The sequence below is a fragment of the Pelodiscus sinensis genome, chromosome 19 (genome assembly GCF_052426305.1).
Source record: "Pelodiscus sinensis isolate ZL-2025 chromosome 19, ASM5242630v1, whole genome shotgun sequence".
Classification (NCBI taxonomy): domain Eukaryota; kingdom Metazoa; phylum Chordata; order Testudines; family Trionychidae; genus Pelodiscus; species Pelodiscus sinensis.
The window spans coordinates 16,094,986-16,165,940 of NC_143070.1; the positions used below are offsets into that span (position 1 = coordinate 16,094,986).

The window sequence follows — 70,955 nt, forward strand, 5'->3', positions numbered from 1 at the left end:
AGCAGACCAGGGCCACCGGGAGCGAAGCCGCGAAGCTCTGGCAAAGCCTCAGAAGCGCTGTACCCTGCCGTGGCTGCGGCTTCGCTCCCGGTGGCCCTGGTCTGCTGGAGACGGTCCCCAGCAGACCAGGGGCACCGGGAGCAGCTTTTCTCGCCCCGGAAGTCGAGGTGGTGGGACCGCTGCGCTCTGGGCGGTCCCGCCGCCTGCGAGTTCCAGGGCGAGAAAGCCTGTTTTCCTCTTTATTCGACCCTGGTGAGGCCACATCTGGAGTATTGCATCCAGTTCTGTGCCACCCACTACAGAAAGGATGTGGACACATTGGAGAGGATCCAGCCAAGGGCAACCAAAATGATGAGGGGGCTGGAGCACATGGCCTATGAGGAGAGACTGAGGGATTTGGGATTATTTAGTCTACAGAAGAGAAGAGTGAGGGGGAATTTGATAGCAGCCTGCAACTTCCTGTAGAGAGATTCCAAAGTGGATGGAGAGAGGCTGTTCTCAGTAGTGATGGAAGACTGAACAAGGAGCAATGGTCTCAAGTTTCTGTGGGGGAGATCTACGTTGGCTATTAGGAAAAACTATTTTACTAGGAGAGTTGTGAAGCACTGGAATCTGTTACCTTGGGAAGTGGTAGAATCTCCATCCCTAGAGCTTTGTAAGCCCTGGTTTGACAATGCCCTGGCTGGGATGATTGAGTTGGGGTTGCTCCTGTATTGGGCCGGGGCGCTGGACTCAATAACCTCCTGAAGTCTCTTCCAGCCCTAGGATTTGATGATTCTAGGTGGATGAGGCTGTTTTAAAAGAATTCACAAAAACATCCCAAAGCACAGGATTTGGTGGTGATGGGGGACATCAACGATCCATACACATGTTGGGAGACTAACACAGCAAGGCACAGAAGGCACATTCCTGGACTGCATTGGAGACAATTTTTTATTTCAGAAGGCTGAGAAAGCTGCTCTAGATTTGATTTCAACAAATAGAGAGGAACTGGTTGAAATTTGAAAGTGGAAGGCAGCTTGGGTGATAGAGATCATGAAATCATAGAGGTCCCGATTCTAAGGTAGAAGAGAGAAAAGCAAAATAGAGACAGTGGATTTCAGGAAGGCAGATTTTAGTAATCTCAGAGAGGTGATACGTAAGTTTTGCATGGGAAGCAAGATGAAGAGGAAAAAGAGCGGAAGACAACAGGCAGTTTGTCCAAGGGACATTATTAGGGCCCAAAAGCAAACTATTCCACTGAGCAGGAAAGATGGAAAGTACAGGAAGAGACCACCTTGGCTTCACCAGGAGCTCCTACACGATCCAAAAATTAAAAAGGAGTTGTGTAAAAAGTAGAAACTAGGTCAAATAACAAAGGACGAATACAAGAAAACAACACAGCTAGGCAGGGGCCACATGAGAAAAGCGAATGCACAAAACTAACTCAGTCTAGCTAGAGACATAAAGGGTAACAAAAAGAGATTTTACAAATATGTGAGAAGCAAGAGGAAGACAAAGGTCAGGGTAGGCCCATTGCTCAGTGAGGAGGGAGAAACAATAACAGGAAACCTGGAAATGACAGAGGTGCTTACTGACACTTTGTTTCAGTTTTCACCAACAAGTTTGATGACCACGAGATGCCTAAGGTAGTGAATGCTAGTGGGAATGGGGGAGGTTTAGAAGTTAAACTAAAAAACATTAGAAATGAAAAATTAGTAAGAAAAATTAAATGTCTTCAGGTCACCAGGGATGGATGAAACGCATCCTAGATGCTCAAGGAGTTGATAGAGGAGGTATCTGAGCCTTTAGCTATCGTCTTTGAAAGGTCATTAAGGTTGAGAGAGATACCAGAAGACTGGAAATGGGCAAATACAGTGTCTATCTATAAAAAGGAAAATAGGAACAACCAAAGAAAGTAGAGACCACTCGGCTTAACTTCTATGCCAGGAAATATAATGGAGCATATAACAGTCATTTGTAAATGGAGGCAAAGAGCATCGACCAACACAGCGGGAAATCCTAAGAAATGCTGCCCCACGCTCAAAGGAGAATGGCTGAATGAAAGAGATGAAGCAGAATCTCAATGATCTAAAGGCAAGATCTGTGTACAGAGGAGAGACATGTTCCTGTACAGTGCTGATGTGGACTTGACCTTCTAAACTTGTGCTAAGGCTACAATATCCAACTACTTCTCCCCAGGCCACCAATGGGAATGGAGAGGCCGTTGAACTACAAGAGGAGGATTTTGCAAGCCAAAGTTGTGAATCTGCTGTACATATTATTAGGAGCAGAAATTCTCATCCCCTGGGATTTGACCTGTGAAGTATGCTCTTAGAAACCACGAATGAGAAACAGAAGAGACTGGAACTGATGGAAAGAAAACATTTAAAGCCAGAAGAAATAAAAATTCTCATGGATAATTTTCTGCTTCCAATACAAATGAACAGCTCCACATGGGAACGCACCAGCATGTACAAGCTGGCATAGAAAAAACTCTGCTTTTGAGGTTTTGGAGTCAATTGACATCATTGTCCATTCAGAATCGTGACAGCTATTCACCTGTCTTCCTACCATATGCTTATTACTGATGAAAGCGCAGCGATTCCTGTCACCAACTTGCTTATCATTTGCTTCAAGTTCAGAGGTGTAGCATGGGCAGGGCAGAAGACTGTGTTTGGTGGAATTAGTCAATGATCTGCTTGTAATGCACAAGCTGTTACAGCTGCTGTCTAAGCCTCTGACAGCCTGAATAAGCGGGATGTGATGAAATCGGTGATGTTCCCTTCAGTCATACTAGGGAAAAACAATGGTGTTGCCACACAACTCAAGCAGGGCATCCCATATTTAACAGCACAACCCTCCGTGGCCCATCGAGAAGACCTGGGTTTAGCGGATGCGTGGAACCAAGTGCCAATGCTGAAGAAAGGAGAGACCCTTTTTAAGACCGTTTATAGGGTCTTTTGCAGCTCCTCAGTCCAAGGAGGATAATTTGAGGAAAGAGCAAATGTCACAGAAAATGAGACTGTATCGTTGAAACCTCTCACTGAAGTACGGTGGCTATCTAGACATTTGGCTGTGTAATTATGAGCCCCTTCTTAAATATTTGGAACAAGAAATCTGAGAAAATAATGACCCATTAGCAAAGTGCTGCCTGAATAAGCTCTCTGACAATAATTGCCACGTCACTGCAGCTGTATTAAATGATGTCTCACGCAAATTAGCAGAACTGACCAGACGCTGGCAGAAGTGAAGCTGTAACAAGTGAAGCTGTAAAATTAGCAAGGGCTCAGATCCACAGGATGAGAGGGCAGGAGATCGGGGAAACAGTCTCTTGGAGCAACAGTGTGAAAAATCGAACCAAATCAAGCACAACCGATGAACATTCAGCAGTGAACCTGTTCTATGTTTCATCTCCCTGCTGTGTAAGCCTCTGCATAAGAGGTTTCCAGAGAATGAACTAAATGAATGGGCAGCTTTGCCTCACTTTCCACACATCAATTCAGGGATGAATTTGGCACTGAAATCATTAGCAAGCGAGCTAACAAATACAGAACAATTTGAGGCAGTAGTCAAGTGAAATCATCAGCCGAAAGACCACAGAGGAGGAGGAGGAGTTCATTGCAAACCAGAACAAGGGCTACAAATAAATCATTGCAGAGAAATAATGAAGCAAAGCTCATGACAAATTTGCAGGAAATGGGGACTTTATGGTGACAGAATGTAGGACAATGCAATGCAGTGTCACAACTAGTGGATACACCGGCAACATTTCAAACTTCCAGTGCTGTCTGTGAGCCTGGCTTTAGTCTTCTCTAGAATATCCAAACTATCTCTGGATAAACTTTTGTCATTTTGGTCTTAAGTGTGCCTCGGTGATCACTTACACACACACACACCCCCTGCACAGTGATCGATATTTGTCACACACACGCAGTGATCACATACTCACATACACACTGCAGGCCATGTTCAGCACACACAGATATACACCAGTGATAACATACACACATACTCTACAGGCCACAGTGATCTCACAAGCATACTGACATACACACACATTGCAGGCCACCATGATCTAATGATCTCTCTCTCTCTCGCTCGCTCTCTCTCTCTCTCACACACACACACACATACACACACGCACGCACGGGCAGCCCGTGCCTATAGGCATACTAGGCAGCTGCCTAGGGTACCAAGTTGCATGGAGCGCCAAATTCTAAACTCTGCCCCTTCCATTTCCCATTCCCTTTGCTGTGCCTTACCTGGAGCATGGCTTCCCTGCGGCCAGGAGGGGGAATGTCCTGGGAGTGGGAGCGCACGGGTGGGGTGGGGGTGTTTCCCCTGTGCCGTGGGGGGAGGGAGCTCCGGAGGAGGAGGAATACGTGGGGGGGGGGTTCCCCTGTGCCGCAGGAAGGGTCGTCCCCAGGGGAGGAGGAACGCGGGGGGGTCGGCCCCGGGGGAGGAGGAACATGGGGGGTTTCTCTCTGGGGGGGTGGGATCTTGGGGGGAGGCGGGTGCAGGGGACTCTGTCCCCCGGCTGGCACCCTGTTCCCTCTCCCCGGCCATCCCCAGGCCTGCAGCCACCAGCCCCAGCCCCCTGGCCCAAAGCCCCCAACCCCCTGGCCCCAAGCCAGAGAACTCCATCCCCAGCCCCTGTCCCCCAGCCCCAGAACTCCAACTTCATCCCCAAACTCCCAACCCCAACCTCCAGGCCCCCAGCCAGAGAACTCCATCCCCAGCCCCCCTCTCCCCAGCACAGAACCAAAACCCTCAGTCAATATCTGCCTTTGGGGGGGGGGGGCGCCTAGTGCATTGATCTCCTAGGGCGCCAGTTGGTGGCAGTTAGTCTAGGGCAGCCCCCCCCCCCCACACACACACACTGCAGGCCACAGTGGTATCACTCACACACCCAGAACTCAGGGTGAGCTCTCTCTCTCTCTCTCTCTCTCTCTCTCTCTCTCACACACACACACATATACACACACATATACACACACATGCACATGCCTGCAGGAGCTGCTGCAGGAGCTGGTGGGGGCGGTCGGCATGTGCTCATGAGGGTCCAATTGAAAATCATGTGACAGACAGACAAGAACTGTGATTAGTGCTCTTCTACATACAGCAAATAAATGAAGTGATTTTTTTGTGTTAAAACCAAATGATTTAGTTTTTGTTTCACAAGTCACAACGACAGAGACTCTCTAACACTTTTGCCCGTAGAAAGTTTTTTTCATGTGCATCAAGCCAAGAGACATAATCTTTAATTTCAAGCATAAACTGTAACACATTTTTCATTTAATATGTCAGTACAAATGATAACAGATTTTGTTTGCTATGCCAAGAAATAGCAGTTTTGTGTTATGCCTCAAAGGAACAGGACACCTGTAAGATACCAAATGGCTACTGAAAACAATGTATTTGATTTCATAGTAAACAAACATTTAAAGTCAGGCACCTTGCCAACGATCCCTTGTTGTAGTATTCTTTCTTCCATAACATTTTAAATATGTCTAAGGTATTTGTTAGTAACTGCTGGTGCAACAGTGGCACAAATCCAAACAAGCGCACACGACCTCATTCTTGGTGCACAAGACAAAACTCGTGGCTGGAGAATCTCAGAGGGATCACTGGTCCCATCTATTTTCTATGATTCTCAGCTGGGCCTTCTCTCAAACCCCACAGATTTGTGCTCAGAATGTTGGGACTCTGGCTACAGATAGGGGCCAAGCTGAAAATGAGGAACCCTCTGTTCCCATCAAACCCAGTAAAAGGAATAAAAGATTGTTAAGTAGCGGGGTTGAAGCACTGCAAGGACAGAGTATCAGCTGCAAATGTGTTTAATTCCTGTCAAGTATTTCAAAATCTGGATTTTGTTAGCAGGGGGAAAAGAACCAGTGAGCATTCAATGAAGAGTTTTACACACTATTTAGAACATCGAATAAGAACTGAGGTCACCAAAAAATTACAAAGAAAACACACCAAGACTCGTGACAAAATGAGGTAGCAGTTTATTTCAACCCATTACCTGGAATGGAATGTCAGAGGGAATTTACACCGATATTTTATAGGCTGGAGGGGGTAGAGGACAATTCCTATGGGGTTTTGAATTTCTGAGAGAACTACCCACATGAGAGCTGGGACTGGCTATGGAGCTGTAGCACTTTCAATATAATTAAAATAGCACTTTGTTATTCTAATTCTGTACATTCTGAGCTGGATGTTGTCTGAACACATGGATATTGGACAATCATTACTTGACACCAAACATTTCTCTACCCACCCTGAAGGCAGGGGATGCCTTAGGGGCACCTCCAAGAGGAATAAGCTCCATGGAGACATAAACCCAAATTCTACTCAAGTTTTGCTACGTTCCCTTTAAGTAAGAAACATGGAAATTCACCCCCACTAGTCGGCAGGGAGGGAAAATCATCCCCCTCTGCCTCTGGAGCACGGGAAAGGCTGAAGCAGAAGGAGAAGGGAAGATGCCCCGAGTCAAATCAAAACGGAGTGTTGGGAAGTGACTGTTGCAGCCTCTGCCCCCACCCGTCCTAGGCCGAGGAGGCTCCAATCTCCAAGATGGGCTCTCGGGGGCAGGGAAAGACTCCGGGAATTACCTTCTATACAGACTCATCCTCTCTCACGCCCGCGGGGACAGCGGCTTCCTGAGGTTCTTGACAGAGGCTCAGTTCTCGTCTCTCAGATCCTTGGTCACCAGCCGTTGCCAACCAGTTGGACTGGAGGCAGGACAAGAATGCTGCAGCCACATTCTTTGTTGTTGTCACACATGACATCACAATACACTCAGGCCTCCATACAGAGACACCCCCTGCCCAGGTAACTCATCCCATCACACGGCCAGGCAGGGGGCAGCGCTAACACCCACAGCTGGTTCATCCTGGAAAGCTACTGGGAAGGAAGGCAGGAGGCAGAACCTTCCCTTGACCTAGCTCTGTCCCTTCTCCTCCATGCGTGCTGGGTACCAGCGGGTGACAACAGAAATTCACAGAGGTGGGGGGTGTGATTTTTGCTAAGCTGGCTGCTGTGGGCTCCGGGCTCTCTGCTTTTCGGGGAACATGCTTCACACACTTCAATCGTCACTTTACTTTGCCGTAGACAGGGGGAAATGCAGGTCTTTACTCCAGGTGGAATTAAACCCATGATCTCCAGGTCCGGTGACCCCAGGCAGGAATGAGGCAGGAAGCGAGTCAAGCTGAGGGAAGCCGGCAAAACTCATCTTGCCTCACAGGGCCCCTTGCAACAGCTTCTTCCTTGTGTGCTACGGCGGAGAGACTCCCCCCGCTCATCTGAGGTGGTGACCAAAGCACTTGGGCAGCTCCTGCTGAGGTAGCTCAGTTGGGCCCATGTTAGAAGAGCAAAAGGTCCCTGCTTGAGTCCCAGGGCTTGGCTGGGCTCTTTCTCCCCTGACCCTCTAGGGCTGGGCTCTTTACAGCATCACAGCTGTGCCCCTGGCCTGCTGAGAATTCCTGCCCTTCAGCAGCTCCCTGGTAGCACCTTGCCTGCCCTGCTGCTCCCCCTAGGGCCCAGCATGCCCTGCCTTCCTTCCCCTGCCCTGCCTCAGCCAGGGAGGGGAAAGAAACTCTCCTTCAAGCCGAACCAGCCAGGTCAGGATAACTTGCTGTGACCCCACTACCGTTCTCCACGCTGCCAGCTGAGCTATGAAGGGCAGCTGCTGGTGTTGTCTCTGCTGCTTTGCCCTTAATAATGTAGAAGAGAGTTAGGCAGCAGGTGCAGAATCCAATAGCCTGGACTGGGACCCAGAGTAGCGGGGGTCTGGGGCTTGCAATATTGTGAGATACCTGCCCCTCCCCGCGAAATAACTAGATTGTGCCACGGCCGAGTCATAAAGAAGACACTGAAAGATCCCTTCTCCCTCGGAGCTTTGCCAGAAAATGGATAAGAGGGATAAGGGATCTTTCGGAAAAGGCTTTATTTTCCGAAAGATCCGCGTCTAGACTGGCGCTTTTTTCCGGCAAAGCTCCGAGCCGGAAAAAAGCTGCAGCCATTTTTATGCTAGTGAAGCGGGGGAGATTTAAATCCCTGTTTCATTTGCAATTGCGATATGTCTAATTTGCATCCCTTTTACGAAGAAGGGATGCAGTCTAGACACAGCCGTTCTGCTTCTTCCTCTTTTGATTCTTCTGCTGCTGCTTCTTTGCTCCTTCCGCTGCTCTGCCTTCTTCTTCTCCTGCTGCTGCTCTTCTTCTGACGCTCATGCTACTTCTGCTGCTATTTCTTCCACTGTTTTTGCTTCTTCTGCTTCTTGTTCATCTGTTTCTTTTCTTCTGCTGCTGCTGTTTCTTCTGTTATTTCTTGTGTTGATTCTTCTGCTGCTGCTTTTGCTCCTCCTTCCTTTGTTATTACTACTTATTCTGCTGCTAGTTTTCTTCTTCTGCCTTCTTCTGCTGAGTTTCTTCTACTGCTGTAGCTGCTACCACCTATTTCTTCTGCTCTTTTCCTGTGTTGCTGTTTCTCCTTCTTCTGCTATTTCTTCTTCTCCTCCTGCCACATTTCTTCTGCTACTTCTCCCAATGTTTCTGCTGCTGCTTCATCAGCTTCTGTTCCTGCACCTTTCCCTGCCCCAACTTCTTTTCAGGCTGCTTCTTCTGTTTCTTATTCCGCTGCAACTTCTACTGCTGCTGCTTTTCTGTTGCTGCCACTGCTTCTTCTTATATTTCTCCTGCTGCTTCATCTGCTTCTGCTCCTCCATCCTTTTTGTTGCTTCTTCTAGTATTGCTACTGCTGCTGCCAAGGGCGGATATAGGGCAGGGCGAACGGGGCGGCCACCCCGGGCCCCGCGCTTCAAAAAGCCCCGCGCATGCGCCGTGGCGCCACCGTGCATTCGCATGGCGTCACTGCGCATGCGCTGTGGCAAAGGGGGGGCCCCGCGAAATTATGCTGCCTGGAGCCCCGCAAAACAGTCATCTGCCCCTGGCTGCTGCCACTTTTGCCTCAATCTGTTGCTGTCTCTTCTGCTGCTGCTGCTGATTCTGTGGCTGTTTCTTTCCTGTTTCTGCTTCCTTTCACTCTGTTACTGATTCTTCTGCTACTGATGCTTTTTCTGTTCCTTCTTCTTCTGCTTTTTCTCCTGCTGCTGCTACTTTTCTTCTTGTGCCACTGCTGCTTCTTTTAATTCTTCTTCTTCTTCTGCTACTACGTCCTGTTTCTTCTATTATTCTTTTTCTACTACTTCTTCTGCCCCTACTTTTTTCATGCTTCTTCTTCTTTTGTTTGTGCTACTGCAGCTTCTTTTCCTGTTGTTCCTCTTTCTGCTGTACCTTCTGTTGCTGTTACTTCTTCTGCTTCTTCCTCTTTTGATTCTTCTGCTGATGCTACTTCTGCTCCTTCCGCTGCTCCGCCGCCTTCTGCTGCTGCTGCTGTTTCTGCTGCTGCTTCTGTTCTTCTTTTGCTGCTGGTTTTACTGCTCTCGGGCTTGTCTACGCTGAGAGGTTTTTGCAGCAGAGAGTATGCTAATGAGGGACTGATGTTTTTTGCGCAAGGGGGTTTTTGCACAAAAAGAATCAGTGTAGTCGTTTCTGTTTTGCTCAAAACTTCCTTTTTGCACAAGATCCTTATGCCTCTCCGGATCATGTGCAAAAGAGCTTTATGGCGAAAAACGGAAGTGGCTACGCTGTTCCTTTTTGCACAAAAACCCCTTGTGCAAAAAGCATCAGCACGAAATATGCTAATGACATCGCAACTCATGCTAATGAGTCATTAGCGTACTCTCTGCTGCAAAAACTTGCAGCCTAGACTCAGCCTCACTCGATAAGGAGCAGCTAGAGCTCATGACTCAGAGATGCTCCCCATAGCCTGGTCCTACCCCTGTAGTGCAGCTGGCTCCTCAGGGGCTGGGCCTGGGCATCTCCTCTCAGGAGGCAGGGACAGCCCCGTGCCCAGCAGGGAGCTGACTCCATCCCTGTGGCAGGCCCGGCCCTTGCCCTGCTCTGCCCTGGCAGGAGGAGAGGAGGGGAAATCAGGGGCTGAGGTTATAAGAGAGCATCTCCCTCCCTCCCATTTAACACATCATTGACAGCAACAGCAGAGTGGGAAGGGCTTCCAAAGAATGTCACAGAACTAGTTTCAGAGGGGCAGCCCTGCGAGTCTGTAACTTTAAAAGACAAGGACTTGTCCTGTAGCACCTTAGGGTGTGTCTACACAGCTCCCTGAACTCAAAATAAGAGATGTGCCAAAGATACAAAGATGCTAATTCCCTTGCCCATTACAATGATAGCTCCCCACTCATCAGCCCCTGATTAGCCATTCATTAACAGCTATTCCCTCCCTTCCTCTCCCTCATCCCACCTTCTGTACTTAATCTAATTTGTCAGGTTAATAATGTGTTCACTTTTTTTCATTGTATTCCTTTGGTGTATATGGTAATGCCAAATCTCTTCCAGAATATGATCTGAGGAAGTGGGTCTGGCCCCAAGACAGAGAACGCAGAGAACCACCAACCGTAGCGAAACATCTCCTTGGGTCTGACGTACTGGCTCAGACTTGCACAAGGACAAGGACCTGAGACTCCTCCCCGTCAATGCCCCTGTCCTGCCAATCAGAGAGATTGAGGGAAGGCGGTGGAACGTTCTCACCAAGGAGCCCAAAGCATGACCCACATCATGGGGGTGATCCCCGTCAGAGCACTATTTCTGCCCCTCCATTTTGGTTTGACCTCCCAGGAAACCAGCTCTTTATGTGGGGTGGGGAGCAGAAGAGGACAAAAGAGACAAGAAAAGAAGAGAAATGCGGGCGGGATGGAGGGAAAGAGAAACCAAACAGGAGAAACCCCCACGGCCCCAGTGGTTCTAAGGGACAAAGCCCCAGATGGGGAATAAAATTCCGACCCTTTCACCCAGTGTTCCGTGCCTAGAATCCAGCCGGGACCAGGTGGATCAGACTGAGCAGTTCCCACCCCCTCGGAGGCTCTTACCTTCTCCGCAGGGATGTCTGGGCTGTAGGCAAATCAGGAGAAGGAGGAGGAAGCTCGACAGAGGTTCCTCCAGGCGCTCACGTGCAGGAACCAGGAAGCTCTGAGTCCTCAGAGAGACATTGCGAGACAGAGACTTGCCTTAGCAAATGCCACAGGGGTCTGCGAGGTCATCCCGGCCTTACCCCTCTTGTGCCTGGCTGATGTCAGCATCTCTCAGTGAGGTCACCACCTCCCCACCACCTTTGCCTAATATGCTGAGGGCCTGCCAAAGGCCTGTGTGATGTCACGGCCGCCCCTCCCCCCACGCTGCAGGGCGAGTGTCCTGCCTCTGGCCACCCCTTGGGATGTTTGAGCCATTCCCTGTGCTCCCCCCACTCAATGCCTGTTCCTCCTAGGAAGTCAGCCGGCTGCACAGTCGCACCTCAGAAGTGTCACATTATTGGATTGTGAGGGGAGCAGCCGGGTCACTGCTGCACCCATGGGGGGGTGTTCGCCCCAAAAGTGGTACAAAGGGGGCCATATAAGGGGGCAAACAAAAGCTTGCTTTCTTCTGATTCTGTATCTGCTCTTCACATATCTGTATAATGTCTGTGTGTGTAGTTAGGAATCTGTAATCTGTATGGAGACTGGAAGTCTCTCTGAATGTGGTTGAGCAGTGGGCAGAGCCTGGCCTATGGACATGCTGATTAGTGAGGCCCTGTGGGACAATAGCACTCAATGGGCCAACGACACGCCTTGGGAATAGTGACCAACACCTAAGGGCTACCAGCAGGGAACACAGTGATAGGCCACTGGCCAGATGACATGCTGCAGCCAAGAAGAGACCAGGAAGGATGTATAAAGATGCCATGTGGCTGACTCCATCTTGGTACTCAGCTCAGCACTTCATCCCAGAGGCAGCAGTGCAGGGATCGAAGAGCCGGAAAGAACTGAGGACTCGTCTTAACCTAGGATGTACATCAAGGACTTTCAAGCCAGCAGCTATAACAAATCTGCTAGAGCCTGCCTTGAGAGCTGGGAGATGCAATGCATGTAGCGTATGATACTTTAGCACCCTTACTCTCATGCTTTTCTTTCTGGTAGCAATAAACCTTTAGATGTCAGATGCTAAAGGATTGGCTCAGTGTGATTTGTGGGTAAGGTCCAGAAGGTAAATTGACTGGGGATCTGTGGCTGGTTTCTCGGAACCGGACAGAACTTGTTCAGGGTAGGTGGGATTGGGTTCTAAGACCCCTCACCTGTGTATGAGGCCCGGGGCCATCTGGAGCATGGATATTGCTGGGGTGTCGGAGGGGTTTTCCTCCTGAGGCTTCAGGCAGGCTGCTGAATTGCTCTGTGGGACTGGTTTGTGGTCTGTTTGGAAAGATCACCAGTCTGGGGGCTGTAAGGAGCCCTGAATTTGAGCAATTCTCCCTGAGCGGATGTCCTCAGGTGTGCCCAGACCGGCCCGGTCCGTCACTGTGGCATAGTCGGCAGGATCCACATATCTTGGTCAATTGAGTCAGGACCCCACACTGTCTAAATTTGATTTTTGGTGTTGAGAGTTTGGTTGGTTAAAGAGCAGCTGAAATGAGTCAGCACCAGTATGAAAGCCTAAGCAGAGAGGCTCTGAAAGACTTATGCTCACAGAGTGGCATTGGTTTCCTAAAGAAAACTACTATGCAACAGCTGACAGTTTTGCTGATGCAGGATGTCCTGTGGGCCAAGAAGCGGCCCCCACCAGATGCCATGGATGTGGTTGCAGAGGAAATCAAGAGGCAACAGGCATTGAAGGACGTGGAAACAGAAAAGCAGAGAGCTCTGGCTGAGATACATCAAAAAGAGGCTGAAAGGGAGCAAAAGAGGAAGGAGGTAGAGGCTGAAAGGGAGCAAAAGAGGAAGGAGGAGGACCATGCTCGTCGAATGGAAGAACTGGAGGCCCAAATCGAGTTAGCGGATCGGCAACAAGGGAGAACGCAACCTGAGAGCTCAGCCCACTTGCAAGCAGGGTTTGGGAAAAGATCTGTCCTGTCTTCAATGATAACGATGATATCGAGGAGTTTTTGGCCACCTTTGAGCGCATCTGTAATGCGAACCAGATCCCAAATGAGCAGCGCATGCCTGTCCTGATGTCCAAACTGACTGGCAAGGCCAGGGAGGTATTCAATGACAGGGGGAAGGAGGAAGCGTTGGACTACTGGCTGTTTAAGGACTATGCACTGAAGCGGTTCAGGGTCACCCCTGAATCCCACCGGGTTAAGTTCAGGAGTTTTAGGATGTCCAATGATTGTTCTTATGTGGAATGTGCTCACAAGCTCATGGGCTTTGTTAAAAGGTGGGTGATGGGGGCAAAAGTAAATGGGAGTTATGAGAAACTGCTGGATTTGATCACCCTGGAGCAGTTTCTGAATGTCGTGCCTGACCAGGTCAGAGCGGCTGTGTGTGGCCGGGAGCCTGAGTTGGTCCTACGGGCTGCAGAGATTGCAGATGCCCATACCCAGAACAGAGCGCAGGACGGGCACAGATCCTTGGGGAAGACTCAGCACCTTTCCCCCCAGTCTAAACGGAGGGAAGGATTTAGGAGCAGACCCAGTCCGGAGTCCATCGAGGGGACTCACAGAGGCCATGAGTGCAGAGGTGCCCTCCCCAGGGATAAGCAGGCCAAGTGCTATCACCGTGGCAGATCCGGCCATATAAGGCCTGACTGTCCAGACCTAAAGAGCAGCCCAAGGCCAGCAGCTCCCAGACACTCTATAAGCACCAATGCAATTACAGTGTGCACACAGGCAGGGCTCACGGACCCCCGTGAGGCCCCTGATGCCACCCTGGGTCCAAATGTGAGCAGTGCAGTGGCTAACGTTAACACTGTAACTTATGGAGGAGTGAGGGGGGGGCAGTGAGCTCACCCGGTATGTCAGGACGGAGGCGTGGAAGGGCAATGAGACGTGTATGAGGGAGGCGAAGATCAATTGAGTTGGGTGCAGTGGCTGGCGAGACACTGGCTCGGACATCACAATAGTCAAGGGGCACCTGGGAGACCGGAGGACATGGTGCCCGGAAGCAGTGTAACAATAGTGGCCTTGTTCGAGTATTCAGTGAGCCTGCCGAGTATTCGGTGGCTAGAGTCCATCTTGAGTGGGGAGACTTGAGTCCATCTTGAGGGGGCAGGTGTTGGTGGCTGTCCGGGACTTGATCCCCGCGGATGTCTTGGTGGGGAACGACATAGCGGATGTGCCTAGCCGGGTTAATGTGGTGACCAAGTCACAGAAGGAATATAGGGGTGATGCCAACGCCCCAGTGGGTAGCAGCGGGGCGGAGGGAGATCAGGCCCAGAGTGGGACCCAGGCGGGGGAGGACGAGAGGGTGCCCGAGGGGCACACAGCAGGAGTTCCGGGAGGCCCAGTAGAGTGATGAGTCCCTGGGGAGAGCCAGGGAGGATGCACAAAACCAGGCCCCTGCTACTGAGGAGAGAGGCAGGTTTCTCATACAAGAGGGGCTGCTATACAGGGAGCCCCCCCTGGGGAAGAAGGGTTCCCAGGCAGCGACTCGCAGGCAGCTGGTAATGCCTGAGGCATACAGGGAGGAATTGCTGAGGTTGGCCCATGATGGTCCGTCCGCAGGGCATCTGGGCGTGCGCACGACTTGTGACAGGCTGGAGCACAACTTCTATTGGCCACGCATGCTCAGGTCGGTGAGGGAGTATTGCCGAAGCTGTGAGTTGTGCCAGAAGTGGAAGGGATCCAGGGATATTGTCCGTGGATATTGTAGGCCCGCTCCCTAGGCCCTCCAGGAATGGGAAAAGGTACATCCTGGTAGTGGTAGACTTTGCTATAAGGTACCTGGAGGCCGTGGCTCTATCCAACATGGAGGCAGAGATGGTGGCGACGGCCTTGTTCACTGTGTTCAGCAGGGTGGGCTTCCCCAAGGAAATCCTGTCTGACCGCGGGTCGAACTTCATGTCCGTGGTGTTCAGGCAGTTGTGGGAATTGTGCGGGGTCAAGCACCTGAAGGCTGCCCCCTACCACCCACAGATGAACGGGCTGGTAGAGAGGTTCAATGGGACTCTGAAGTCCATGCTGAAGATGTATGTGGGCAGGCGCCAGAACGACTGGGATGTGCTGCTGCCTTACCTGTTATATGCCAACAGGAGTGTGGCCCAGGACTCCACAGGGTTTGCTCCCTTCGAGCTGCTCTATGGGATGCAGGTCAGGGGGCCTCTGTACTTGATCTGGGATGCCTGGGAGGGCAATGTAGAAGTGGCAGAGCAGCCAGTGACTGAGTATGTGACTCAGTTCAAGGACAGGCTGAAGGAGATGATGGAGTTAGTTCGGGAGAACTTGAGTAACAGCCAAGAGGCCCAGAAGGCCTGGTATGACAGGGATGCCATGGAAAGGGCGTTCGAGATAGGGGACTTGGTGTTGGTGCTGGACCCGGTGAGGAGGAATAAGATGCAGGACGTTTGGAATGGGCCCTATGAGGTGGTGGAGAGGGTGAACGAAGTGACCTATGACATGAGGAAGGCCAGTGGCCGGGGTGGGGTGCAAACGGTGCACGTGAACAGGATGAAGGCGTACCTGGAGAGGGAGGTGAACATGAACATGATCTGTTGTGCTGAGGAGGAAGCCATGTCCGTCCCTTTGGTAGATATGGTGGCGGAGATCCAGGAGGAGACGCCCCTCGAGAGCGTAGAGATGCGGGAGGGCTTGACTTCCCTGCAGAGGGAGGAGTTGCTGGCGCTGCTAAAGCATCAACGGCGAACGTTCTCCAACAGGCTGGGGCTCACAGATAGGATATCACATTCTATCCACACGACAGGGCCCCGCCCAGCACCCAGCAGAGCCTATAGGGCCAAGGGGGAGATGCAGAGGCAGATTCAGGAGGAGGTAGAGAGCATGCTGGCCATGGGCATAATCACCAGATCCCGGAGCCCCTGGGCATCCCCTATTGTGATGGTGCATAAAAAGGACAAGACCACGAGGTTCTGCTTGGACTACAGGAATCTGAATGCTATCATGCAGCCTGACCCCTTCCTCATCCCCAGAATAGAGGATCTGTTAGATACTCTGGGGGGGGGGGGGCGAAGTTTATAAGTACTCTGGATCTGACTAGGGGGTACTGCGTTCATAGTGGACTCTGGCCTGTATGAATTCAAAGTGCTGCCCTTCGGCATGCGGAACTCTGGGGCCACCTTCATGAGACTGATCAACGAGGTCCTGCAAGGGTTGGGGGGTTTCGCCATGGCCTATATTGATGACCTGGCCATTTTCAGCAACTCCTGGCGGGACCACCTCAATCACATGGGGGCGGTACTGCAGCGACTCGGGGAAGCCAGCCTGACTGTCAAGGTGTCCAAATGCAGAATGGGGGCTGCCAAGGTGACTTATCTGGGGCACATGGTGGGCAGTGGGGCAGTGCGTACCGAACCCCTAAAAGTGGAGGCCATGAAGAATTAGCCTGTTCCCCAAACAAAGAAGCAGGTCCAGGCATTTGTGGGCCTGGCCAACTACTACAGGAGGTTTGTGAAGGGGTTCAGTGAGATCATAGCCCCAATCATGGACCTCACTAAGAAGGAGAGGCCGGACCGGGTGGTGTGGTCAGAGGCCTGTGAGCAGGGTTCCAGAGCATAAAGGATGCTTTGGCCCAGGAACCTGTGCTGGCCAGCCCAGATTTCAACTAGCCCTTTTGGTTGTGCATCGATGCCTCTAACATTGGGTTGGGTGCGGTGCTGATGCAGGACGGGGTGGGGGACAGGAGACACCCCGTGGCATACCTCAGCAAAAAGCTGTCCCCCGCGGAGCGGAATTACGCTACGATTGAGAAGGAGTGTTATGCCATAGTGTGGGCCGTCAAGCAGCTCAAACCCTATCTGTACAACCGGAGGTTCACTGTGCTGAGTGACCACGCCCCACTAATTTGGCTGCACAAGGCCAAGGGGACCAACTCCAGACTGCTGCGCTGGAGCCCGGCCCTGCAGGAATATGACATGGGCATAGCCCACATAAGGGGGAAGGAGAACATTGTGGCAGACGCCTTGTCCAGGGAGGGGGAACCCATGTGATGCCCTCAGTGATGTTACTAGCATCACCTCCTGCATAAATGTTGCATTGGGGGTGTCACGTGACCGAATTTGAGGGAAGCAGCCAGGTCATGGCTGCACCCATAGGTGGGGTGCTGGCCCCAAAAATGGCATAAAAGGGGGGGCCGTGTGAGGTGGTGAATAGGAGCTTACTGTCTGCTGATCCTGTGTACTCTATTTATGTAATTGTATAATGTCTGTGTGTGTGTGTAGGTAGGAATCTGTAATCTGTGTGGATACTGAATATTTCTCTGCATGTGGTTGAGCATTGGGCAGAGCCCAGCCTATGGACATGCTAATTAGCGGGGCCCTGGGGGACAATGGCACTCAATTGGCCAAGGACACACCTAAAGCAGGAGGGTGGACACCGGAGAGTTGCCAGCAGGGATAGGCCGCTGGCCAGGTGACCTGCTGCAGCCAAGAAGAGGCCAGGAAGGAAGTATAAAGAGTCCATGTGGTGGACTCCATCTTGGTTACTCAGCTCAGCACTTCATCCCAGAGGCAGATTGCAGGGATTGAAGAGCCCAGAAGAACTGTGGCCCATCCTGATCCTAGGACGCGCAACAAGGACTTTTAAGCCAGCAGCTGTAACATCTCTGCTAGAGCCTGCATCGAGAACTGGGAGATTCGATGCATGTAATGTACTATCCTTTAACAACCTTACACTCATGCTTTTCTTTATTGTAATAATAAACCTTTAGAGGATAGATTCTAAAGGATTGGCCCAGCATGATTTGTGGGTAAGATACACAGGGTAAATTGACCAGGGATCTGTGGCAGGTTTCTTGGAATCAGACAGAACTCATTCGGGGTAGGTGGGACTGGGTTCTAAGACCCCCCGCACCGGTGTATGAGGCCCAGGGCCGGCTGGGGCACGGATATTGCTGGGGCGTCGGAGGGGTTTTGCTCATGAGGCTTCAGGCAGGCTGCTGAAGCGCTTTGTGGGACTGGTTTGTGGCATGTTCGGAGAGGACACCAGTCTTTGGACTGTAAGGAGCCCCAAAGTTGAGCAATTCACCCTGAGCGGATGCCCTCGGCTGTGCCCAGACACGACCCGGTCTGTCACAGGCAGTTCCACTGCTTTGTTCAGGATGGTGCCTTTTATGAAGAAGCTGTTCTGGAACAGCAGGTCACAGGTCAGTAACATGGGTCTGTCATCGCTTTTTAGCTGGCTCGTAGACCCAGGCCTACAGAACTACTCAAGTACCTATCTCCCCACATCAAGCACTTAACTCCAAAAGTTAAGCACCCATGAAATCCTCGGAATCTCTCTCTGTATAAAGAAAACTTTTCCTGTGGGATGACAGAGTAACATCATCACTTTCTTTTCTTTCCAGTGATGGAGATTCCACAACGTCCCTGGGCAATTTATTCATGGCAGTTAGGAAGTTTTTCCTAATGTCCAACCTAAACCTCCTATGCTGCAGTTTCTTTGCTTCTTGTTCTATCCTCAGAGTCCACGTAAAACAATTTTTCTCCTTTCTCCTTGTAACACCCTTTTAGGTACTTGAAAACTGCTAACATGGAATTCTTTGAGGGGGTCAACAAACATGTAGAAAAAGGGATCCAGTAGATATAGTGTACTTAGATTGCCAGAAAGCCTTTGACAAGGTCCCTCACCAAAGGCTCTTAAATAAGTTCTCATGATAAAAGAGGGAAGGTCCTCACAGATTGAAGACAGGACATAAAGGGCAGGAATAAATAATAAGTTTTCAGAATGGAGGGAGATAACATGTGGTGTTCCCCAACAGTCTGTCCTGGGACCCATCCTATTTAACCTATTTATAAATGATCTGGAGAAAGGGGTGAACAGTGAGGTGGCAAATTTTGCCGATGATACCAAACTGCTCAAGATAGTTCAGACCAAAGCAGACTGTGAAGAGCTTCAAAAAGATCTCCCCAAACTAAGTGGTTGGGCAACAAAATAGTAAATGAAATTGAATGTTGACAAATGTAAAGTAATTCACATGGGGGAAAAATAATCCCAGCTACACATACAATATGATGGGGACTAATGCCTATTCTGAAATAGCTATTTCGGAATAGGGGCTGTGTAGATGCTCCACTTCTGCTGTTTTGAAATAGCCCCTCATCAGGGCCATTCTAAGTTATTCCTCCTGGGATTGTAAATTGAGGTAGCACGTCTACATTAGGGAAGCCTGCCCCGGACTCATTTTGAGTCTTCCCTCCAGTGTAGACATGCTATTCTGAAATAAGCTATTTCAGCATAACTATTCCAGAATACTTTATTCTGAAATAAATGTGTGATGTAGATGTAGTCTCTTGTGCTACATCCAAACTGCCAATGTAAATCTACCATAACTTATTACAATAAACATCAAAACTCTAAGGAAATAAAAACTGTCTATGTCTATAGGCAAGCAAGCAGGTTAGCCCTGCAGGCGGCAAGTCAGAGAGGGAGGGGCAAGATTTTTCTGCCCTATTCCTTAACTTTATCTGTTCCTGCTAAGCAGTTTCAGGTTAAATAGTTCCTGCCACTCTTCAGTCTTCACCCCATTTCAGAAGGGTGGCCATGTTAGTCTGTAATTGAAAAAAACTTTAAAAGCAATGAATAGTCCTGCAGCATCTTAGGGTACGTCTACACTACAGCGCTAATTCGAACTAACGCGTCTAGAACTAAAAACTAGTTCGAAATAGCGTTTTGCTAATTCGAACTAGCAAGTCCACATTGAGTAGACTCTGAACAGGGCTTAAAGATGACCAGAAGCAGTGCCGGCAGGGCATCAGAGGAGGACTTAGAGCGTGGAGGTGCTGTCTCAGGCTAGCTGAGGGCTGCACTTAAAGGGTCCTGATCCCCACCCCGGACAGACAGTTCTCAGGGGTGCCCCGCTTGCTAAGCAGTCCTGGCTTGGATTGCCCGGACTACCCACACTGGGCACATCACAGCACTCAGCCATCAGCCCGGCTGCACTTGCCGCAGGCTGCCATCTGGGGAGAGAGGGCAATCGGGGGGCTGCAGGAGAGCTTCCACACCCAGAAGCCTGCAGAGCCAGCCCAGTTCTCCCCATCGGGGGCTCGTACCCCATTCCTCCCTCACCTCCTTCCACTTACCCTTCCCTAGCCCCCCTTCTTATTGATGTATAAAATAAAGATAACGTTTCTTCCAACATTGACTCTGTCTTTATTGAACAAAACTGGGGGAGACTGGGAAAAGGAGGTGGGAGAGGGGAAGAGAAAGGCTGGGAGAGGGGAGGGCAACTAACATGATCAGGGGTTGGGAACAGGTCCCAGATGAAGAGAGGCTACAGAGACTGGGACTGTTCAGCTTAGAAAAGAGGAGATGGAGCGGGGACAGGATAGAGGTCTCTAAAAGCAGGGGTTGGGTGGAGAGGGTGCATTCAGAAAAGTTCTTCCTGAGTTCCCATAAAGAAGGACTAGAGGACACCAAAGGAAAGGAATGGGTAGCAGGCTTCTAACTAGTAAGAGAAAGTTGTTGTTCACAAAGCAAATAGTTAACCTGTGGAACTCCTTGCTGCAGGAGGCTGTGAAGGCTACAACTAGAACAGAGTTGAAAGGGAAGTGAGATCAAGTCATGGAGGTTGTGTCCATGGAGTAGTCTTAGCCAGGGGGTAGGAGTGGTGTCTCTGCCCAAAGTTTGTGGAAGGCTGGAGAGGGATGGCACGAGACAAATGGCTTGGTCACTGTCTTCGGTCCATCCCCTCCAGGGTCCCTAGGATTGGCTGCTGTCGGCAGACAGGCTACTGGGCTAGATGGACCTTTGGTCTGACCCAGGACGGCCATTGTAAGCTCAGGGCTCAGGGTCGGGGGTCTCAGTGGACCCCCTTGATTTTCATGCACACCTGCTCCTGGGTGGCCAGGCTGGCAGCTCTCCTGCCCTAGATGGCCACTTTCCTGTGCCTAGTGCGGAGATCGTGGACGAGGTCCACGATGTCCGCACTAGCCCAGGAAGGTGCCCGCCTCTTGCGGTCCAGGGCAAGCTCCCGGGAGCCGCCAGCCTGGTCCCGGGAAGAGGGGGTGGGCTGGGGGACATCGGGTGGGAGGCTCGAGCTGTGCCAGGTGCAGGGTCTGCTGGCTGGGTGCTGGCAGGCTTGCACCTGGCACGGGCACCCTAGCCAGCCCGTGCCCCTTTAAGGGGTCCGGGGCCGGGAGAGGGGCATAGAGTTTCCCTGGTGTTGGCCAGAGTGGCCACCAGGGAAACCTGGGGAGGGCTAGCCTCCCACTAGTTCGAATTAAGGGGCTACACACCCCTTAATTTGAACTAGTTAGTTCGAACTAGGCTTAATCCTTGTAAAATGAGGTTTACCTAGTTCGAACTAAGCGCTCCGTTAGTTCGAATTAAGTTCGAACTAACGGAGCGCTAGTGTAGCACCTAGGAAAGTTAGTTCGAACTAACGGACGTTAGTTCGAACTAACTTTGCAGTGTAGACATACCCTTAGGGTACATCTACACTTACTCACTAGTCCAAGCTAGGGATGCAAATGTAGGTGACCGAAATTGCTAATGAAGCGGGGATTTAAATATCCCGCGCTTCATTAGCATGATCTCACCGGCGTGTTACTCCGCTGAACAGCTGATTCGAAACGCGCCAGCAATATTTAAATCCCCACTTCATTAGCAATTTTGGATGCCTACATTTGCACCCCTAGCTGGACTAGGGAGCAAGTGTAGATGTACCCTTAGAGACTAACAAAACATGTGGATGGGATCATGAGCTTTCGTGGGCACAAGGCACTTCTTCAGATGACTGGAGTTAAGGGGTCCAGGTTCCAAATGAATATCAAAGAGAGGGGATGGGGAGGAAAAAGAAAGGAGAAAAAAATGGGAAAAGACTAATCAATTAGAGTGTGCATGCTAGATGAAGCTGACAGAGAGGGTTCTATGTGGGTTAAGAGTACTGGCAGGCGTATAGCCTCTGTGATACAGGATGGCAGAGTGGATGATCCTGGGCTTTCTGGCCTTAAAAATGGATTGAATCTGTGAACTCAAACCTATAAAGCAAAGAAATCGAGGAGGAAATCTCCTGGGTTCCTTGCCCCCTCAACGTCCTCTCCAAAGCTGTTGATCACAACCCTCTCCTGTTCTGGAGGGCTTTCACTTCTGTCTCTGTGGCCCCTGGATTGCACCACAGTTACACAATTGCTTTTCAAGTTCTTCAGTCAAGTTTCCTGTCTCCATGAATCTCAGCCATAAACACGGTGTAGTCAGTCGTATTGAAAATGTCAGTTTTTCTATGCTAGGCTGTACACTTATCTTGGTGATCACTGATTCTTCTTACTCTAGCTTCAGGCTCTGCGCCTCAGATCTCTGCGGAGGGTTACCAGGACGGAGGGATCCGGATGGTCTGTCATCTGGCCAGGTGGTACCCGGAACCCTAGGTGCTGTGGAGAGATCTCAGTGGGCAGCATTTATCTTCCTCGGCAGAAACCAAATCCAGAGATGCCCAGGGGCTCTTTGAATCAAAAGTTCCCTCCTTGTGACCGAGCACTCCAACCAGAATGTGTCCTGTTCTATCAGAAGTGCCCGCTTCAGCCTGGAAAAGGATCCCTTGACTTTTTATGTCAGGTCAGTGACCACCCAGCCCAAACGCTGCCATCCCCAGCAGGGGAGAGGGAGAGAAATAAAATTCAGGTTTGCTAAATAACACAACATTTAAAATACTTCCTCACGGAAACTCTTTTAGACACAGTTGAGAGCAGAGTTTATAATTCCAAGGACATTGTAACTATCTCAGAGAAACACAGTTTGAACCTGGAAAAAGGGTTACAGTTATATTAAAACAAAATCCCACAGTGTTACTGTCAACAAATGCCCCTGGACAGGGTTATAATTAAACCATGATTTTACTAGGGGGCAGGGACAGTGCACAAAGCCTCCCTGTCTCTCCTCAGCATCCAGCTCTCTAAAGTGGCAGCTAACCACCTCTGTCCACCCCTGCTTTAGATCAAGGGTCACACAGTCATGGCCCACAGGCCACAGCAGTGGGCCCGGAAGTACTGGCAAGCTGGGGGGCATGTCCAAATTGTCCCCTGTTTTAGACAGTATTTAATACTAGCCCCAGTGTGTGAACAGAAACTCCGGTTTGTACATCTCATGGACCAATTTTTCCCTCCTTTGGTTCATGCCGTTTTGGATGTTGACTTGCCCAGTAAAAGTATAGTGTGTCATTCCACACACTAGCACAGTGTGAAATAACCAATGGGATCGGTTCTTCTGGAATATCATTATAGCTACTTATTCCAAATGAAAGAATGCCGTTTATTATTTCCAACCGAACGGGGGCTCTGTGTTTCAGAGTTCTTTTTCCCAAGAACATCTCCCTGGATGGTGGTTTAGAGTGTGACTCTGGTGATTTTCTTGGTGTTCATCGGCCTGACCCTTTTTTTGCTCAAATAAAGAGGTAAAGCTCTACTGGCGGGAAGGCAGTGTGATCGGAATTGAGAATATTGAGAACTGTCCTTACGAAATGATACTGAGACTTGTTGATGTGAGAAAGTGACCACAGCTTAAGGTGTGTGTTCAAATTGATTTTTTGTGAAACCAGCGCAAACTTCTGTGTGAACCCTTCCATTTCAGTGGAGTTTATTCAGTTTAGTTTAAACATGTTTCTGTTTCTCTTAAAATCAGCCTAAAACTAGGTTTGTGCCAGTTTAATTAGGCTGAAAATGGAGCCTAAGGGAGTCAAGTTACCCTCTTACTGAAAATCCATGTGCTTGGGGCTCATAACTACCCTTTGCCCCTATGAAAACCCCTGCCTCAGAGGGTGGGTGATGTTTAATTCTAGTGTGTTCAAAAGATGACTAGAGCATTAATGAATGACGTATTATTGTTGAGGTGTTTGGCAGGCTGTGACGGCGCGTTGGGGGTCCCCCGTCTCCTGCACCCCGAAATGGCACAAACAGACTGCACCAGCCGGTGGAATAGAGGAAGTTTATTGCCTCTCCAGGGCTATGTCTAGACTGCACGCTTCTTTCGAAAGAGGCTCTTTCGAAAGTATCTTTTGAAAAAGCCTCTTTCGAAAAAGCGTGTCTAGACTACAATACGCAGATCGGAAAATCGATCCGCTTTTTCGAAAAAGAGCGTCCTGACTGCTGGACGCTCTTTCGAAATTAAAAGCCACCTGGAACTGCTTCTGCCAGGGCATGGGGGCAGCATTTCCTTCCGGGTGCTGCTGCCTGCCTGCCCTTTGCAGAGACGCGGCGTGATGAAAGGGACACTCCTGAACACCCGTTGCTCTCCTCCTGCAGCTGCCTTTGCTGTCCCTCTAGGAGGTAAGCAAGGCATTGCAGTGCTGGTTTGGACTGCTCAGCTTCCTGGGACACCCCAGCAGGTTTTTTGTTTGGAGGTTTTTCTGTTTTAGACCCATTTTTTTGGCATGGAGCCAGAGCTGCCCCTGGGCAGGCGATGGCCCCACACCACCATACTGCAGCTGTTGCTGCATCTGCATGACACTGTCATGAGGCTACTTCCCCATCTGGACCCAGACCAGAGGTACGAAGGGATCGTCCGTCAAGCAGCCACACTGCCCTTGCCTCCAAACTTCTTTGTGGACAGGCGTGTTTGGAGGCTTGACACCAGCTCTGACTGGTGGGACCAGCTCGTGATGGAGCTCTGGGATGACCAAGAGTGGCTACGCAACTTCCGGATGCGAAAGACCACTTTCCAGGAGCTGTGTACCTGGCTCGCCCCTGCTCTGCAACGGCAAGACACCCACCTGCGGCCCGCTATCCCCCTGGAAAAGAGGGTCGCCACTGCGCTCTGGAAGCTGGCAACCCCCAACAGCTACCGCTCCGTGGGACACCAATTTGGAATGGGCAGGTCTACTGTTGGATCCATCCTGATGGAGGTAAGTCATTGTCTGGGGACAGTCACAGTTTGGGGTGGAGGGAAGGGAGACTATCAGGAAGGGCAAAGTGGAGTGGGAGTGGGAGGGAGCTCCTCCACTCACCCTGAATTGTTGGGGGGGGGGGTTCTGAGGAGGGGATTCCCGGGGTGTTTGAGAGGGAAGGTGGGTGGTGGGTTCTCCTCCTAAGAGATAAGGCACCCCTTCTAACATTTTGTTGTCTGTCTCGTTCTGCAGGTGGTAAGGGCCATCAATTCAGAGCTGCTCAACAGGCTCATCTGTCTACAAGATCTGGACAGTGTCATGTCCGGCTTTGCTGCCCTTGGCTTCCCGAATTGTGGAGGAGCGCTCGATGGGACACACATTCCAATCCGTGCACCGCCCCATCGAGCAGCCCAATTCATTAACAGAAAGGGCTACTTTTCTATGGTCCTCCAGGCCCTGGTCGACCATCGTGGCCAGTTTTCGGACATTTGTGTTGGGTGGTCAGGGCTGGCACACGATGCCTGCATCTTCAGGAACTCGTACCTCTACCGGAGGCATCAGGCAGGAACATTTTTCCCGCATTGCGAGTTTGCGGTTGGGGATGTGCACATGCCGGTGTGCATAGTGGCTGATGCCGCCTACCCCCTGATGCCGTGGCTGATGAAGCCCTACACCGGCCACCTGGATGTGAGCAAGGAGCAGTTTAATGCTCACCTTAACCGGGCTCGCAACCAGGTGGAATGTGCATTCGGACGTTTAAAAGGCAGATTCCGGTGCTTGCTCACACACCTAGACATGGGGGAGAGCAACATCCCTGAGGTGGTGGCTGCGTGTTGCGTTCTCCATAACCTGGTGGAGAGGAAAGGGGAGGCCTTCCTACCAGGGTGGGGTAGAGGTGCTGATGGCCAGGAGAGGCACTTTGCCCAGCCCCGGATAGCTGCCATCCGCCAGGCTCACCGGTCTGCTGTTGGCATACGGGAGGCCCTACGGGAGCAATTCTCAAGTGGAGGCCACTGACTCTACTGAGGGGCTTCTGCCTGGGGACTGGGCCCTGGCCCAATAGAAGCTTCTCTCCACAACCCATCTCCTGACCCCCTGTTTGGAGAAATCATTAACACCAGGGTTTGTTGCAAAATAATATGTTCTGTTTAATTTTTTTAAATATCTCTCAAAAAATAGTATACGTGTTGCAAACATAAAAAAGCTTTTTTTCATTTTTGATGTTGACAAAACTATGTACAATAAACATATTGTTGAACCCTTTCTTTGTGATTTAACTGGGGTGATGGGGGTGCTTGAAACCTGGAGGGGGGAAGGGGACTTGAAACCTGGAGGGGGGAAGGGGACTTGAAACCTGGAGGGGGGAAGGGGATCAGGTTGCATGGTGCTTGCCTGATTTCCCTCTCCTGCCTGGGCCTTGTGTTCGGGGTGCTCCATGGCCACGGGATCGGGTGGTGCACCTGTCGGTTGGCTGGCTGGGGTGCTCTTGGGACGTGGAGGCCTGGGGGAGAGGAGAGCCAGGGGGAGAGAGGGGCTGGGGACCTGGGGGGGCTGGGGGAGAGGGAGGTCCAAGGGGGGAAAGGGATGCTGTTGTGGAAGGGGGGTTTGGTGGGGCGGGGTCATGGGGTGCTGGAGGAGCAGGACCAGGCACAGGAGCAGGCAAGCCGCAGACCTCCCTGAGAGTGGCAGTCAGGGACGTGCGCTGCAGGACCAGCTCCTCCATCAGCCAGTCATGCCAGCGATTCTCTGCCTCTGCCCTCTCTCTCAGGATGGAGTTGAGCTCCTGCACGGCCTCCACGTGCTGCCTGAGGATGTCCGCATAGACACACCTGTGTCTGCGGCTCCCATGTCCCCGAGATGGAGATGGAGGTGGGGCTTGGGTGCTGCAGCCCTCTTGCACGGCTGGTCCGGCTGTGGAGGAAAAGAAGAAGACACAATCAGTCCTAAAAAACTGGACTCTGTAGCACTTAAAATACTAACAGGATGGTTTATTAGGGGATGAGCTTTCCTGGGCCAGACCCACTTCCTCAGATCAGAGTAACATGGCTACATTTCTATCACAATCAGTCACGTGTGCAACAGCTGTTCAAAAGGGCATGCCCTCTCCTTGAGACAGGGGAATCAGACATTCTGAAGGTAACACTGTGTGTGACCTGGGCATCAGCCTGAGCATGACAGGTTTCCCTTGTGCATCACCCACTGTGCACCCACCTACCTCCCCCCCCGGGTGTTACACAACTTCACTGCACTCACCTGCTGCTTCCTCTCCTGCACCAGATGACACCTGGGAGGCCTCTGGGGTCTGGGTGACTGGCTCCAGGGTGAGGGTCGCCGTCTCCTCACTGTCCTCCTCCTCTGGCACCATGTCCCCATCTCCAGACTGCTCTGGGTCCTGCTCGGGAGTGTCCACCACAGGGTCTGCCAATCCTGACTGGACGAAACGCCGTGGTGTGCGTGCTTTGCCACTGCCACCCAGGATCTGGTCCAGCTCGGTGTAATAAGGGCAGTAGTAGGGGGCTGCCCCAGAACGGGAGCTCTCCTCCCTGGCCTTGACGTACCCCTGGCGCAGCTCTTTTACTTTGGAGCGCACCTGGTCCTGGGTGCGGGGGTAGTGGCCCTTCTGGGCCAGGGCTTCTGCCATGCGGCCATAAATGTCGGCATTTCGCCGCCGGCTTTTGAGGGCTTGTAAGGCCTCCTCCTCCTCTCCCCAGAGCTCCAGAAGGGTCTTGAGCTCTGGCCCAGACCAGGATGGTGCCCGGCATTTGGAGCCCTTGGCTGGGTCCCCAGAAGGCTCTGTGGAAGGGCCAGGACGGTCTTGGGGCTGGGACATGCTGCACCAAAGTAGCCGTGTGCTCTGGCTCCTTCTCTGCAACAAGTGGCTGTGAGGGTGCCTGTCCCTTTAAGAAATGGCTGCAGACAGGAACCACAGACATGCAACCCATGGCCCAGATTGTCCACCAGGGCTTCTTCCTGGAGGCCAATATTTTCGAAAAAAAGGCCTCCCCCCGTCCACACTCACTTATTTTCGACGGATCTCCGTCGAAAAAGGCATTCTTCCTCGTGGAATGAGGTTTACCGCCATCGAAAGAAAAGCCGCATTCTTTCGATTTAATTTTGAAAGAACACGGCTGCAGTCTAGACGCAGGTGAAGTTTTTTAGAAAAAAGGCTACTTTTTTCGAAAAACCCCTGAGTCTGGACACAGCCTAAGGTGCCACAGGACTCCTCGCTGCTTTTGCAGATTTAGACTTAACACGGCGAACCCTCTGATATTAAACAATTAGTCTCCTTCCCATTACAAACACCAATGGCTAACAGTTATTCAGTTCCACCCAGATGCTCCTTATTTCAAGGTCCCTGCCAGACTCAGCATTCTATCCTTATCATCCTATGGAGGCGACAGGTGAAGGCAGCGTCTAATTACAGATCTTGTGTTGTCAGGCCACAGACTTAGCCTGACTCTTGCTCTCTTGTTAACAAGACCAAGACGGCTGCACACAAATTCCCTTTTCCCTGCCTCCACGCAGCCCTAGGCCCGGCTCATGTGCGGTTTCCCCCAGACTTGGGCTGGTGGCTGTAGCGGTTTGGCTGTGGACAATACACAAGACAGAGGGGCGTTTAGTACTCCCAACACTGCACACACATTCCCTGTGGCTGTGCCCTCCTCTCTGAATAGTGACCTCCTCTCTGAGCAGTTCATGGCCCGCAGGAGGGGGATGTCCCAAGTGCAAGGCCATGTGTGGCCGGCCCAGCACGCCCTGTGTCACAGGGCCCACAAGGTGGCCAGAGGACTGTGCTGCCTACCCCTGTTCCCCTGCAAACACACACCACGGCCAGAAGTGAACGGCCACAGTGGAGCTCCTCTTCGGTGGCACAGGAGCCATGAGCAGCTTTCCCCTCCCTGGGGTCTGCACACACAGCTGTGGCTCGCTGGGCTACCAAGTGAGAGCAGCTGTATGGCTCTGTGCTGTGTGCTGCACTCCAGCGTGTGTGGGGGGTGGTGCCTGCACCCTTGAGGCGAGCCTTCTGGTAGCTGGCTGTGCCCCGTACCACCTGGGGATAGGGCTCGTGTGGCCAGTCTGGCAGCAGTCTCCCAGGCATGTAGAGGTGCTGGCTGGTGTGTCCCTGTGCCCCACCCTCCCATTGCACATGGTTGCACGTGCCCACACCGCAGCAGCATGTGCTGGCTTAGCAGCCTGTGCAACGAGTCCCCTGCCCCCTTTGCGGCCAGCTCCCTCCCCTACCCTTTGTGTGTGTGTGTGTACATGTGTGTGCGCGTGCACGTGTGTGTGCCAACATACCTGAGGATCCCTCTCAAACCTCTGTGGAGGACTGGGAGAAGTCCAGGCTGGCAGGAACTGGCTTCAGGGACAGGATGATGGTCCCACTGTCCTGTTTGTTCTCCTCCTCCTCCATCAGGGGCTGGACCTGCCCCGCCGTCTCTTCCGTTTCGGGGACAGACCCTGGGCGCTGGAGGATGGTTTGCTCCAGGCTGAAGTACACCACAATGGAGGGGTAGGAGGGTTCCCCACCAAGGATGTTGTGGAGCAATTTGTCGTACGGGCAGGCATGTAGTCCTGCCTACTGCTCCAGGACTCTGCCTCGGAGATGCACCAATGGGAGCCTGCTGGTTGCTGTGCCAGGTCTGGGAGGTAAAAGGAAGTGGAGCTGCTTGTCAGGGTGTCCTTCCCTAGCACCACACAGCGAGAAGTGGATGGGGGGAGATTAGGAATGACAGTCGCTGGCACTCCATGGTAATCGGTGCTCCAGGAAGTGGCTGGCATTGTGGCCCGATATAAAATTATGTGTAAATTCTAATTAACCACCTTTAGAGTTGATCAGGATCGGCACAGTATTCAGAGAGACTCATATTGGGAAACTGATGTGCACATGGTTGCAACATTCACAATATAGAAACTCTTGTTTATAGATACAATCTATTATTAGGGTTAGCACGGTCACCACCACTTACATTTCAGAAGACAGGGAATCCACATCCATATTTCCTTACCATATACGTATATTATGTCTATATTAGGTGTTAGCCAAACTTCTCACTCATTATCTTAACCTTCCCCATCACAAGGGGCCATCGTTATGGTCCTTCAAGGACTACCTATTCTCCTCACTATTGCACCTGGGCTGGGGTCCGACTTTCATACCAAGTGCCAATGTCGAGAACATGTTTTATGCATATTCAGTAGGAGATGATTCTAATGATGAACTGTTATTGTCCTACTGTCATTGTATAATTGCTCTTAACTTATTATCATATATGTCAATTGCTTAACAAGGGTCTTTGTGTGTCTCTATTGCAACATGTGTCTGGATTATTCAACTCATCTTGAACCAATTCGTTTTGACTTATATTTACTAATACATCTGCTGCATCTGAGGGCATTTTCCCTACTATCCTATTAGGGTGAAAATTCCAGATCTAAGTTCCCGTGGTTCAGTCATGGGAAACCATGTAGGTAAGACCATGTCTCAACCACAGATGTCTGCTAACCTCTGCTTCTGCAGATGTTGCATATGTCCTGTGGGACAGAGGCTGTACCATCTTGTTATACTGTATATCAGGATCCACTGCACTGCAGGGGAACCTGACCGCACCACCCAGCCTAGAGCTGGGCTGAACTGCACCCATGCTGCTCCTACACCTGATGGCATCTGGAATGCCAGGCAGCACAGTCAGTGCATGGCAACAACAGGGTTGTGGTTGGCTGGGGGGGTTAGGTGAGGCAAGCAACATATGCACACAGACTCCTATATATCAAGATGTCCATATCTCGGAGAGGGCATGGACTTGTATCAAGGTGGGTTAACGCCTAAGCCCTCCCGCAAAGAATTGATTGCTATCGTGTTAGTATTAGCAGCCTTCACAAACTTGGGCAGACATAAGGCCTTGTGTATTCCACCTGAATCCAGACATCAGTCAAGCTAACACAAAGCGCCGACGGGAATACTGAGAACAGTTTTTACAAGATTTCTTGAATTACAGCTTTTGAATATTACCAAATTAATCGCCATTAACACGTATTATTAACATCATAGGAAAGTAACTTGATAGGCTACAGCATGTCCTTTCAGCTACTGGGGGCCGGGGGTCTCCAAAAACTGTGATTGCCTGAAAACACCACTCCTGCAGCTGTCATTGATCACTAATGGGGAAACGTGGCCAGTGGAGGCCGTGGCTCACTGCTTGTAGAGTAGGGGCAGCACCTGGTGCCATGGCTCTACAGGACATCTGATTTGAAGAGTGGTGCCGTGCCCGGGGAGAAGCAAGACTTCTTTACACCACTGGTGAAGCACCAGAACCCATGACAGAGGGCTGCAGTGAGCATGGTGAAGCCTCAGAGAAAGGGCAGAGGAGGGGCAAGGCCTCCAAGAAGGGCTGGGATGAAGAGGGTCATGGGTATTTCAGTTTCAGAAACAGCTGACATTGCACATACATTGGGAAAGTGATCTTGTGGGTGCAAAGGTCGGAGAGCAATCTTATAAGTAGTGTGATGAGGGAGAACACCCACATTTAAAAATATATTTACAGACGGGAGAAGAAAATACCTCTTTGAAGCCTCAGTCTGAACCGGACCTAACAAATTTCCATTCACTGCTGCTGGTGGGAGAAAGTCCTAGAGGAGGCAGGACATTCCTATGGGGAACAATTATTTAGTCTGCAGTGCAAGAAACTGCTACCTCCTCAAAGCCTCAGACCGATTCAGTTGTAGCAAATTCTTGGAGTTGATACCAACAATGACATTTGCTCTTTGGGAGGACTTTTACACAGCCTTTACCTGTCTCTGAAAGCATTCGTAAGTGCACTTGTCTTATTTGTTTAGAGCAGTGTGTCTCAAACAGTGGTAGGAGTTGAAACACATCGGGGGAGGAGAGGTGGAGGATTTCAGCACAACTGAAATTTTGAGAACTTGAATTTGTGTTTTCAATTTTACAGCATTTTATCATTTTTGTCATTTTTACATGAAATAATGTCATCTCCTGACCAGCTATGATTAAGTTGTTTACCAAGGCTGTGTCTAGACTGCATCCCTTTTCCGTAAAAGGGATGCAAATTAGACACATCGCAATTGCAAATGAAGCGGGGATTTAAATCCCCCCCGCTTCATTTGCATAAACATGGCTGCCGCTTCTTTCCGGCTCAGAACTTTCACCTTTTACAAAAGTCCTCCAGGGTCACACAGACTGGGGTGTGTGAGGCTAGAGAGGCTGGTGTCAGGGGCACAGTTGGAGCCTGGTTTTTGTGTCACTCACCCAGATCCAGGGTCGGATTCTCTCCCCAGGGAGGGAGCCCGGCGGGAAAGTGAAGATCGGAGCCTCAGTAGCAGCATCGATAAATGTCACCTGCCCCCGGTCACAGTCCAGACAAACCCCGATCCTGCTGGGGGGGCTCAAGGGCAGGCAGGTCTCAGGGTCAGTGAGAGCCCAGAATTGATCCCACCACTACCCCACAGCCCAGATCCCGCCCTTGGGGCTCAGGCTGATCCCTCCCTTCCTGCACACAGACTCTCTGGCCACCCCCACAGCCCAGTATCGCCCACCCCCCACCTCCACCTCCCAGCAATGTCGCCCCGAGGTGAAGTCCTCACAGCCCAGCACACAGGCCCAAGTGTCAAATCTCTCTGGGGTGTCGGGCCGTGGCTGCCGTGTCCCTGCCCATCTCACACATTTCCCATCCTCCGACAGGACGAGTGCGGGATGCTCCGTGTCTGGATCCAGAGTCACATTGGCTGGGGGAGAATCAGAGCGTGAGGGGCAGAGCTCGGCCCTGGGGGGTCGATGGCGTCAGGGACAGAATCTGCCCCAGCTGGGCAGTGACTCAGGGACTCTCCTGCCTCCAGGGGCGCCCGGCTCTGAGTGGGGAGCAGCCCTGAGGTCTCGGCCCAGGCCAAGGGGCAGCTCACTCCCCGGCAGGGAGGGGCCGTGGCAGAGAGAAGGGATCAGAGGGGCCCTGACACTGGGAATCTGCCCCCCTCTCCCTGGGCCGGGGACAAGCGACTCTGGGCCGGGGACCCCAGATGGAAACTGCCTGGTCAGGGCTGGCTGAATCCAGGCCCTGCCCTTGGCTGGGCCCCTCCCCATTGAAATGTCCCTGGGTCCCAGCTGCCTCTGGGCAGGGTTTGTGATTCCCCCTGTGACACATCTCCGGGGGATGCCAGAGGGGCTGAGAGCACTGGGGGAGCCCTGGGGATAGGGGGCTCTGGGCAGGGGGTTAGGCTTTAGGCTGGGCCTCTGGGCTTTGGTGGGTCTCAGGAGGAGGAGTTTGGGGGCAGGAGGTGGCCTCTGGGCTGGAGGAGGCTCGGGAGGGGCCGTTTGTGGGGCTCAGAGGGGGGCATGAGGCCCAAGACAGCTCACCTGGTCTGTGCCCTCTTAGGGTTTTCTCCAGTGCGGCCGGCAGAGAGTCTGGGGGGAGGAGAGAGGGAGATTCAGGTTTGCATGGGGAGCACAGAGCTGGGTTGTCATGTGACAGACACACTCAGGCCTCATTCACTTCCAGTCTTTTGTCAGTGCCTAGGCCCAGGCCCTGCAGAGCCTTTGGCATCAAAGCCGCTTTCAGCACCTTGGTCCCTTGGTGCTAACGGGAGGTTCAGAGAGTGTGAGATCCTGGCTCTCGCTGGGAGCTGTTTATCCCTGGGGAAACTGAGGCAGGGGAGGTGGGCTCCATGGGCCAGATTCACCCTGTGCCGGCAGAGCAGGGCGGGGAGGCCACTTGTGACCCGCTGCTCAGTGGCTGCCAGGGTTGGGGCTGGGCTTGGCTCAATCTCAGGCAGAGTCTCATCCCGGTTACAATGGCCCCGGGTGTCTGGACCAGGGAGCAGAGAGCCAGGGGCCCAGGGTTACACGGCCCATGTCCCTCTGTCCCTCCCCGCCCCCACTGAATCAGGCCACCGAATCCCCCACCGTCTCTGCCGGGACCCTCAGGCACACGCATCTGCTGTGGTTTAAAACTCAGTCCCTGCGGCTCTGGGCTCTGCAGCGAGGGGGGCTTCATGTGATCTCCCCACCCCCAGCCCAATCCTCAGCTCCGATTGGCTGGAAACAACTGGCCAATAGGAACTGAGAGATTGGCCTGTGGAAGGGGGGCAGCACAAGCCTCTTCCCCCTCCCAGAGCTGAGAGCCACATGGAGGGAGCAGCCTGCAATTTTAGTGATGTGGGGCTGCAGCAGGCAGGGAGCCCAACTTGCCTTGGGGGATGTTGCAGGGCAGCTGGCTGGGAGTTACTTAGGTAAGTGCCTCCCAGCCAAAGCCTGCCTCTGGCACCCCAGCCCCTCCTGCATCCCAACTGAATTCCCTAGGTCACCCTCCAAGCCCTCTGTAACCCCTGCCCCAGGTCACAGCTCCCTCCCTGACCCTGCACCTCAATTCCCAGACCCAGGTCACCACCCCAAACTCCCTGTCAGACCCCACCCCATCTCCTGCACCCCAGTCCCTTACCCTGAGTGTCCTTCTGCACCCAACCTCCAACCTAGATCCTGCATCCCCACCACAGCAAAGTGTTGCCCTTGGCCACTTTCCAAAATCTTGGATGGGCCCCACCAATAATTACTGTCCCCCTCACCCCCATTGATGGTGATTGGCTTGGATTGAGCCTGGCAAGCCGTGTGCTGGCCATAAGGGAAATGTTTCCTACAGGGACCTTGCTCTTAAAGTGCCACATTCCTGAGTTGCTCTGCAGGACACAGGTGTGTTGCCCACACAAGGTGCTTGCAGACAGACACCCAGAGTGACCTGCCCATGCCAGGGAGCCACGTCCAGAACCCCCTGTGGAAAAATGACCCCTGCACATCAGAAAAGACTCTTAGACTCATAGACTCGTAGGCTGTGTCTACACTGGCACCTTTTTCCGGAAATGCTTAAAACGGAACAGTTTTCCATTATAAGTATTTCCGGAAAAAGAGCGTCTACATTGGCAGGATGCTTTTCCGGAAAAGCCCTTTTTCTGGAAAAGCGTCCGTGGCCAATGTAGGCGCGCTTTTCCGGAAAAAAGCCCCAATCGTCATTTTCGCGATCGGGGCTTTTTTGCAGAAAAGACTACTGGGCTGTCTACACTGGCCCTTTTCAAGAACAGTTTTCCGGAAAAAGGACTTTTGCCCGAAAGGGAGCAGCATAGTTTTTCCAGAAAAGCAGCTGATTTCTTACAGTAAATCGTCACTGCTTTTCCGGAAATTCAAGGGGCCAGTGTAGACAGCTCGCAGCTTATTCCAGAAAAGCAGCCGCTTTTCTGGAATAAGTGGCCCAGTGTAGACACAGCCATAGACTTTAAGGTCAGAAGGGACCATTATGATCATCTAGTCTGACCCCCTGCACAATACAAGCCACAGAATCTCACCCACCCCTCCTAGAATAATCCTCTCACCTATATTTCAGTTATTGAAGCCTTCAAATACTTTGAAGACCACAAGATGCAGAGAATCCTCTAGCTGTGATCTGTACCCCATGCTACAGAGGAAGGCGAAAAACCTCCAGGGTCTCTGCCAATCTACCCTTGGAGGAAAATTCCTTCCCGACCCCAAATATGGCGATCAGCTAAACCCTGAGCATGTGGGCAAGACTCACCAGCCAGACACCCAGAAAGTTCTCTATAGTAATTCCTATCATCCCTCCATTGACCTATTTCCCACTGATAATGAATGGTCAATTAGTTACCAAGATCATGTTATTTCATCAAACCATCCCCTTCATAAACCCATCTAGTTTAATCTTGAAACCAGATAGATCTTTTGCCCCCACTACTTCCCTTGGAAGGCCGTTCCAGAACCTCACTCCTCTAATGGTTAGAAACCTTCGTCTAATCTCAAATCTAAACTTCCTACTATCCAGCTTATATCTATTTGTTCTTGTGTCCACATTGGTATTAAGCTTAAATAATTCCTCTCCCTCCCTGGTATTTATCCCAGGGAGTAACTTCCAAAAGAGAGTAACTTCCAAATTGCTTGGAGAAGCAAAAATCCTCCAGGTATTAGAGGTTCCTGTGTGAGCCGTGTACAAGTCACACACGGTACTGACTGTCCCCAACACAAAGGGGATTGGAACAGAACTCATCCGGGTATAATCTGGATGGTTATAACAGGTCAGATACGGTCAGTGGTACTCCTACTATCTCAGGAGAAATGCACCATGACCTGCCTGTGCCCCAGGAGAAGGGAAGTGGGCATGTTTCTCTCTGTCTCTGTCTGTTGTTTCTCACTGTGACAGTCACTGTCATTGCAAAGGCTGCTTCTGAACAAACAAGGGTTTGAATTAATCAACCTGAGTGTCTTGGAACCCAAGTCTGGGCCACTCACCCCCCAATTACATGGAAGCCTCATCTAATAATGAACCAATTGACCAGCATGATTCTCCTTCCATGGTCTCACTTTCCCCTGCTCCATTCCCCCAGGTACCTTTGAACTCCCTCGGACTCTCCGACAGCGCAGTCACTTTCTGGGAGAAACCATGGACTTGTTCTTCCAGTTCAGGAGCCATCTCCTCTGGCTGCTGGGCCTGCCCCTCCTCACACCTGGGGAGAAACAACGTCCCCTGGTGACCCTGCAGTGGTTCCCAGCCTTGGGACCCCTTTTCAATCTATGAAAATTTCACAGACCCCCCCTCCCTGGGGACAAAAAAAGAAAAGGAAAAGAAAAAGAAGCATTGGGTTCACCGTCACGAGCCCAATCCTTACTTTTGGACTTTCCTCAGATCCCCTGCAGTACCATCATGGACCACAAAGGGTCTAGAGTTTCCAGATACTTTCACAAAAACCCTACCCCTCACGTGGTGGGTGCAAAAAAACCCCACAACCACTACCCAAAAAAGCATCACTGCACCTTCAAGTCCCCAGGCTCCCTGCTCTCCGCGCCCCCACCAGACGGGGCAGGAGGATAATGGCCCAAGCGCCCTTCCGACCAAGAGAAGCAGAAAATACCGGACATTTTACTGGACAGAGGCCGCAAATACCGGACTGTCTGGACCAATACAAGACACTTGGCAACCCTACAGGGGTCTGTGGCCCACAGGTCGGGAGCTGCTGTGATCCAGCCTTGAGTGACTCAGTTCTTAACTTCTGGTTAGCGAGTATTTGAGTCTCCGCGGCCAACTCACTTCTGGGCCTCCAGGCGCTGAGGGACGGGAGGTTCTCAGGGGAAGGGCTGTAGGAATCTGCCCACTAGGGACTAGACTGAGACCCCAGCTCATCCAACACAGGTCTCCAAACAGCCCTTGGGCGGGAAAGACCCTGGATCCCTGCTGCCCCGGGCTAAATGGTGCCCAGTGCCCAGCAGGGACAGGCCCACATCCCACCCCTCAGTCCTGGGGCAGCCAGTCCCCAGGGCGGTGACATGGTAAAATATACCACAGGCCAGTCTGCACCTTTCCCTGGGTAACTGCAGAGTCGTCTCTAAAGGGGCGAGGGCCTCAGGGTTAAATGGGTCAGAGATTTGAATCCCAAATGTGACCTTCCCGCACGTTCTGCTGTGGAGCCCTGGGGAGAGGCAGCGACAACTTCACTGCCAAGTGTTTCCCCAGCACTGTGAGGTGTGAGGGGGTGAGAGCCACCAACCTGCTCAAGGTGCTTCTGATGTCCTGGAGAGAGAGAGAGAGAAGAGAGAGAGAGAGAGAGAGAGAGAGAGAGAGAGAGAGAGAGAGAGAGAGAGTTTCAGTCCCACCTGACACGCACTGTGAATTCCAAGGGAGGGATTTGGCGAGTGAGGGGGAACTAGGCTTTGCCTGGCCCCAGGGCCATGGATCCCTGAGCGAATGGGGCTTTGCCATCTCTAGTCTCTCTGTGCCTGTGGGTCTGCACAAAACAACAATTCCCATGCCAGGAGGGCGTACACGGAGCTGCCCTGTGACCTCTGACTCCTGTGCCCACCTGTTAGGGGCTGTCCTGTCTCTGCGGTGGGATCTGGGGAATTTCCCCCTCAGTCTCACCTGCAGGAATTCACTCGCTGGCTTCTGACACTTCCCCTCCAGCTCCCGGATCTGCTCACTGAGACGGGAAATCTGCTCTGAGAGTTTGGTGACAGTGTCAGTCTGGAGCCTCCCAATCGCCTCATCCAGCTTCTGCAGCTGGGCCAGCAGGAGTCGCTCTTGTTCCTCCAGGAACTGCCGAGATGCTGAAACTCGGCCACAAGCTTCTGCCGCTCGACTTGTGTCTGTTTCTGGAAGAAGAACATCACCACCACCACTAGGGGGACATGGATAGAGCCTGGGGCCCTTTACAGAGGACAGAATGTGCAGGGGGAGAATCTCTTTGCAAATTCTAAGTCACCGGACAGTGAACAGTCTGTCTCCTAGAAAGAGAATTTTCTCACGTCTTCCCATTTGGTCCCAGAATCTCATAAAGGACGTTTCCATGTCTGACGTGCTTTGGATCGTGAGTGGCTCATGGCCCCAGCGATGCTGATCCAAAGCAGCCGGGAGCAGGACTCAGCACTAGCCCTCGGTGACATTTTCCACATTACATTTTTTTTCAGGGAAAATGCAGATTTGTCACCAAAGAAACATTTCATGAATCACTGGCAATGTCACCGGTTATTGTGCTGCAGAAAGAAATACATGACAAATCAAAACTTATTTTTGAAACTTTCCTTGTGTTTTCTAAAATTATTTTTAAGGAAATGGTCAAGTTGAAACAAAACATTTTATTTCTGCCAAAAAAAAAATTAATTTGATGAAGCAAAAAATCAAATTTGTGATTTGATAATAATTTTAAAAATAGATATTTTTTTGTTCAACCCATTTTGTTAATACCCTGCCTGCAGAGATCTGGTGTTTGCCCAGCTCTACTCAGAGCCACGCTCGCTGAGACAGGAGGGAAGAAAAAAACAAATGAACCTGTGAGAGAAAAAGCAGGCACCCACTGTGAATGACAGCAATGGAGAAACTGTCAGGGCAGAAAGGGTGTGTTTACACAGCAGCGCTATTACAGAATAGCGGCCCTAATTCCAAAATAACAATGCGAACGTCCACACAGCAATTCCCTTATTTCTAAATAAATTCAAAATAACGGGTAGCTTATTCGGACTCTGTAAGCCTCATTTGACGAGGACTAAAGCCTCTTCTGAAATTGCTATTTCGAAATAGCGGTCGTGTGGGACGCTCCACTGCTGCTACTTCGAAATAGCCCCTCCCCAGGGCCGTTCAGAGTAATTTCTCCCCAGGGTTTCCTGGGGCTGCACATCGAGGTAGCGCATCCACATTAGGGGAGCCTGCCTCAGACTGATTTCGAGGCTTCCCTGTAGTGTGCTATTTTGAAATAAGCTATTTTGGGATGTCTCTTCTGGAACAGCTTATTCCGATGTAAGTGTGCAGGGTAGAGGTACCCAAAGGGACTAAGCCAGGAAGGAGCATAGGGACAGAACTCACCGCATGACAGCCGGGAACAGGGGGCTTTATTTAGTGATTGAAGCTGGAACTCTGAACAGCAAACAGAGATTGCACAAAGGGACTCCTCCGGACATAACTAAACGTCCTGCAAACTGTGGGCAGAGAGAGGCTGGGATCTGACAAATGAACATGTTTCACTGGGGCTTTGGTCTCAGGCTCGGCATTTCCTAATTCCCAATTCGGTGTTTGTTATTATAAATTGTTGCTTATGAAGTGAGTGTAATTAAGATAATTGTAACTAAAAGACTGGAGATGAGTTCACAGAGCGTGTGGCAGTGGTTTCCACCCTGGGGTCTTTGTGCCCCCGGGGCCATGGACCATGTGAGCAAAAGACTTAGACTGGACAGAATTCAGCTGTTCACACAGACAATCGATTTTCAAAGGGGTCACAGAACCTCCCTCTGCCATTTCTAAAGGGGTCCACAAACGCACAAAGGGTGGAAGCGGCTGGTTTAGGGTCCAACCCTAAGGAGGGATTCTGCTAAAGCAATGAATTGTGATTTCTGGGTGCTCATTCCCTTACTGATGAAGAGAAACCATAATCCAGTCTAGGGCCGCTCTTTAATGTCGGATTCGGGATCAACTCCCTGCGGCTCGCTACAAAGGCAGGGAAATAACGCCAGGCACCTACCAGATACATCCGGCTGGTCTTCTTCCTGCTCACTTTCAGTCCCAGCAGCTTTTCTCGCTCTGCTCTCAGAGTCTTCAGCTGGGCCTGGAGCCTTTCCTGGAGACACAGAAACATTTCGGCTACGTCTACACTGGCATGATTTTCCGAAAATGCTTTTAACGAAAAGTTTTCCGTTAAAAGCATTTTCGGAAAAGCACGTCTAGATTGGCAGGATGCTTTTCCACAAAAGCACTTTTTGCGGAAAAGCGTCCGTGGCCAATCTAGACGCCGTTTTCCGCAAAAAAGCCCCAATCGCCAATTTCGCGATCGGGGCTTTTTTGCGGAAAACAGTACTGTGCTGTTTACACTGGCCCTCTTGCGCAAAATATTTGCGCAAGAGGGCTTTTGCCCGAACAGGAGCAGCACGGTATTTCCGCAAGAACACTGACGATCTTACATGAGATCGTCAGTGTTCTTGAGGAAATTCAAACGGCCAGTGTAGACAGCTGGCAAGTTTTTCCGCAAAATCACGATTTTGCGGAAAAACTTGCCAGTCTAGACACAGCCTTCATGTGACTAAGCAAAAAATCAAATGTGAGATTTGCTAATAATTTTAAAATAGATAATTTTTGGTTCGACCCATTTCTGTAATGTCCTGCCAGGGAAGATGTTTAGTTTTTTAGTTTTGTTTCTCTTATTGTCAGTTTCAGAACTATAGGGAGGGGAGCTGGCCCAGCACAGCCACACACTGCTTACGACTGCAGGGCCCGGCAGGTTTATGAGATCAGAGACAGAGTCACAGTAATAGACACTGGAAGTGTTTTCAGAGTGCTTGAAATTCTCGGTCCTTGTTACAGTAGGGAGCTGGGGTCACATACTCAGAGGCTGCATGTGCCAGGGCGGGGGGAGATCGCAGGGGAGGGAGCTGGAGCAGAGGAGGGACACGGCGAGCATCGGGGACCTCCAGAGAGGCCAGGGCGCATAGGGGGGTGGGGAAGGAGAAGAGAGGAGGGACAAAGCCAGGCAGGCACAGGGTGGAAATCTGGCCTGGCAACCACCCGCACTGACCTAGCTCTGGCGATTGCAGGTGTTTGCAAACAACCCTCAGTGCCCCTCCCCAGTTCCCACCCTGGTTCTTTCTTTACCCGCCTGCTGTGGGCCATGTGCATGAGACTGTGGCTGGGGCTAGGAGCTCTCTCTGGCTGGTTCCTCCGTAGGGTGCCCGGCCCCACTGGGCCCCAATAACTCCCTGGGGCCCGGAGAGGCCGGTGCTATAGACACCAGGGCATTCTACTAACTACCAATTATTGCCATTGCCATTAACATCAGCATGGACACATGCTGGGCACAAGGTTCCCCCACTGAATCTGCAGAGATAAATCCCAAAGAGGAATCTGCAGAACTGGGACTCTCTCTATTGCTCAGGAGAGGCGGGTGGGGACAAGGCTGGGCACAGGCTGGCTGGCCCTTTCAAGGGAGGAGCTCTCAGCAGGGTCCCTGTCAGCCAGGCATTTGGGCAGTCAGCCAGGAGAGATACCAGTGGTGCCCAGCTGATTAGCAGCGTGCCCAGTTGCCCACAGCTGGCAGCAGGTGTTTCTATGGGTGGTGCACAGTGACACATGCCTTGGCGCACTGAACAAAATTTATTCCACACCAATATGGCCTATTTTAGAAGGAACATTGGTTGTCAGCCCCGCCTGAGACATAGTCAATTCTCCTCCCCAGGAAGGGACAATGAAGGGCAGGATGAGGGACCCTGGGATCCAACCCGGCGTTGGGTAGGTCAACCAGAGCCCCAGGGAAAGCCAGAGGGAGGAGGCCCCTGGAGCAGGCACAGGAGACCCTGGATCTTGCTCAGGATGATAAGGCCAAACTCCAGATTCAAAGTCCTGAGAGTCCCGGCTGGGAGAGAAGGGCTGTTACTGGCCACAAAAAATGCCACTGTGGGTCTTTTTTGGGAAACTGAGGCAGGGCTAGCCCATGCCACGAGGGGCACTCGGGCGGCAATGACCCCACTGCGGTGCCCTATCACCAGGCCATCCCTGCTTCCTGCAGTCCCACCCCTGATCCTATCGGCTAGATTCCCAGGGCGGGAGCTGCTCTCCAATGCTCCCCTCAGTCCCACGAGGGCAGGGATCGCTGTCGGCATTTCCCTACCTGGAATTCTTCGGCAGCTTCCTCGGCAGGAATTACGGTGTGACCTCGGTGCCCCTTGGATTTGTCACACACCAGGCAGATGGGGATTTTATCCTCTCTGCAGAAGAGTTTGAGAGGCTCCTGGTGTTTCTCACACAGACTCTTTGGGGCTGGTTCCCTCCCTGCCTGCAACTCGAGTTCTCTGGCCATGTCCACGAAACTCCTCAGCTTCCTGTCCGGCCTAAGGTTCCCCTGGGCAAAGGCTCGTCTGCACTGGGGGCAGGAGACGTCTGCGGCGAGTCCCCCCCAGTACTGGGTGATGCAGGCTCGGCAGAAATTGTGATCACAGTCGAGAGACACTGGATCGTCGAAATACTCCAGGCAAATGGGACAGGTCACTTCATCCTGGAGCGTCTTTCCTGTAGTCGCAGCAGCCATGGCTTCTCCTGCAGAGACCAGAGAGTTTAGTTTCACTTTTGTCTGCTGGGAAATGGGCAGGTTGCAATTTAGATCAGTCAGTGCCACCTTTCTGGGTGTGTTCTCCTGCTCTTTTGTTTTTTGGACTCTATGGAGCCTTTACATAAAGTGTGATGAGTCCAGACTGACAGTCACTCCTCCAAAATATCTGCCAGGCCCCAAACTTGGGCCTAAGCACTCAGGGTGCATCTACATCGCACGCTTATTTCGGAATAAGCTGGTCTGGAAGATACATTCCGAAATAAGAGCATCCCCTAATGGGGATGCGCTTCCTCAATGTAGAGCCCCAGGGAGCACTGGGGAGTAATGGTTTTGAATGGTCCTGGGGGGCAGCTATTTTGAAATAGCAGCAGTGGAGCATCCACATGACCAGCATTTGGAAATGGATCTTTCGGAAGAGGCATTAGTTATTGTTGTGTCGGAATAATGGGGTAGGGCAGATGTACCCTAAGTGAGAAAGGGGTAACAAACGACTGAGGGGTTCACTGCCCGACATGGGGATGGGATGGAGCAGCTGGAGAAGGAGGGCGACAGACTCAGCTACCGACTAATTGCCTCTCCCCTACCTGGCTATTAGGCTCCTTATGCCCCAGGTCTCTCTGGTGCCCGTGTAACCCACTGGTGGGGATGTAGCTCATGCTGTTCTCAAGGGTGGGCCGCTCGCTTGTGCTGTGAGGGGTGGGGGTTCTGGTTCCATCCTGGGGGTGCCGGCCCAGAGACCAGCTGTCACCCTTGTGCTTTGCCCCAGTGGCAATGCCTCTCTTCCCTGAAGTCTCCCCAGCTCTCCTGGTGGAGGGGAGGGGAGCTGGCGCTGGGCTCCGGCGCTGTGTGGGGCAGAGGCTAACCACAGTCTCCAGGCCCCAGAGCTCTCAGGCCACTCGCCCAGCCTGGCTTCAGGGGCATCTGGGGCCAGTCAGAGGGGGCCTGGGAGAGTCTGGGGAGCAGCCCCCTTGGACCAGCCCTGGAATCCAGCTGTGGGGAGAAAAAGCAGCAAAGAGGCAGCTGGACCCTCTTCCCGCTGGGTTCTCACTGCCCCTCCTCTTCCCGCACCGCGCAGCCGCAGCCCGTCGGCCACCGGCACAGCCCGGGCAGGAGGCAGGAAAGGGGCCAAGTAGCGAGTCAGGCTGAAGGGGGCAGGCCAAGCTCCTCTTGCCTTGCAGGGGCCCTGCCAACAGCTTCTCTCTTGTGCGCTGCTGCTGAGGAAACCGCCCTGGGAGAGACGCGCAGGCCCTGGGGCCAGGGGGCAGCCGCTGAAGTAGCGGAGTTGGGAGAGTGTGAGGCTGCAGGTCGAAAGGTCCCTGGTCCAGTCCCTGGCTTGGGCAGACGCCTCTGTCCCTGGGGCTGAGCCCTTGGTTGGCTCCTCCATGGAGAGCACAGCTGGGCCTCCTGGAAGGGCCTTGTGTGCCCTGCTGCCCACCTACGGGCCTGCCAGCCCTGCTTCTCTGCCCCTGTCTGCCTAGGTGCCAGCCCTGCCTCTCCGCCCCTGTCTGCCTAGGTCCCAGCCCTGCCTCTCTCCCCCGTCTGCCTAGGTCCCAGCCCTGCCTCCCTGCCCCTGTCTGCCTAGGTCCCAGCCCTGCCTCTCCGCCCCTGTCTGCCTAGGTCCCAGCCCTGCCTCTCTCCCCTGTCTGCCTAGGTCCCAGCCCTGCCTCCCAGCCCCTGTCTGCCTAGGTCCCAGCCCTGCCTCCCTACCCCTGTCTGCCTAGGTCCCAGCCCTGCCTCTCCGCCCCTGTCTGCCTAGGTGCCAGCCCTGCCTCTCTGCCCCTGTTTGCCTAGGTCCCAGCCCTGCCTCTCTGCCCCTGTCTGCCTAGGTGCCAGCCCTGCCTCTCTACCTCTGCTCTACCTCAGTCAGGGCAGGAATGAGAAGCTCTCCTTCGAGCCGCAGTCAAACCAGCCCCCTGGGCATAGGCGTGCGCAGGACGTGTGCCGGGTGTGCCCAGGCACACCCTAATGTCTCAAAAAAAGTGGCTTTGCGTTTTAATTTAATGCACAATTCGCTCTTTTAGTTTGAAAATACGGATTGGTGTGTGATGCAATAAGCACCGAATTGCGCACTATAGATGCTGTAGAAATGGATGGAAAGCCCGTGTTCGCTCGCAGCCTGTCCTTTAGGATTCAGTATGCAATAAATGTTCACCTTTCACGCCTATGCCCCTAGGGAACCTCTTGGCAGTGTACTGGGCCCAGCCCTCCCCTCTGCCCGCTGAGCTATCAAAAGGCTGCTGCTTTGTCCAGCGTGGCCCATCTGCAAGTGACACCCAAGTGGGTGGCATCCCAGGGGAGGAACTCACCAGCGTAGCGAGTTCTCCTCTGTGCTTCACATGCAAAGGGCCCCTGGGGGAACTAGGGTTGCCAGGTGTCCGGTATTCAACCAGACAGGCCGGTTTGGGGCCTACTGCCTGGTAACAAAATCTGGTAACAAAATCCAGAAAGTACCGGACATGTGCAATGTCCCATATTTTCTGGTTTTCCGGCTGGGCACCCGATGGAAGCCTTGCAGGGGTGGGGGAGTGGCTGGGAGGGAGGCGCGATTGGCGCTGAGAGCCTCTGGTTGTGTGTGACGCCTTGGGGCAGAGGGGAAGCCCCGTCTGTGTCCCTGAGCGCTGGTCAAGTGCATTGTGGAGCCGCAGCCAGACTTGCTCGCACTTCGCCGGGACTGTGCGTGGGACTGGCAGGGCCCTTGAATCTGCATGTGCCCCGGTCAGTCCTGCTCCCTGCTGGCCGATTCGCTCTCCCTCCCCCACTTCCCCTGACACCCTCCTGGCTGGCCAGTTCCCATCCACTTCTTGTCCCAATTTTCCCTGGCAGGTTCCCCCGCCCGATCTCCCCCGTCCAGCCCTGCTGCACCCAACACCCGCCCCCGCCAGCCCTGTTTCCCACCAGCGGGTTCCCCTGCCCAATCTCCCCCGGCCAGTCCCGCTGCCCCCGATGACTCCCTAACTCCTCCAGCCAGCCCCGCTGTCCCCTCCCTGTTCCCCTGCCAGCCCTGCTTCCCACCGGCTGCCCCCCCTTCTCCCAGCCAGCCCTGCCTGCCTCCCGGCCTATCCCCTCACCCCCATCTGAGATCAAGTGTGTCCAGTATTTTTTTTTAACTCACCTGGTAACCCTAGGTGGAACCAGGCAGAAACGTGGTGTCTCCTTCTTGGTGGCCCCCGTTTTGCCCTGGCAGGCGCTGCCCCGTCTCCCACTGGCCTGTGCCTGGCCTCCCTCCGCCTCCTGGCACCACAGAAAGCCTCTTGGCGTGAGCCTGGGCATGTGAGAAGCCTCAGGCCTGTCCCCTCTCACAGGCAGGTGCCTCCGTCTTCTCTGCCCCGGGAGGCCGGCTCCTCCGGCTCCTCCTGTGCGCTGCTCGCCAGAGAGGCAGCAGTGAGTGGGGAAGAAGCCAGTCCGGCTGAAGCTCACAGGGGAGGGGGATGCCCTGTTGCCTCGGGCCCAGGGACAAGGCCTCATCTCCCACATCCCTACACTTTGCTTCCCCTCCCCTGGGGCAGGATGGGCCTTGGGCCCACGTCCCTCTCAGCCCACAGGGGAAGGGGGAGCTGAGAGAGGGCAGGGAAGCAGGGGGCCAGAGCCCCCTCCCCGCAGGCTGGCCCAGCGCAGTCTCTGCCTGCTGGAGCCTCCTCTCACCAGCGCTGGGGCCTGTTCCCTGCCGGCGGATCAGCCTGTTTCCTTTCCCAGCCGCTCTGCCCCGAATTGCCGGCTAGAGACGGGCTTCCCCGCCCAGACTGCCCAGCGCGGGCTTGAACCCCCAACCTGCATCATTAGCACCAGCTCTAGCCAGGCTCTGCAGGCAGCCTCACGGGCCTCCCTGTGGGAAAGGAGCTGGGGGCGGCCGCAGGGACGGTGTGTGGGGCACGGCCCTAAGGGCCCAGGGATCAAGGAAAGATTTAAAATATCAACTTCCAGAAAGAAAAGCACAGACAGAGCCCTGCTCTGCCAGCCCCTCCCCACATCCCAAACTGCCAATCTGAGCCCCATAGAGCCCCCCTCTGACAGCCTCTGCCCCACGTCTGACTAACTGCCAATCTGAGCCCCATAGACAGAGCCCCCCTCTGCCAGCCCCTCCCCCACGTCCCTGACTAACTGCCAGTCTGAGCCCCACAGACAGAGCCCCCTGTCATGGCTCCTTCCCCACTCTGGCATGATAAATGCAGAAGTGGGGGCCAGCAAGTGTACCCCAAAGCCTTATCTACCAGGCTTTGGTATAAAACTTCCCCCAAAATCTTAAAAACCTAGATTTTGGAAATAGAACTTCCGCTGCCACCACCCAAATATTGATAAAAAAATCAGGGGAAAGATCATTTGGGAAATCTCACCCCTAGAATAAAAATCAGGGCACACAATTAACCACTGCCAGGTTAATAAAAAAGAAAAGAAAGATATCTTATTATTACAACAATATTCCTGTTGCCAGCATAATGACTAGATGGGAAGGCAACAAAATATACTCATGGAGAAGCCCCATGGGCCTAGACCTTAGTTACAAAGAAAAGCCAAAACATCTTTTAAGCCAGTGGTCCCCAACCTGTGGAGGTTGCCAGGCGCCAGGGGGCGTGACCGTTCGCCCGCCGGGCGCCAGGGGGCGGGGTCCCCCCATAGCTGCACGCCCCCCCCCCATAGCTGCGCCCGGGGCCGGCGCCCCCTCCCCCCCCAAGCGCCGCGCGCCCGGGGCCGGCGCCCCCCCCTCCTCCAAGCGCCGGGGGCCGGGGCCGGCGCCCCCCCCCCTCCAAGCGCCCGGGGCCGGGGCCGGGGCTGGCGCCCCCCGCCCCAAGCGCTGCGCGCCCGTGGCCGGCGCTCCCTCCCCCCCAAGCTCCGTGCGCCCGGGGCCGGCGCCCCCCCCTCCTCCAAGCGGCCGTGGCCAAGGCCGGCGCCCCCCCGCCCCAAGCGCCGCGCGCCTGGGGCCAGGCCAGCCCCGAGCACGTGGCGGGCGCACACGAATGCCCGCGGGCACCGTGTTGGGGACCACGGTTTTAAGCAGTGCCAGATCTCAGATCCCGTACCCAACCCTTAAAACAATAAAGCCTAACGAAACTACCTAAACTTTACCCTACTTACAGAAAATGGACAATGGTGTCATGGAGAGAGAGAGACATGCTTGTCCCCCTCTGTAGCTGCAGAGGACTCACCCGGAGAGACAAAAGGAGAAAAGAAAAAACCCAAATTCCTTTGTCCCAGTTTGAAAGTTCCCCCTACATCCCTACTGGTCACTCCACCTGGCTAGGTGTAGTTAACCCCTTAATCCCCAGGCTGCTGGCTAACCCTCATAATCATGACAGGGAGCACGGCCACGGTGTGTCACCTCCCGAGGGCCTGCCTGAATACCAGGACCCCCCGGGCACAAGTGTGAGTCCAGGCACACGACCTGCCTGTCCTCTGCTCCGACATCTCACCGTGGGGCCCCTGGAGCTCAGAGCCAACCTCACGTGCTCCCCTGGGTGAACTGTTCGGCAGAGCTCAGCCCAGGGGAGCCTGTGACCCTCAGCCAGTTGGCACCAAGGCCGCCCTGGCTCCTAGACACGATGCACCATCTGCTGCCCCTGGCTCCCCCGTCCCAGGGCAAGGCAGAAGTGGGAATGGGGGCCCTGGGTCCCTCCTGGTTGGTTTGGGGGGGGGCAGCAGTTTCTGGCCCCACCCAGGACAGGTGCAGGGTTCGCTGCTCCCCATTTCATTCTTGCATTTTCCACGTGGGCTGCTCCAGGCCCCCGGCTCAGGAGAGGGAGAGTAAAACACTTTCCCGCTCAGAAAGTGACCTTGCAGGGAACCTGTTGACTCCTAATCAGAAAATCGCATTCTCCTTCCCCTCCCGCCTTCCCCCACCCCTGCCCCTGGCCCCGGCTAACCCTGATTTATTCAGCACCTCATCCTGTTCCCCTGTTCTAGAGGTTTTAGCATCGTCATAATGGAGGAAATACAAGGGGCCCCTCTGTGAGCGCAGGGAAGTGTAAAAGCGAGACCAGGGATGCGTGTGGACGAGGTGCTGATGGGTCGATACCCAGGGTACCCTGGGGGGAGGCGTCTGATCTTTCTGTGCGGAAGGCGACGGCCCCGTTCCTCTGGGCCAGAGTCTGGCACCTGTGACTCACTGGGGTGTTTTATTGCCCCCTCCCCTCCCTGGCTAAAGAGCAGACGAGATATGAAGGGAACCCAGAGGAAGAGCCTTGGGGAAGGATCCAGAATCAGGGGATGTGGGGCGGAGGCTGGGGAGTCCCTAGATGTTATGGGGGGAGAGGAGAGATCTGTGGGGGGGGGTTCAGGGCAGACAGCAGTGACCGCCCCCCCCGTCTCATACAGCCCCCTGGGCGGGTCCCCTGAGGGGAGCGGAACTCTCGCCAAGGCGGGAAAATCCGGTTGGAACCGGTTCCCAACAGTCGCTCGGCTCCCTCGCTGCAGGGCCCCGGAGCCATTCCCCCTCCCCCGCCCAGTGCGGGTGCAAGTGCCCAGCCGCAGTGACACTGTCCCCCTGGCCCGGCTCCGCCCAGCTCCGCCTGGCTCCCAGCCCACTGCCCTCTGCCGCCCAGCCCCAGGGTGCGCGCTTACTGCTGCCATGGTGGAGCAGAGCACAGTGGGGCTGGGACATGGGTGGGAGCACTGCCGTGATGGGTGTGGGGGGCTGACCCTTGGTGCCGCCCTCTCCCCAGCCCCACAGCCTGGGGGGACCCAACCCAGAACAGACACAAATCTGACCCCTTCCCCCCCAGCAACAGCAGCAGGGAGGGACATTTAAAAAGGGACAAATCCGACTTGTCTTTTCTGCCCCCCTTTTTAATACTGTAAAAGCCCCTCAGAGTGGAAATGAGCGGAGCAGCAGCTTTAATACCCAGGCCAATGGCAAAGAGGCCCACGGGTTTGGGGAGCAGTTTATGTTTTAATGGCACTGACACGGCAACCAGGCCAAGGTAGAAACCTGAAATGAGTGAGCAGCGTCTCCCCTTCCGTCAGGACTGGGACATTTCTCTGCCCCTTTGAGCTGCCTTCGCTTCAGCCTCGACTTCCACACGTTTCATTTCCAGGCGCCCTGTTCATTTCTGGGTGTCTCTTCCACTCTCCCCCGATCCCTCTCACAGACCCACCCCCTCATGTTCTCCCTTCTTTCCCCTGTGTTTATACCCTCCCCCTCCCAGCCGCTGGCAATTTTCTATGCAGGAACTTGTCCTTTTGTTTTCTCTATTACCTCAGGTTCAGCTCCTCCTGCACCATCCCCCCATTTTGTAGCCTGCAGCCCCCCAATTGACACCCCCTCCCCAGATGGCAGCCTGCAGCAAGTGCAGCTGGGCTGATGGCCGAGTACTGTGATGTGCCGAGTGTGGGCATTCAGGGCACTCCAAGCCAGGACTGCTTTGCTGTCCCTCATCGAGTTAGACAAGTGAGCGGGGAGCCCTGAGAACTTTCTGTCCGGGTTGGGGGTCGGGTCCCTTTAAGCACAGCCCTCGGCTAGCCTGAGACAGTAGCTCCACACTCTAAGTCCTAAGCTGATGCCCTGCCGGCACTACTTCCAGCCATCCTTAACCTCGGTTCAGGGTCCATTCAATGTGGACATGCTAGTTCGAATTAGCAAAATGCTAATTCGAACTCATTTTTAGGTCTAGATGCACTAGTTTGAATTAGCTTAATTCGAATTAACTAATTCGAATTAAGTTAGTTCGAATTAGTGCTGTAGTGTAGACATACCCGGACTGTCCCCTTCCAGGAACATGGCACTGCCTCCCCCCCCCTCCCACACACACATGAACACCTTGCTTAGGGGGTTGTCAAGGGTGTCAGCTCCCCTGACTGGGGTTCAAAACCTTGGATCCTTCACAGCCGGATACTTGACTGTATGTTTTCATCACAAGGGTGGGAGACTTTTTTACACTTTGCTCCCAATATCCCATAAGGGCCTGTGTCCTAGTCTCCTGGGAAACAACCCTTGTGTTTTGGGAGAAGTTGCTTATGAACGTCACAGTGAATAGAAATTCATTCATTCATTAAAATGCAGCTTCCATTTTTTCAAGGGAGAGAATATTTGCGACACAGACACTATCCCATAAGAACAGAGAAACACACATAAATCCACATTCACCAAGGCCACAGAGAAATCTAACAATAAACAATCCTAAGTCTCAACTACGTCTCCCAGCCGGTGAAAAACAACAGACACCTACCAGATACTGCTGGCTTCTCTGCTCACTGGTCTCCTTTAAGCTCAGCAGCTTTGCTCTTCTTTCCCTGGGTATGTTTACACTACCACCCTAGTTCGAACTAGGGTGGTAATGTAGGCAACCGGAGTTGCAAATGAAGCCAGGGATTTGAATTTCCCGGGCTTCATTTGCATGTTGCCGGGCGCCGCCATTTTTAAATGTCCGCTAGTTCAGAACGAGGAGTACAGGTAGTTCGGAATAGGAAGCCTAATTCGAACTAGGGTGGTAGTGTAGACATACCCTCTCAGAATCGCCACATGGGCCTGGAGTTTTTTCCTGTACAACAGAAATGAGTTAGTGGTTTTATTTTGGAGTGGTGACTGTGTTTATAGGGGGCGTTTTCCCACCCAAGCTGCAAGACAATTCTCGGTCTCCCTAGACAGACTCGGTGGGGGAGGCGATATCTTCTGCCTGTCGGTGAGAGAGCCGAGCTTTGGGGCTTTCACAGGGCTCAGCTCTGGGGAACAGACTCTTTCCTGCACCTGAACACGTGGTGGCCATGAGACTCCCTCCCTGTCTCCATGCCACTCTGGGCCCCTTTGCGCACATAGGCCCTTGCCTAGCTATGGGAGCTTCAACCACCATGTTTTCAAAGCAGAGTTAGTAGAGCGAGCCCCAAACTGTTCCCTACCATGCCTACCACCAAATCAAGTCCAGCAGCTCCCTTAAGACCTCTGTGCTGTATCTGCTGCATGGAGCCTCCTTAAAGGATGCCTTTTGCCTTGTAACTAACATGCCTATTGCGTTGGACAAATATTCTTTTATGCTCAGAGATTAGCTTCTGCATTCTGCAATGTGTCTTCTCTACCGTCCGCCCTTTGCTTGTTTTCTTGGAGAGGATTCAACAGTGAGCTTGAGGCCCACTCCCCTGGCTCATCCAACTGTTCAGCTAGAACAGATCTGAAGGCGAAAACATAACGGAATGACATTCCATGAGCAAATGCAACCCACCCGCATGGGAAGGGTGCGGTTAAATGGGCAGAGGAGAACGATGCTGCAGAAGATGCACAGAGCATGAGGAGAGGATAACGTGCATGAAATGTGAAACCAAGACCCAGGAGCAGATCTTGAGGCAGCAAACAGAGCGGCTGACATGCCTGTACAGGCATGGGAGGGGCCGGATTTCTCAGCAACAGTATGGTTATTGCTTGTGGTACATGGCAGATCGGGGACAGGGCTGTGTAAAATATACAGGTCAGCACATTTAATATGCTCCTACCCTGACATAAAATTTTAGGGAGCACACGGGAGGCTGCCACAACAATGGGAATGCTGCTTATACTGAGGTCTAACCCAGTCAATAGACGGCAAAACCTTCCCTTTAAACGTCCAAAAGCTCTTTCTACCACCATTCTGCATTTGCTCGGCCTATAGTTGAGCTGCTTCCTACTGATGTCCAGGCTGCCAGCGTACTGCTTCAGGGGCCACAGCAAGAAGGGGAGGCTGGGCTTCTAAGAATTACAATTGGCATTTCAATGCCTCCGATGCAAGGTTTCCAGGTGGGAAGAAAATTCCACCCTGCACCTTTCTGACGAAACCAAAGTTCCTATAGATGCGCATGTCATGCTCCTTTCCTGGCCATCCCATATTGATGCCGGTGAAACGGCCTTTGTGATCCACCAAAGCCCATGGCACCAGCAAGAACTACCACTTCCCAGTTAAGAGCTCTTTGGGATAGTGGCCAGGAACCAAGATAGGAATGTATGTTTCATCTGCCACCCCACCACCATTAGGGAACTGCATTGCAGCAAAGCCATCCACTATGGCCTGCATGTTTCCCAAAGTCACTCTCCTTCATTGCTACTTGGATCACTGGCTGCTTGGATCACAGCAGCCTCCCACCGTCTTATTCCCCCGCTCTGAATTAATTTCCAGCTGACCGGTAGCTGCCTGGCCTTGCTAACTTCCACATGGCTATTTCCACTCGCTTCTCAACTATCAAAGCCAGTCTCATTCTGTCACTGCTGCACCTCAGGGAAGGAAACCTCCATGAAAGTCGCCTTATGCATGCACAAGTTTTGCAGCCACTGGTCGTTGTCCCATATCTGCAGTCCTGCCAGTCTCTGCTTGTCACCTGGGTCCAGAACTGGCATTTCTCTCTGTCAGAAGAATCGATTGCTGCTAGCATCTCCACTCAGATGTTTCACTCTCCTCTGTGTTCCTGGCCTCCACACGTTCTTCTTGCTCTAGCGACTCCTGGCTAGGCCCTGGACATGCCGCAGCATAAGTTGTGAAGTGTTTGCAGTGATTACCATTGCTTTTTACTGCTGAACGGGATCCATGTTTGCCTTGCAATAATGTCTACCCAGATAACCCAGGGGGAAAGAGTGTGAAAAGGTTGTTTGCCATAATAACATAAGAATGGCTGTACTAGGTCAGACCAAAGGTCCATCTAGCCCAGTAGCCTGTTTGCCGATAGTGACCAGCACCAGGTGCCCCAAAGAGGGTGGACCGAAGACAATGATTAAGCGATTTGTCTCCTGCCATCCCTCTCTAGGGATGGCCGTCGACGGAGGCATGTAGATTAGACAGATTGGCATAGGGAAATGAAGCCGTGATTAAAATAATCGCGGCTTCATTTAAATTTAAATGGCTGCCTCGCTCTGCCGATCAGCTGTTTGTCGGCAGATCGGGGCAGTCTGGACGCATCGTGGTCGACAAGGAAGCCTTTGTCAATCGGCGCAGGTATGCCTCGTGAAACCAGGTTTACCTGCACCGATCGACAAAGGCTTTCTTGTTGACCGTAGTGCGTCCAGACTGCCCTGATCTGCCGACAAACAGCTGATCAGCGTGGCAGCCACTTAAATTTAAATGAAGCCACGATTATTTTAATCGCGGCTTCATTTCCCTTTTTTAAATAAACTAATCTACGGTACATGCCTCCGTTGACGGAGGCATGTAGTTTAGATGTACCCTTATAGATTAGTAATACATGATTTCCCTTTACAGAACCCATGTTGACTTTTGTCCAACAAATTATGTTCTTCTACATGCCTCACAAATTTATTTTTTACTATTGTTTCGACTAATTTGCCCAGTACTGAAGTTAGACTTACCGGTCTCTTGCTATGTTTTATAATTTGGGGTATACATTTAAGTCCAAGAATTTAACTACTAGAACACATATCAACAGAAGAGCATTACACTGACTACTTCTTTGTTTCGGCTCCCACTCGCCGGCCATGTGTTGATCGCCACATGAAGCCAAACTGCACTGCAGGGCACAAACAAACTGGCCGTGGGCAGCATCCCAAGTTATTAATAAATATTTTATAAACCTTTCCCTTTTCTCTCTGCTGCCATGTCTCCTCTCCTTGCTCCATCATCTCCCCTGGTGCCTGTTGCCCCCAACTCCTCACCCTCCTCTGCTGTCCTGACTCCTGCCCTTCTCACTGCCCTGAGCCCTCCTGAGACCTGCCCCCCTCGACCAGCCCTTCTCTCCCTCCAGTGCCCACTACTGTGGGCGGGGGGAGCAGCACAGCTCTCCCTGCTGCAACCCCCTGAGAGGAGCTGCCATTGGAGCAGCTTCACCTTCTCTGCTGTGGGCAGCCCCATTAACTCCCTACAACCTCCCAGCTCCCTGCCCTGAGCCCCCCATCTCCGGCTCTGATGGCTGCATCCTTCCCCCCATTGCTTAGACCCAAAGATCTCCCAGAGCTCTTCCTTGAAACCTCCATCCCTCACCCCCTGCCCTGATCTCCCAGCACCTGCCCTGACTCCTCACTCCACTCCCTGCCCTGTATCTCGCACCCCTCCCAACCTGCCCTGAGCTCCGAACACACCCAGCTCTCTGCACTGAGCCCCCCCCCCCCACACCTCCAACCCCCTGCCTGACTCCTGCGTCCCCGTACTAAAAGAATGAAGGACTCTGGGAACTCCGGGTACAGCTGCCGTGTTGTTATAGATGGGGCTGGGCCTACCATGCGGCAACTAAATAAATAATTATATCTGCTTGCAAAGAATTCCTGCTTGTCGGGCTCGTCTTGTTCGGAGTCTCCCCGTCTGCCGCAAGGGAATGGAGGGTTGGAGTCTGATGGGAGCTGCACGGTGCCCCACTCACTTTGGTACCGCGTTGCAGCTCACGCACGTCTCCAGCAAGTACCAGACCTCCCCGCTCCCCAACGAATTGACAGAGCCGCTGGGTCTTGCTTTCTGGAGATTGGCCAGAAAGGGCTCAGGCCCCGCAATGGGATTCACTGCCCATGGGAGCGCCACCTGCTGGTTGCCTCAAGAATTGGGCATCCCCATTCACGGGGAAGGGCAGGTATCTCTCAGTATTGCACAGCCCAGGACCCCCCACAGGTAAGGGTCCCAACACCATGCTGCCTCTTCCCAACTTCCTCCACCATGATTAAGGTGCTTCCAGGGATCAGCTGAAGGAGAGGAAATGTGTGTGCCCCTGGGGAATGCCCTCTAGGAAAAGAGAGTCTGTCTAGATGGCTGGGTGGGAAGGCCTCATTCAAGTCAATGAACTATTGGGAAAAGCCCCTGTCCTGGCTGCTGTGACCAGATCACCTGGGACTGGACCCCACCTGGGAATACCAGTGTTTGCCCATTGACAGGCCTGGGAACTAAGAACGGAGACAAAAGTTTCTTGCCCTCTGCATAAGCTCTTTGAGGCAGGGGTGTGACACCATCATGGCTCCTCATTGACTCCCCGCCCAGAAGAGCCTCTTGGAATCAGCTGAGGAACAAGGCCTGGGCTGGAGGAAGAGCTGGCGCCAGGCTAGAAGGGTTTCTAGCGTGTGACAGGAAGACCTGGGGGTTTCCACGCATAGCCTCATTTGCATACTTCTGGCACAACAACCCGCCAGTGTAGACATAGCCTAGGAAGGGGTCTTCTCTAGACGTCTGTGGGGAAAGGGTGGTTCAGCTCTGTCAGTGACCTGCCCCAGGGGCTGGCCGAGAGGGGCTGCAGACATGGCTGTGAGGTGCAGAAACGGGACTTGTCTTCCAGCGGCTGTGAGGAACGTGCATTTGGAAGAGGATTTACATTCCATGGGTCACTGGCTCTGCAGTCATGGGTGCCTAATGAACAAGGTGTTGCCTTCTGGAGTCAAAACTTGTGAGTTTAAGTCCAATGTGGGGTGAAAACCTGCTTTTGTTCCCCTGCCTGGTGCACAGTAAGGTGAGGACTGAAGTGTGGTGGGAGCTGCAAAGTGCTCCAGGGACTTTGTGGTCAGGCTGCCTGCTGTCTCTAGCACCTGCCAGCTCCCCCATTGGGCTGAGAGAGCTGCTGAGCCTTGTTCAGAGGAGATAGCTGGACAGGGCTCAGGCCCTGCAATGGGGTTCGCTCCTCAGGGCAGTGCCACCTGCAGGTTGCTTCAGGCTTGCTCAGCTCATGCACCCTCTACTGATGGTCCGGGCCCCAGCCCACCAAATGCAGCAGAGTTTTCTTCATGACTTGGCCGTGCCACGATCTGGGCATCCCCCTTTTGAGGGGAGGGGCAGGTATCTCTAGCCCCAGAACCCAGCACTCTGTGTCCCAACACAGGGCTCTCAGATACTGCTGCCTCTTCCTAGCTCCCGCCTCCGTTCTTAAGGGCAAAGCAGCGGAGACAGAGCCAACACTTGACCTTCGATAGCTCAGCTGGCAGAGTGAAGGACTGTAGCGGGGGCTCAGCAAGTTATCCTTAGGTAGCTGGTTTAATTCCAGCAGGGCAGGGGAAGGCAGGCAGGGCATGCTGGGCCCTAGGGGGGTAGCAGGGCAGGCAAGGCGCGTGCAAGGAGCTGCTGAATCATAGAATCATAGGACTGGAAGGGACCTCGAGAGGTCATCGAGTCCAGCCCCCCGCCCCCAAGTTCTCAGCAGACCAGGGGCACAGCTGTGATGCTGTAAAGAGCCCCGCTCTAGAGGGTCAGGGGACACAGAGCCCAGACAAGCCCTGGGACTGAAGCAGGGACCTTTAGATCTTCAGTCTAACATGGGCCTGACTGAGCTACCTCAGGCCTCCCAATACGGCTATGGGGAAAGGCCTTCTCATGGCAGAGGGAAGCCGAGTGTCACACTGAGTCCCCCAGCTGGGTTTCTAGTAGGAATCTATTCTCACTATTTCCCACTAAATACAAGGCCCTGAAGATACTGAATTTACTATTTCCCTAAACGCAGTGAAAGAGTGAAAATCGCTAGACAATAGCTACGAACTACACCGTCTGCGTGGGCGCTCGAAACCCTCACACGGTCACCTCTGCTCGGTCGCACCAGTAAAGACGCAGAGACACCTCTAGCTAACCCGTGTCCTTGGGTCTGGCTAGCTGAGGAGAGAGACTCCCATGTTTAAGTCCACGTGAGACAGAACATGGTTGTTGCCAAAACCTCAATTTCCACCGAAATCACAAATTTCTATTGAACGTGCCAAGAACGACCCAGGGACGACAGCAGAGATCGATTTATTGATTTATTTGCACAGGCGAGCAGATGACTCATTTACAGGGACAGTTTTTACATTCAGTCTGAGTACAAAATGGCTTTGTTAATGAACACACTCGAGGGAGAAGCTCTGTGAGCCACACGCTGTGTATGCACTAGGGACGGGAACATGCATGTACTTAAGTTACACGGTTACATGCAGGGGGCAGGCAGCTCATGGTTTCCCCTCCCCTCTGCTGCCTCTGGACTGGAGGCAGCAGCGCAGGGTGGGGGGCAGGCGGCTCCACTACAGCTGGTACATGCGGGGCCTTGCTTTAAAAACCAGCACCCCGGGTCTACTAGCTTCTACCTGCCCCCTGCTCTGAGCTGCTGCCTGTGAAAGAGGCACCCTTGCATGGGGGAAAATGGTCCGGCAGGAGCTGGTGAGTGCAGGGAGCGGGCTTGAAAGCTGGCTCTCTGCACGCACCGGCTCCCACCTGCCCCCCATGTGCCTCTAATGCAGAGGCAGTGCTGGGGGGGGGCTGCATGTTACCGTGCACGTTAACCGATGAGCAGAGGCTCAGGAGGTAACCGCCTCTACGTTGGCACTTTCCCATCCCTAGTGCACGCACACTCTGCCCATTGTAACAGACTGGACTGGAAACGTCTCCTGTCAAGCCCCATGTGCTGCCTGTGAATCCCCGCGCAGGGCTCAGGGCTGCAGAGCAGAGATTTCCCTTCCCAGCCCCGAGGCTGCCGACATGGGGCAGAGGCTCTCGGGAGGTGAGAAGTGAACCGGGATGTGCGGGGGCTGCTCACTGGTTCTGGGTAACCAGTGGAGCCTGGAGGAGCCCCCCGCCGCCGTGGGCAGGGGTCTGCTCAGCCCCGCGGGGCCCGACACAGGCAGGTGCTGCTCTGGCGGGGCTGGAGTAACCCTGCCTGTGTGGGAGGGGGAAGATGCTCCAGCCCGGCCTCAGGAGCTGGGGGAGCCGGTCCAGCCCGGCCAGACTGCAGCATCCTCTGGCTGCCCCTTTCATCGGTTAACCCAGCGGTTCTCAAACTTACACAGGGGTTGTGAGCAACTTAGAGGGGGGCTGCGCTATCACAACATTTGAGAACAGCTGGATTAACCCATGAAATGGGATATTCATCCCTAAAAAGCACCTCTCCCCGGCAGCCCCAAAGTGGAGCTGCCTGGCTGGGGCAATAGCGCCTCTCCCTGCTGCCCCAGTGCAGAGCTGGCACAGCCAGGGAGAGACACCTCTGCTGCCCCCTCCCGCAGCCTAGGTCTGCCCCCGCTGGGGGAAATAGGTACCCACCAGCAACTCTCAGGGCAGGTGCTGCCGCCATGGAGAGGTGACTCTCACCTGCCCTGAGCTTCTGCAATGAGCCAGGGCTGGGGGGAATCCTCTCTGCTCGTCAGCCTGCACCCCATACGCTCCATCCCCAGCCACGCCCCTGAGCCTGCCCCACCCAGAACATGTACCGCAGCCCACTGCCCATGCCCTATGCCCCCTCTGCACCTGGACGTAACAACTGAGAGGGAACGTGACCCCGTAGAGCCGCCCCGAGACTGGGTTTCACCAATGGACCGATGGGCCAGCAACATGAACTCACGAGCGTGCCGTGACTGTGGGTCTGTCCCCAGCGACTAGACAAACTCTCAGCTGTTACCCAGTTAGGCTGGCGAGTTGTCAGTCCGATGGGGGGCAGATGTCCCTGGCAGAGTGTCCATCTGGAAATGGGTCATAGGACCTCTCTGAGGCTCCTCTGCCTGCCCTCCACCTGTCATGGTGGCCCCTGCCCTTAGGACCATCGAGGGAGGGGACTGCACCAAATGGGGGAAGTGCCGTGTTGCGGGGTCCTGCCCACAAGAGGGTCCTGTGACCCCTCCCAGGAATCTCCCCACCATCCCCTCCAAACCAGTGAGGGTCACCCCCCTCAAGCCAGCTCAGAAGGGAAACGTGCCCCAGTCAGAGCAGGTGCAGCCCGACGGGCCAGGCGCTGAGTTCTGGGAACGAGACGGGCTCCTTCCCGCAGTGGTGCGCTGGGACGTCCAGGGCGATGGTGCCGGCAGCTCAGCTCCAGAGATGGGGGCTTCTGGCCTAGGCCTTCGGGCACTAGCTGCTCTGACTGGTGCATGTTTCCCTTCTCAGCTGGCCTTGGCGGGGGGTGACCCTCCCTGATTGGGAGAGGACGGAGGGGAGACTCCTTGGAGGGGTCCCAGGACCCTCTTGAGGGAAGATCCTCACACCACGGCACTTCCCCTATTTGGTGCGGCCCCCTCTGCCCTCATTGGTCCTGAGGGCAGGGGCCACCGTGACTGGTGGGGGGCGGGCAGAGGAGTCCTCAGAGGGGTCCCGTTACCCAATTCCACATGCGTCCTGGCCTGCAGCTGTCTCCAATGGGTGAAATCCATTCCCGAGGCAGATCCATGGGGAGAAAACCCGCAAGAGGGTCCCCGGACCCCTCCAAGAAGTCCCCACACGGCTTCTGCCAATTGCCTCGGGTTTCACCCCCCTCGCTCATTGCACAAGGGACTCGGGCACCAATCCGAGGCGGCGCAGCCCGAAGGCCTCGGCCAGAGTTCCTGAAAAACACCTTCTTGGGGCGAGACCACCTCTTCCTCGCTGCGTCGCCGTGGGATCGCCGGGACGATGCTGTCGGCCGACCAGTTGTTCGGCTCCAGAGATCGAGGGCTTCTGGTCTAGGTCTCCGGGCCTGGCCTGCTCTGATTGGTGCCCATGTCTATTCTGAGATGGCCCGAAGGGGGAGTGAAACCCGCCCCTGTGGGCAGAGGGCTCTGTGGGGGTTTCTTGCAGGGGTCACAGGAGTCAGAGCACCTGAGCACAGCACTTCTGGTGCTTGGGCAAGTCCCCTCTCTCCAGGGCCACTACCCCGACTGGTAGAGCAGTGGGAGACATGGGCAGTGAGCGAACGGCTCACATGGGACGGCAAAGCCCAGCCCCGCCCCTTCTTCCCGAGGCTCCGCCCCCCCATGCCCACCAGGCTGCTGGCCCTGCCCTGCCCTCTCCTCCCCAAACTGGTGGCTGCCCAGCCCCAGATTTCTACCCTCCCACTCCAGCCCCCAGGCTGCCTGGCTTCCTGGCATCCCCACAAGCCCCAGAGCAGTCAGACAGCCTCAGCTCCCCACCCCAGTCCCAGAGCGCTGGGCAGCCCCAGCCCCTCCCCCCACCGCGGACCCCAAAGTGCGCGCAACCCCTGTCCCTCCCCCCACCACGGACCCCAGAGCGCGCGCAGCCCCTGTCCCTCCCCCCACCGCGGACCCCAGAGCGCGCGCAGTCCCAGTCCCCCCAAGAGCGTGGTCCCACACTGGTGTTTGTGGGAAGGCCGATGGGCGACGAGAAGAACCCACCCAGATGGGCAGAGACCGGGGGGAAGGGCCCGGAGATGGGTGGGTCTGATGGTGACTCGTGAGCTGTGTCCTGGGGTGACGGGCCAGACAAACGTTGGAGACCAGACCGCAGGGCTGGGGAGGGGCTCGGCTTCCTCTGGCCTGGGGGCGCAACGGATCCTGGCCCCGTGCGCGGCTGGTTCCCCGTCACGTGCAGCTCTGCCTCTTCCGCATCCTCCTGGTGTCCCAGCTGCTTGGTCTTCTGGCCAGGCCAGGCTCGTGGTGGGCTCAGCCGGTGTCTGCCAGAGGAGAAAGGGCAGGAGCACAGATGAGAAGAGCACACTTGTCAAGGGGGAGACTCTGGAGCAGGGCAGGTTCCCCCCCATCCCCTCGCTCCCCTCGTGGCTAATGCTGTGGAGTGCGTTTGGCCCCGTGCAGGGAAGGCCCCAGGCTCTATTAGGGCCTTGTCAAGCCGCCACAGCAGGGCCTGGTTTCCTCAGAGGGGAGGGTGAATCTGTCGCCCGGCTCCGAGGGGCCGAGTCCTCCCTGAACTGAAGCCTGAGGAAGCCCCGCGCTGGGCTGAGTTGTCCTGAGTCAGGTTCCAGCCAATGCAGGAGGCAGGAGCTGGGCTGGTGAGTCTCAGAAGAGGCATCAGCACCTCCGAGGAGAACCAGCAACTCAGTCTGCTCAGTGTCGCTTCATGGCTTGGCCCTCTCCTCTGCCTGAGAGTGGTGCCAGGCCGCCCAGGCCTCAGCCTGCTCCAGCCCTGCTCCTGCTCCAGCCTCGTCCCTAGTCCTAGCGCAGCCCGGCTCGCAGTCCAGCTACGCTCCCAGCCCTGCTCCTAGACGGTTCCAGGCCCACACTTGACTCCTGGCTCTGGCTCCTGCAATTAGCTCCTCTAGGCTCCACCGCCACCACTCCAACTACTAGGCCCCACTGCCACTGCTCCAACAACTAAGCCTCCCCCCCGCCCACCCCGATCTTAGACAGACAGGAATAATTCACATTTCTGCTTTCCATGAGTCTGATCCTGCGTTGGTCAGCACCGGCTTTGTGAGAGCCTTGGAACGTCTTCCCAGGTGTCTCTGGGCTGGACTCTGCTACGGGAGCTGATGTCCCTTGTGAATACCCAGCCCACGGCCCAGCCCCTGCTCCAAAGAGCTGCTCCCGTCTGTTGTACTTACCGTGGCAGGATGAAGAGTCCTTCTGTGTCGGTGCCGCTCCCTAATCAAAACGCACCCCACACGAGGTTCGTAAGCTTCTGCAGCCATTTAAAATGTTCATTCAGGACGATCGCTGTGGTCCTGTCTGATCTTAAAGGCACTTCCTGGAAAGCTGAGAGAAAGAGGAAATGGGTTGGAAACCTCACAGAGCTGCTGTCACAGGTGGCTGGGAAACCTTTGCGTCCGAATGGCCTTTGCCACGGGAACACGACAGCAACCGTAACTGTGGCATTTAGGTGCAGAGCCACAAAGGGGCTTCGGCTCCTAACTTCAACCGAATCCTTTGTGCATTCGTGCCGCCTTCAGTGCTCCAGAGGTGGCAGGGAAAGGTGTTTCCTGGGGGCCACATGGGATGGCCTAGGAGCCGAGAACCCAACTCTGGGTGAAGGTCCCTGGCCTACAACCTCTCTAGTGGAGGGGAGCAGGTGGTGGAACTTTTTGTGACAGAGGGTAAGAATCCTTCTCCTCCTCCTACTGACTAGTCATTTTCAGTTCTGGCCGGCCTCCCTTGAGAGCCTTTGTGTTCTTATCCCCATTTTACAGGTGGGGAAAGTGAGGCACAGAGTTGCTCCTGGTGGCTCAAATCTCCTGACTCCCATTCTTACATTGACCAGCAAGACCATTCTTCCCCATTAAGCACTGTCCTCAGACAGAGACAGACACTGGGGCAGCTGTGTTCAGGCCTCATACTGCCCACAGATGCCCGAACGCCCAGAGCTGTTTCCTTACCTTCACACAGGCGGAAGATGCCATCTGCACTCACTGTCTCCGCCAACAGGTAGACGAAATGGTGGATGGTCTCTCCTAAACAGACAAGGAATACCCCGGAGCTCAGGACTTTTCAACATCATCCCTGAAAATTGCTAAAGATTCAGCCATTCCCACAAGACAGCCCTTGGGAAATTCAATACCCGGCCCTTCGATGTGGCATGAAGCACATGGGAGAAAGCATTCGACCCCAGAAGTCACTGAAAGGCCGATTGCAAAGGAGACTGAAATCGCATCTTGCTGGTTTCCTGGAGATGTGGCCAAAAAGCTGTGGGCAGGAGAAGTTGGAAGAGACCAAATGGCAAAGTGGCTCCCTCCAGCTTGCAGTAAATGTGAATTCTGGCCCACGCAGATCCCCGCTGTCGGATTCTGGTGCTTGTCAGGCTGGGTGCGTTGATTTAAATCAAGTTTCCCACTGGTATTACTTCTCTAATTGTCTCAAACACTAGTGCAAATCTCCTCAGTGACACACAGTAATTTATAGCTGGGAGTAGCATTTTACACCAGCTAAGAGAGCACCTTGTGTATCTGTGACGTAGTGGGGGTACTTGCTGGGCTGTGGTGACCCCTGCTGTCTGGAGCAAGACCCAGCAGGGAAAACCTCGCTAGGCAGAGGTAATGCCAAACTTGTTGAGCCAGGGGCCAGACACCCCCCATGGAGAGGAACAAAGGAAGGTGGAATGCTGCCCTGGCTGGGGGGCAGGGCTGGAAGTTGGTTAGTTGGTTGGTGGCTGTCTGTGAGGATGGTTGAGACAGCCTAGGGAGAGGAGCTGGAGTTTAGGGGCCCAGTCTCCCCCCAACTCAAGGGGGCCTGAGGCATCCTAGCCCAGCTCTGTGACCAGACTACATCTGTGCTGTGCTGTATCCTGGAGAGGCAATAAACTTCCTCAATTCTACTGGCTGGTGCAGTCTGTTTATGCCATTTCGGGGTGCAGGAGACGGGGGACCCCAACGCGCCGTCACAGTGTCATTCTGGTAGATAACCTGACTTCTGTTAATTTAGGAAATAGCACATGATCACCAGTGTTAAGCTGCAGACCTTGAAGCAGCATGTTAGGGATGGGAAGGACTAAATCATACACAAAAACACAAGAGGGCTGATATTTTATTCAACTAACTCTTCCATGTTATATCCATGTTTCACATTTGCAGTTGCGGGAGGTTCCTGAGTTGCTGGCTGATGCTTGTCCTGACACCCCTTTCGGTTCATGTTCATTTTTTATTAATTCAAACAGATGTGTCCTCAGAACGCTAAATGTGCGGTGACCTTACAACTTCTGCAGGGAGCTCTCCTCTTCCCCCCTCCCACTGGCATTGTGATGCAGCTCTTAAGCCAAGTGACCCAAAAAGCTAAGTTGTACTTGGGAGACACTTAATTTTGCTGTAAGCCCACTGAAAGACGTAGAGCAGGGGGGAACTTTGGGAAAGCTGAGTTCTGCCTGGCCCAGGCTCACCACCAGACAAGCAGAGAACAAAACATATCGGATCCGGGCTATGTCTGTCTGTGCCCAAGTGTCTCAGAGGGATAACAGACAATGAAAGCCCAGAACTGACAAGGAGGAAGAGATGCTGGTTAGGCTGGATAGACTAGAACCATTAAGGCAATTGGATGAGACTGTCGGGATGGGCAGCGCATGTTTGTGATAACATGGTAACCTATTGAACTGATTGTTCAATGAAACTAGTGAAAATTCCCCCTGGTCCCAGAGAACGGAGTGGGAAGTGGAAAAAGAGCTTTGAAGGAAGCACGGGAAAAGCTCACGTGGGTTTGCTCTGCTTACCGATGAACAGGGCTGCAGAATGTTGGATGGACGGCTGGGAGCTTTCCAGATACTTTAAAGCCTGGAACAGGAGCCTGGGGACGTTCCTCTCGTTATTCTCCATCTAGGAACAGAGCAGGGAGAAATGCTCAGTGCAGACAACGTGATCTGCCCACAGCGGGCAGGCCAGGGCTGCTGAAGCTCAGAGGGAGGGCAGGGCAAGAGCCAGTAGGAGCCCAGACGATGGAGCTGCCCCTCTCTGAAGGGCCGGATGCAGAGGGTGCCCTGCAGTCCCAGTGTCCTAACCCCACAGGGCCTGCAGGGCAGCAGGGGAGTGGAGGGCAGGAGCAGGGTACACTGCCGCTGTGCCCACCCCACAAGCAAAAGGGGCAGGACCCCAAGGGAGCCCTTCTAGGAGGGGCTGCCTCTGATGTCCCTGCGTGACGAGCGGGGTGGAGAACCCCCTGGGTGCTCGAGGGTGGGGCTAGAAAGGTCTCCCTGAGCTCCCCACTCACTGCTCTGCGGGCCCAAAGAACACACCTACCAGGCACTGCCCAACGCACAGCAAGAGCTGCGAGGAGCCGTCCCAGGCCAGGCTGGAGAAGAGACTCTTCCGACTGGCCCAGCCGAGGAACACGGCGCAGCGGAAGAGGGTCACTTTGCAGCTCTGCAGCACCAGGAGAGAGCGAGGGGCCTCGCTGAGAGAGGGAGCGTCTGGGGCACGTCCCCTCCTCCCTGCTCCTTGGGCTCCTGCTCTCCCTGCCAGGGGAGGTTCCTGCCCCTTGTTCCCAAAGGGAGGCTGCTCAGGGGAGGGGCTGAGAACTGGCTGGCGAGAGCCGGACGGGATCTCCACAGCTCAGCCCTTCTGCGCAGAGACGGCAACGGCAGCGCCAGGCCGCTCTGGGACCCCAAAGGGTCTGACCCCAGGGGCCCTCCCCTGTGGCCCCTGCACGTCCCCAGTGGCCCTGGCTGGGCAGGGGCTCTGGAGACGGGTGGGGCCCAGGGGACTCTGGCGCTTTGCTCTCTGGAAATACCGAGCGCGGCACTTACCAGGATCACGCTCTGCTCCTCGTCTGCCAGGTGGAGCAGCAGCGGGAGCAGGCAGCTGGTGAGTTCCTGCTGCACGGCCGCTTTGTCTGGGTCCTTCACCCCGCTCAGCATGGAGCCCAGCAGGGAAATGGCGGCTGAGCGGACACTGCCCCTCTCCTGGCAAGGACACGCGGGGGCGGGGAAGCCGGTGAGAACCGGGCCGTGTCCCTGGCCACAGAGGCTGCTCTGGGCTCCCCTCCCGGGGCCCTGGGGCCTGGCGCTCACTCCTGCCCCCTGGGGAGCAGCAGGAGGCGGGGGAGGATCTGGGGACAGGAGGTTCGGGGGGGAGGCTGCAGCAGGGCTGGGAGCTTGGCGCTCAGGTTGGCCCAGAAGGGCTCTGCCAGGGAGGAGGCTGCGTCGGAGACGCCCCACCCTTGGCAGGGGCCCCCTTGGGTGCTGCGTGGCCGGCCTGAGGGGGGCAGGGGCTGGGCAGGGACATAGCAGGGCGGCAGGGAGAGGAGGGAGGGGGAATGTGCTTCTCCGGGGTTCCCAGCCTTACGTGGTCAATGAGCGGGCACAGGCTGGCTGCCATGTCCTGGGAGATGGAGCCAAGCCCCTCCCCGGCAAGCAGGTAGATGGCGTCTGCCGCCTCCGTCATGGCCTCCAGGACAGTCCTTGCGTCCTTGGCACAGAACATGGCGATGGTCCCGGGCAGCTGGGCCCGTAACAACTGCCCCTGTGGGAATGCAGAAGGCAGCTCCCCACTGTCCTGGGACGCAGCCTGGGGCACGGGCTGCACCCTCCCTCCCCATCGGCCAGACTCCAGGGACGGCCCAGCCCCCCAGCAGGGGAGAAAGTCCTTCTCCTGCCGCTCCGCCAGGTGCTTTGCACCCCTGGCCCTTGAGCAGAGCCTGCCCTGTTGCCTGCCGAGAGCCGCTCCAGGCCCAGCCCACCGAGCTCTGACCCCGCCCCCCGACTCCTCTGCCCTTGCCAAGTTTGGGCTTTGTTGCCCGACTCCCAACCCCCCACTTCCCTGAGTGACGACCTGAGTCTCCTTCCCCTCTCCACTGCCTCCACTGACCATGCTCTGCCAACGCGTGGGACCAGGGACACCCCCTCGCGCCTGGTTTGCTCAGTAACGCACCCCCAGGAACTGGGCGCTGGGAGCACCACAGGCTTCCTCGGTCCCCTGGTGTCAGATCGGGGCTCCCTGGGGCACCGCTGAGAGGCAAGTCAAAGGCAAACTCCTCAGAGACAGGGCGACTTACAGCCCACGACTGGGGCCCTCCCTCTGAGGCACCAAACCAGCCACACAGAGCACTGCTGTTCCCCACACTGGCTACCCCAGCAAGCCCTGAGACTCTCCCTCTGAAACTTTGCACCGACATCTTACATGGCCCACTTGCTCCAAGATTTGGTGCAAACATAAACCAGGGCTTGCAACAGTGATGTGTCGGTTATCTCCCACCCGGGCAAGCCAGGCCCCTCACCTTCCCCGGCCAGAAGAGACAACTGGCCAGGCCTCGCAGACAGAGCCTCCGTATCGTAGGGTTGCTCTCTCGGGTCCATTCCATCAGGTGTTCCTGGAGGTCTGATTTGGTGACAGTGCTGAGGATGGAAGGACTCTGGAGAAACAGGAAAGAGAAAATCAGCATCAGGCTAAGGAGCAGAAATCTGCCTTTGGTCTGTGCCTGCTCCATCATCTTTGCCAACTGGCCACTTTCTGTGGCTGGTGTTTGAAATGGTCCATTCCTAGAAGGGCAACGAATCCACAAGCCCCAATGAACTCCAGGGAGAGAGGACTCTCTGGGGACCGCTAAGCGTCCTGGGCAGAGCGCTGTGGCAGAGGAAAAAGAAACCCCAGGGGAAGGCGAGGAGAGAGGCCCGGGCTTGGGGTGCTGGAGAAACATCTCCTCTTGTCACATGTCCCAGGGAGGTGCATCCAGCCAGGAGCAATCTCACCCTGCCCCCCTCCACTCTGTCCAGTCCCACTAGTATCTGTGTGGGCAGAGGAGCTGGCTGGCTGTGAGACTGCTGAACCGCTGGCCATGGGCCCCAGCACCTACTGGCCCAGGAGGGGTCTGAGCTGCTCTGCACAAGCCCACGTGTGCCAGGCCGCTCTGGATTCTCACCTTGGTGCAGAAAGTCAGGGCGATTTCTCTCAGCGCCTCCTCCTCCTCCCGACTCTGCACGATGGCGATGGCCTCTCTGAGAACCACAGGGACCTGTGGGTTCCGGTGCTCAACCATGGTTCTGGAAGAGCAAAGGGAAAGTCCCCAGGATTACCAAAGGGAGAGACAGTCCCTCCCCCATTGTGGGGCTGAGAGGGCCGGCTGGGGCAGAGGAGGATCTCCCGCCCAACTCCCATTGCCCAGACAGGCCGCAGGAAGAGGAAACTTGAGACTCCTACCTTGCGATCAAGCCCACCCCTCGGGAGAAGTGATGGCGGGAGGCGATCATTTCCCAGCCCTGCTGTAACTGGATACTGGCAAATTCCTTCCAGTATCTGGGCATGGAAAAGAGGGTCTTCACGGCCTCCAGGGACGTGCTAAACTCAAAAAAAAAAAAATCCTGGTGTCAGAAATCTACTGCAGCCCAACCCGCTCAAGGCCTGGGGAACAAGGCATGGTCAGCAGTAGCCGGCCTCCCCCGGGATGGACCCAGCACCCTGTCGGGGCTCACTGAGGTTTTGGCAGGTGGCGACACTGCAGCTTCTACAGATGCTCGGTGCCCTCGCTCCCAATGGTCCAACACCTGACTCTTCGCTGGGGCCGGCACCAGGTCACTGGGCACATGGGCCAGATCCTTAGTTGGTGCGAGGGAGCAAAACTCTGCCCGTTTGCAGCAGCTGAGGTGCCTTCGGGCTCCCCAGCTCCCCCCAGGGGAGTCCACACGGAATCAGCTTCATGGTCCCTCTTGCTCCTGCCTGCCAGTGACACCGCCCCCCTGCCGGGCCGGGCCCCAGTGCTGCCGGCCTTGCTCTCTCTGCATGTGCTCTGGCGACCCTGCCCTGGGCTGGGGCCTTGTGGGGCCGAGGACCTAACACTTCGGCAGGTGGCACATGGGGAGGTACCGACGTGGTCCCTGCCTGTGCTGGGAAGGAGCCGGCCTGTGGGCGGGGTCAGAGGAGCAAGCGTGACTCACAAGCACACGGGTGCCCAGCACCGCTCCCCCCAGACAGACCTGCCCAGAACTGCGCCTGGGCTCCGCAGGGGCCGTGTGTGACCTGCGGGTGCAGCAGATCAAATCTGTTCTTCCCCTTCACCTGCCGTTACCTCAAGGGGCTGAGGCGGCTGGAGCCCTCAGGGCTGGATTTCTGGCTGGCCGTCCAGGTCCCTGGCAGGCGCAGGTCCAGCACGTGCTGCACCTGCCTGATGCAGAGGAGGAGCAAGTGGGAAACATTTGCAAGATGGCTTCTCGGTATCCCCACAGGAAAAAGATCTCATAGAGCGTGTCCATAGCCTGGAGTCAGAACGAGACAGAAAAGTCACTGAGCTGTCCCCACCTCCCATCCGCTCCCATGGCATTTTGCTGTCATGCTGGTGCCGTTTCTCACATCCTTGTGGCTTATGAGGAAGGAGGGTTAGTTCCTCAGGGGGAGGGGAGATGTGATGGCCCCCGACCCGTCTTCCATTGCTAGAATGGGCGCAGAAGGGAACCTCTTGAAAAGATCAGAAGAGTCCGGCTGACATTATTCCCCATTATCTCTCTCCATGGCCTAGACCTCGCCCTTTGCCTTCCCAGGCCTGACCGGAGGGGGCGACACCATCATGAGGGGACCCAAACTTCTAGGCGCATGTACAGGGCATCCCACGATCCCTCTGCTGCCTGAGTAACTCCAGTGCCACAAGCAGCAGGGAGCCGGGGGGATGCCGGGAGGTCGATGCAGTTTCAGTCCAGACCCCACGTTGCTCCCGGTGACTGGCTTTCCAGGAGGTCCCGGTTTGCAGGTCCTCGTTTTCACTCCCCCATCATGCAGGGCTGCTTGTGTGTTCTGGGCCCAAGGTAGCAACTTATCCTTGTGTCGAGGATCATCTTCCATGAACTTCCACGGCAGTTTTGTGTCTCGTTGAATCCCTCTTCTCACCCACCTGTCTGTGGGGGCAGACGGAGGCTCTAGGGGTGTGAATGTTCGAGAAGCAGCATAGCTCTGTCATGAGATTTCAGGTCACATTAGGCCCTTGGTCCATTAAACGTCTCTCACAGCAGCCCGACCCTCGCAAGCACCTTCAGGAGTTCGTTGGCAATAGCAGCTCGTGGGGGGACTGTCTGGGGCACTGGGTAGCGTTGTTAGGATTGAGTTTTTTTCTTTTTTATTTCTTATTTCAGGTATAGTAACGTAGCAGTAATATAGCAATATAAGGCATATATATATTAATATACATTTAATAGTTTACAAATCAAGTCCTTTCAGTTGAAGGTCTGTTTTCTTTGTTCTGAAGTAGAAAACCAGTTCTGGGTATTTTGGCTGTGTTAGTAAGATTAGAGGAATTCTGCGAATGTTGAAGGCCAAGCTGTAATTGTTTAATTTACAATGGTTTTGCTTTTCCATGCAGATCTGTAACCCCGGAGACTTGTGCATGTAAGAAGTGTGAATGTGTTGAGATAAGATGCAAAGTCATATGGCTTTAGAACCAGATGGTCAAAGGAGGGGGCTGAGCGAGTGTGAGCGAAGTCCTGAGGATGAGACAACCTGACTGCAGAGGAGTCATCTATAACCACCAATGCGTACCCCTACTCATGAGAAGATTGAATAATTGGCAGATTGATGAGCCTTAGAGCGGAGCAAGCCCCCTGAAAGGACGATTGACAACAGGATGAACCTTCAAGAGATGTTCTGGGAACACTCACATCAAAAGATAACATTCCGGTCACAAGCGGACAGAGCGAGATCCATGGATTTTAACAAGAAGGAGGAATATATAAAGCAGGGTGCTTTGCTATGGAACTTTGCGTTCCTCTGCCACACTATCTGGAGAGGAGTATCGGATCGATCGACCAACAAGGCCCTGCTCCCCCCTTTGCTCAATCTACCTGGCCACTAGATTGACACAGACTCTGGACTGGTAACCATATCATCTGGCAGAACTGTGTATGCATGATGTTTTGTGTCTGTTTGAAAAGCATATGCAACTGTTGTATTCTCAATCAATGCGGCGTACTGCCTTTCCCCCTATAAAAGATCTCGTTGCTTCGATTAAGCATAACAGCGTAGCCCACTAGCACGGAGGTGGACTAATGGTCCATCCTGCTCTTTTAGAAGGGTTCCACCAGATCTAAGCCAATCTTCTCACAAGGTGTCCCTGCCAGGGATAAGGGCATCAGTGGTCCTGCATTGATCACTATTGGGCTGCTTTTCTGGCACTCAGGGCACGTGCTTCCTCCCCAGCCAGAAAACCTGCCGGGCTACTCTCTGTAGAGTTTTCTCTCTCCTGAAGGGTCTGGCCCAGGGCACTGCACGTCCCAGGCACAACAACTCCTGGCAGAACCGTCATGGGAGCAGTAGTTGGCAGATGTTGGTCTTGGTCAGTGGGAGCTGGACCCGGCGATTAAGAAGGTCCTTGCTGATCTCAAACCGGGACCCTGGAGCCAGCACTGAGGTTGACCATCTCCCTGGCTTGTGTCTGCCCCTTGCTGCCAGGCCTTGGAGGGTTGGGTCACTCCTTTGCTCTTGGAGAACATCCCCCCAAGATCCCAAACTACATCACCAGGGTCAATGGGAACTTCTGACGGGTCGGGTTCGAATCCTCCCGCCCCAGTTAGAGGGACCCCGACCGTGCTGCTCGTTTGACTCCCTCAGATGCCCCGGGTTGGGGTCTGGCTTCCCTGGCTCCTCTGAGGCCACGTAGTCCTCAAGCAGGGAGACAGTTTCAGCGAGGGGCACCGGGCGGTGTCGCTGC

The 70,955-nt window shown here is 54.1% G+C and overlaps 1 pseudogene; it reads right to left on the reverse strand.

Moving 5' to 3' along the window:
* Positions 1-31,976: 31,976 nt before the first annotated feature.
* LOC149522216 (zinc finger protein RFP-like) lies at positions 31,977-42,358 on the reverse strand (annotated as a pseudogene).
* Between the last annotated feature and the right edge of the window lie 28,597 nt (positions 42,359-70,955).